This window comes from Nansenia antarctica, assembly GCF_963989245.1.
Source record: "Nansenia antarctica genome assembly, contig: SUPER_8_unloc_1, whole genome shotgun sequence".
NCBI lineage: Eukaryota > Metazoa > Chordata > Actinopteri > Argentiniformes > Microstomatidae > Nansenia > Nansenia antarctica.
The window spans coordinates 289912-362000 of NW_027663471.1; the positions used below are offsets into that span (position 1 = coordinate 289912).

General features: G+C 44.2%; 2 protein-coding genes across 2 annotated transcripts; one reads left to right on the forward strand and one right to left on the reverse strand.

Annotated features, from left to right (window-relative positions):
• Nucleotides 1–13885: 13885 nt before the first annotated feature.
• Nucleotides 13886–16814, reverse strand: LOC308164701 (uncharacterized protein). The gene is made up of 6 exons (XM_080550765.1): nt 16615–16814; nt 16091–16237; nt 15743–15973; nt 15273–15416; nt 14910–15159; nt 13886–14769 (listed from the first exon to the last, which is right to left on the reverse strand). The coding sequence occupies exons 1-6, from the start codon at nt 16786–16788 to the stop codon at nt 14105–14107; spliced, it is 1611 nt and encodes a 536-aa protein (XP_080406891.1). The 5' UTR covers nt 16789–16814; the 3' UTR covers nt 13886–14104.
• A 21546-nt stretch (nt 16815–38360) lies between these two features.
• LOC308164694 (RAD50-interacting protein 1-like) lies at nt 38361–50721 on the forward strand. The gene is made up of 10 exons (XM_080550761.1): nt 38361–38492; nt 38913–39023; nt 39145–39370; nt 39654–39791; nt 48273–48367; nt 48538–48642; nt 48949–49169; nt 49645–49825; nt 50072–50190; nt 50423–50721. The coding sequence occupies exons 1-10, from the start codon at nt 38421–38423 to the stop codon at nt 50643–50645; spliced, it is 1491 nt and encodes a 496-aa protein (XP_080406887.1). The 5' UTR covers nt 38361–38420; the 3' UTR covers nt 50646–50721.
• Nucleotides 50722–72089: the final 21368 nt, after the last annotated feature.

Consider the following 72089-nt stretch of genomic DNA (forward strand, 5'->3'; position numbering starts at 1 on the left):
TGCGCTCGGTTAAGACTGCTGTACCTGTGATAACAAGCCTTTGCGCTTGTCAATGAACTGCCGCGCTCCAATGAATGAATGAATGAACACATATTTTGAAACCCCTGTGAATTGTTTGCATTGTTGCCTGTGTAAAAGCACAACTGTATTGACTCTGTTGAACGACCTTTTAACCATTTAATATGGAGAATAAAGGAGACGAGGAGATGATTGCGAGGGAAAAACAACTCTATCAATTAATCGCATCACGTAGAGGGAAACTGGGTGTCCTCACTCGCAAGTGTAATGAAATAAACGCGCTTATGGAGGCTGGAGACACAAATGATGAAGTCATTAAGCAAGTTGTTGTTTTTAACCAATACTTGGCACAATTCATGGAGTTGCAAACAAATGTTCAGATTTTATTCATTGATGAGTATGAACGAGAAAATGATCACAATGACTGGTATGAACCGAAATTGGTTGGTTTTAAAAGCTTTTTGGACGGGGTTGAATTTTGGTTAAAGTGTGATGAAATGGAAAAGGGTAAAGTTGTGGCTGATGAAGTGTACACATTGGACAATGATTTGCATGGAAAGGGTGTGGGATCTGTTGAGCCATGTGACAGCGTGTCACAAACCGGAAAAGCGCACAGCAAAGCCTCAAGTCGCAGCAGTGCTGCGTTCAGCTCCTTATCCAATGCGCAAGTTCAACGCGCTGTGCTCAAAGCGCGACTGAGTACCTTGGATGAACAACTGGATTTGGACATGGAAGAGACACTAATGAAAGCTAAGAGAGAAACGGAAGAGACACAAATGAAAGCTAAGAGAGAAAAGCTTAACATTCGAACTAAATTAGCTGTTGCAGAGGCCACAATAAAGGCCCTCACAGAGACCCATTCACAAGTTTCATCCACGGCCATGGATAAGCCTGCTGACCTTAGTCGTCCTACAGCAGACAAAACCTGCACGGAATATATTCACCAATCCTGTCAGAAGGCATGACCATATACCTCAAACATTTAATCATTGACCACCATCGACTCTTCAAGCAGTTATTTCCTTCAATCAATCTCTTACCAAAGCATCACTTCATGCTACATTATAGGGGTGTAACGATACATCGATTCACATCGATTCACATCGATGCATCGATTCATTGACTAACGATCTGATTACATCGACGCAATGTAAAAACATCGATCTATATCGTCATCTTAAAGATACACCTTTATTTTGAAATGGCACATTCTGCGTGACTGTCACCATTTCCGTGCAGCGCGCGACTAGCAGTCAAAGAGCGCTGCACACTGTGCAGGTCAAGTCATGGCGAGTAGCAGGGATAACGACGACGAAATTCGCTCTCCCTCTCCCTCTCTCTCCGCCCCCCCCTCTTTCTGTCTCTCTCTCTCCCTCTCTCGCTATGTTTCCCGATTGGTAAATCGTGCTGCACCTGTTAGGCGCGTCATCCAATCACACGTCCGTGTTGACATACTCCAAGATGGCGACTTCCATCGTCCTGTCAAACACCGTATCGTAATTGTATCAAATGTATATTGTCGATACATGTCAAAAACTTAGTTGCGGATAGACACGAGCGTTGTTACAACATTGAATCTATACCCTCTGAGCGCGTCTTTAGCACTGCAGGTGACATTGTGCGTTCAGAGCGTAGTGTTTTGTCTCTTGAACATGTTGATCAGTTAGTTTTTTTGAAGAAAAACCTCCCAAAGAAGAACACTGGAGGATATACTTAGTGATCTGTCAATATGCACTAAGAATGCGGAATTGTTTACATTTGTTTTGTTCTCCAGCTGAAATTGCTTATTTTGGTTAAGAAGAATGTATATAAGATGTACTGCACTGTACTGCATTTGCACTTATTATTTATTATTATTTTATTATTATTGCACAAATATACTGTAGGTTAAATGGTGACCTTGGTTCAGTTCTAACTGTTAAAAATACTGTGTTTATGACTTCCGGTGGGCTGGCAATGGAGTAGAACGTGTTTCGCTTGAGCTCCCGTCGGACTTCTGTTTTATTTAATTTAATAAGCTTTCTACATTACAAAATACTGGGAAACTTGTCTCTAACATATTCCTAAAATCAAAAGTCTGTGTATTTAGGGGTCAATGGCTGCAAATCTGCGCAAATATAAGTACACTCCGTCCACTACTAGGCCAAAAGCCACAGCGACGTCGAGTCCCACAGCTACCCCGGCTCAGACGGTCCCGCCCCGGACAGACAGCCCAGTGATGGACGCTGTAGCGTTGAAAACAGAGATCCTCCTCTCGCTGAAATCCGACATTGCCGAGGTGATAAAGACAGAGATTAAAAATGCACTAGCCGAAGATTTCAACTATATTAAAAGTGAACTTCAAGCAGTAAAATCGGAAATCATTAACAATACTGCGGCGGTTCAGTCTGAGATTGACCAAATAAAGGCTACAATCACGGAGGTGGAGGGCGGCCTGTCAACGTGGTCGGACGAGGTGGTGGCCCTGCGGACTACGGTGACGGGCTTGAAAGCAGAGGTAACCGGGCTCAGAGAGAGATGCGACGACATGGAGGGAAGAATGAGGAGATGCAACATCAGAATACTAGGGGTGGCCGAGACGAATGGATCATGCTCTACTGCATCGGTCTCGAAACTACTGAAGGAAGCGCTACAACTGGATAGAGATGTGCTTGTGGACCGTTCACACAGAACCCTGGCTCTGAGGAGACCGGAGGGGAAACCACGCGCCATCATTGCTAAACTCCATTACTACCAGGACTGCGTTGAGGTGCTGAGCTGTGCGCGCACTCGAGCTCCTCTCCGGGTCAACGGGCAGACCATCGCCATCTTTCCGGATTATGCTGTCAACGTCGCCAGGGCCAGGGCTGCGTTCACGGAGGTCAGGAAGCTGCTGCGCAACCGTCAGGGCATTCGGTATGGTATACTGTTTCCAGCCCGACTCCGCATCACACACAACGGAGAAGAAAAGGAATTCACAGATGCAGACAAAGCGATGGACTACGTTAAGAAGAACGTCATGCCGGCAACAGGTTCAGGACCGCCGTAGAAAGAGCTTCTGAGATCTGCCCTGAGCGGTTGGAGGTGCGACGCTCGGCCAGGAATCTGGACAGCGAGATCAGCCGCCTGAAGGTGAAGATCAGCACCCAGCAGGACCAGCAGAGAGACCGCGAGACGGTCATCAGGCAATTCCATGAGGCCCAGCAGAGCTACAAGACCTTGGCCTGGGAGGTAAAGAGCCTCAACCGCTTCACCCAGATGCTGGGCACTATCATAAACGAGAGGCAAATCAACTACACCACAATGAGGAAGTTCATGTCATTACGCTGTCAGTACTCCTTTCACAACATGCTATCACAGAGAGGCTACACAGGAAGAATGGAGTTCGACCACAATAATGAAACCATGACCATCGAGGTCGAGCCAGGTCACGGTGACAAGGCGGCCTTTAGTGACATGCGGTCCCTGTCCGGAGGAGAACGCTCCTTCTCCACTGTCTGTTTCGTCATCTCCCTTTGGGCCATCGCCGAAGCCCCCTTCCGCTGCCTTGATGAATTTGACGTCTACATGGACATGGTGAACCGGAGGATATCCATGGACATGATGCTGAAGATCGCCAGCCATTCCTCCGGCCAGTTCATATTCCTCACCCCGCAAACCATGAGTTCACTCCCAATGAACAAGATGACCCAAATCATCCGCCTGAAAGACCCTGACCGTGGTCAAACCACACTGCCATTTGGCCAGAGGAACCAGGAAGAGGAAGACTGAATGTTCTGTCTTCACCTATCATAATTTCTCCACCATTACTGAATAGGAATATTTTTCCAAAGCGTTTTGGCACTGTACTCGAGAGTGATGACAGACTAACCTACCTAATGACATTAGCTACGAGACCTCAAGCTGCAGTTCCAGTGGCCAAGGGAAAGCCACAGTGACCCCCCTTGAACAGATCTGTGGGGAGCGAGACCTGGTCCTACATGCCCCGACACCAGGTGAAGTTGAGGTGGACGTGCACAGTTCAGCGGCAGCCTGATGGACTCTCCCAAGTAGACATCCCACCAGTAGAGCAAAACACCCTCCTAGCCCACTGGTCCAGTATGTTCTCTGCGTATGAGGGTATCCCCACAAGTACTGTCCCTCCTAGCCGAGAAAGATACCGGCCAATCCCGCCCCGCCTGTACGCACAGTGATATAGTCAGACTACAACATCTGGTACCACGACAACATTGCTTCAAGACAGACGCGAAATAAGCATAAGGGAAATGCAAAAGCCGGCTAGAGGTGGAGGACAAACCTGTTACTGTATGTGTAACCATCACTATTAGCACACACAAGAAAATGCCAACGGCTCTTTTAAGAGCCACCTCAATATCTCCCCGAGAGGCGAGTTTCCATTTACCACCCTCTACTCCATGAATCTCCATTACAGATCGTCTCTCCGACTGTTCAAATGAACCTGCTATTCTAATTATAGACGGGTCATTTCTTGGTGAGGGGATCAACTCACAAAACCATCAGGACATACAAATGATAATAGAACAATAGTAATCAATAAAGCACAAAGTCTGTCCCCCTGCCCGAACTACCCACTGTACATACTTTGTGTTTTGTCCCCCGCCCCCACCTGTGGTGTATGTCCCCACCTGTCCTACCCGCTGTACATACCTTATGTTTTGTTGTATTGTTCTTCCCATGTTGGATGTATGTCTATCTTGTAGATAGTACTAGTTATTTGTCTGTATTATCTTGTAGATAGTACTAGTTTTTTGTCTGTCTTACATGTACAGGGCTTAAAGTGGGAAAAAATCCTGTGCCTGAAACTTTTTCTTGGGGAGGGGGGTCACAAACTGATTAAATCACTTAAGGCCAAACTGATTGCATCACTTATTAAGCCACTATCACTATAACAATAGATCAATAGATCTCCATCAAGTAGAATACTGATGACTAGTGACCAGTCATGCATGAGGGCTGACGAGTTGGCGATGTTTACTTTCCTGCTGGCTAGGTGTTGTGTTGTTACTTTGGCCAGATCATCATCAAAAAATCGAACAAGGACATTGAGGATTTTGTCCATGTTAAGATTAGTAGCTTCGTCGATATTCATTGAAAACGTTGCTTTTTAAAGCTTTTCACACAGCCGTTTTTTTTAATTCCGGGGCAAGGCCATGTGTGTTTAAATAGCTGGCGTGCTTATTGGAAACGGACAGCTTTGTCAGTGCATTTTTGTTTTCTGATAGCTTCTTGCACAAATCGACGAGTGGCTGAGCCATTGTGAAAGACAGATCATGTTCAGCTATAAACGCGCACACTCGGATCTTTTGCTCGCAAACACGGTCGGTCATTGAAGATGAAGTGGTACCTGTAGTCGTCGCTCCCGGCAAGGTTGTTAAATGAGCAAGCGCTCGAACCGAAGCTTGGTGACCGGGATCTGAGGCATGTCGAGCAATAACCTTCTTCCCACTACTATACTATATACTATACTATACTATATATATGTATATATATATACTGCCGTAGACGAGTTTCTTTGAGCACGGCGTACAGAAACAAGCACCCGGCTCCCTCAGTTTGAGGCACCACGTCCATAAGGCTTCCCGTCACTACTCTCCTCTATCCATGCCCAGCGCCATTTATTCCTTACTCTTCGTTCTAGTATAGCTGTGTCTTCGCCAGGTTTAATAAACTTGGCTTCCATTTTAATAGACTCTTACTAAAGTTAGCTAGATAGCGGGCTGCTAAAAGCGAACGTCTCTACAAGCTAACATTACACTCATTCAAACTTCTTAAGGCCCGCCCCACTACTCTGCCTCCGATTGGCTAGAAGTCGTTGGTTGGCTTGAGCAATGTGATACCATTGGTAGGCGGAACTGTCTCTTTGCTGAAGATGACTCTTTAAATTACGATGTAAACAAATAGCATGTGATTATTTAATTGTTTGCTCAAAATTCCCCCGCGCCGGAAATCCGGCACCTTGCCGGAGAACTTTAAGCCCTGCATGTAACGATGAATTGAGAATCAAGGACCCCAATTGAAATAAGCCAGTGGCTTTCTTGGGTTTTTATCCTGTTAGTTGACCTTGTATGTAATATGTACTTTCATGTACCTACTTCTGCAAATCTTCTAATAAAGTTTTCAATCAATCAAAAAAACAGTGTCTCACAGACATCTAATAGAAGCTCCAATAGGAGTACATCATCTTCTGCACGCATAAAGGCAGAAGCAGAGAGAGCTGCTTTGCTGGCACGTGCAGCTTCCATGGAGAAAAAACACGCTCTTGAAATGGAGGAGGCTAAATTCACAGCGGAATTAAAAGCCAGAAGAGAGCGACTGGACATGGAAATTACCCTTGCTGCTTCCACTGCTAGACTCAAGGTGTTGAAGGATGAGAGCTCATCTCAAGTGTCTCATACAAGGCTACCAAAGGATGGCATGAATGCATATCTGGAGGGTGCCCAGTGAAGGAGGAGGAGGAAGAAGTGATGGTGAAAGAGGAAGAAAAAACTATGATGGTGAAAGAAGTAGTGTTGCACGATATACCGGTACCAACGATATACCGCGGTGCCAAAATGTCACGGTGCCTACTATACCATAAGCTTTATACAACGGTACTACCGTGGAATACTATACAATATGTGGGCCCAACCCACACCGAGTCTGCTCCACTGATCTAGCCCTTACGTAAGCACGCAGGGTTGTAGATCTAACGGAACATGTCCTGGAGGAGGGTCCCCTCCCCAGGCACATCCGTAATCATCCTGACAGCACTTGAATAACATCCCCAACCACTGCGGGGGGGCAGGGCGGGACACAGAGTCAGGGGGGAGGAGGGGGAGACAGCGGACCCAAAAACACACGGCAGTTCTTTGACGGCGAGGAATCATGCTACATCATTGACGCTGAACTGGAAGGCAACCTGGGACGCTACCTCAATGTGAGTGTGTGTGTGTGTTGAACTTTGTGTATTTTCTTTACTGTGTGTGTACACTGGATGAATTGGATGTTTAACTCGTAAAAGGGAACTAAGGTCTTTCCTTACCATATATTGTCCTCCCTCTCCGCCCGAAACAGCATAGCTGCAGTCCTAACCTGTTTGTTCAGAATGTGTTTGTGGACACACACGACCTGCGTTTCCCCTGGGTGGCCTTCTTCGCCAGCAAGTGAGTCTCGTGAAGGATCTTGACCTAGCTTGACCTGAACACATTAGCATTATTGTGTGCAAAACAATGAGACTAGTATAGGACACTTGTTAGCATCTTCGCTTTACTGTGATTTTTGCAGTTGATACTTGTGTGCATTGGTTTGTGTTGTACACTATTGGCATTAATGTGTGTGTTTGTGTGTTTGTGTGTGTGTGCGCGCCATGCGCAGGCGTATGAAGGCAGGCACAGAGTTAACATGGGACTACAACTATGAAGTGGGCAGCGTGAAAGGCAAGGAGCTCCTGTGCTGCTGTGGGTCGAGAGAGTGCCGAGGAAGACTGCTATAATGAGCAGTCCTTACCTCCATCCTTTTATCTCTCCATATGTGTATGTGTATGTGTACTGTATGTAGGTAGGTGCAATATGTCTAGCGTATATATGTACAGTTTGACCTACTGCAGATTTTTTACTGTCATGAAAACTTCAATAAACAAAACAAAAAAAAGACCCGTCGTGGCAGGTAGACTACCTGTCCTCAGGTATATCCACGGTATAGACCTGCCACCTATACAGCCAAAAGACTGTCGTTTAAAAAAACATTGCTTTTTAATTAACGAGCATGTAACTTTGAGGTTATGTCCAATTAATTGGCTATACTAATGTAATGGAGCTAAATGTCATCCGTCATCCCCCCACCCACCTGGGCTCCAGCTGCTGCGGTATGCGAGCATACCTAAAACGCGGCGTTGAGTTGGGATATGAACATTAATGGAGCGGGTGGTCTTCTAAACGGTCGCGATCCAATCTTGCCAGCATTATTAGTTGGCAGTTAAATCATACTCAATTGCTAGCATTCCCCTTGCTCGTAATATGATTCTGCTCAATTTAACCCATTTTTTCCCACATAGGTAACAACCTCGGCTGATTAATATTCACGACACACACTGTCACTGACAGTGACAACTGTGTGACTGCAGTGTGTGTGTGTGTGTGACTGCAGTGTACGAGGCTGCCTCGCTGCTGGGGTACTGGTTAGTTTCACTAGCGTAGGGGTTGTGCAAGTGTTAAATATGTGATGGGCCTTCTGCACAGCACTGTGCCAATCTAATGCAGTATGTAGGGGGGGGGGGGTATTATGAAATGATACTAGCCTATTGCTGCAGTGGAATACAGAATATCATGCATTAGCAGCGGCAGCATTAGCCAGATGGAAATGTAGACATGTAAAACCTAGCTTGTTCTTAAATAAAAATGTATTCAAGACGCCCAAAGAGCCTCAGCACACTGTGACATACATACATACAGTAGATATATTACGGTACATGTGGGAATACGGTATATGTGGGAAAACTAGGGTTAGGGTTAGGTGCTAGGGTTAAGGTTAGGGTTAGGGGTAGGGGTAGGGGTAGGATTAGGGTTAGGGTTAGACATGCCAGCATGTACCAAGTCGACGTAGCACCTAACCCTAACCCTAGTTTTCCCACATGTACCGTGTTCCCACATGTACCGTAACAGATACATCCATACCTCTCATATTTCTAGACCTGTTGTTCGTAACATGCCATTTCACTTGGCCTTTGGATTGTGTGAAGCGATCTTATGGGAGTTTTTTTTTTTTTTTAAGAAAAAGTCTCGACTTTAGCTGAATCCCAGAACACAGACTGTAAATCCTGAGCAGTCACTCTCTCCAGAAAGCACCTGAAACTGAGACTCATTGAATTTGATAAATGTCAACCTATCCAACTATCTGTTGCCTTCTCAGAGTTCTCTTGTTTTCTCCACACAGTACTGAATGAGAGCTCAATGAAATCTTATTCCTCTTGAAATTGTTCCCCTAATTAGTGTAATTAGCCTTAGCCTCTTAGATACATTTACACTAACAGCATTGATTGCCACACACACAGGCCTAAAAAGAAGCTTACACATAACAAATTCTGTTAGAATCTGCCGCAGACACCCTGGAGCTGGTTAGACACCCATGGGCAGAGCTAGGGAGATGTAGCCATCTGACACAGACACTGACGTCGAATATTTTTTTACTCAGACTCGTTCTTCTTCTCACATAAACCAAAATCGGTACCTTGGTATGTCTCTGAGTAAATCTGGCAAAATTAGACTTTACACACAACAGAATTCCTTTTGTACCAGGATTAAGTTTTCACAGTATGTTTCGAAGTGCAGAGCAGGTTGGTCGAACTGCTCCAGGGCCCAAGCTGTACCGGTATCTCCAAATGGATCAGGTGCTGAAATGCTCCTGGATCTGACAAATGGGAAACAGTTCCAGAGGGTGTATTTCTATAAACTACTAAGAGACAGGTTGTCTGGGGGAAAGTGCTGTAGTGTTATTTTCCAGGCTAGAGCCCAGGACCCATGAGCTTCGTCTCTGATCTTTTTTTTTGTTGTGTCAGCGTCTGTCCTCTGCTTACAGCTGGTCAGGCAACCGATAGGTCAAAGGTCCAGAGAGACTCCATTCCAAAGTCCGAGACTCATGACTCTCCACCCCAAAAACAGCTTGTGTCTTGTGTCCGGCAACTTATTGTGTTGCAGTATGGCAGCGGTCATAGGATAACCGTGTACCAACCAGGAATCCATACCCCAAGTCACCTTTCTGTGCAACAGGGTTGTTATTGTTTTATTTCAAATTGTTTATAACAAATTGTCATTGGAGAGGGAAAATTGAGGAATGATTGTGACAAGTAATTGTGTTTTGGTTTGCGCCTTAACCCCCCACAAAAGAACGGGGGGTGGACGTTTTTGTTTATTTTTGTGCAGTTTTGTTGAAAAGGGGGAACAATGTTCCCCATGTAAGAAAATAAAATAATCTTTATCACTTTTCGGTGGTCAATTATAGAGAGCAATAGGTGGTGAATTATAGAATGAATGATTTATTTTATTTTATTTTATTCGAGTTTACAGCTACTCAAGATGCTGAACATCCTTTGTGTGTCTGACAGTGTGATGGTATTGATGTTTACTGGTTCTTACTGTATATGAATAGCCTTTAATACACAGGCTACTGTTTACCACCACATCTTCATTCTGTGCCCTATAGAGTGAAACGTATTCATGTTGCCTGGTTATAGGACACACAAGCTACAGTGGCAGTTGGGCAATTAACCATCCCTCTGCCTCTCTCTTTCCCAGAGGTTGTAATTGCACAGCAAACCTCTCGGCGGAGCGTCACAGAAATCGAACCGCAGCGACCTTCTGCCAATGATCAAAGCCTGCTACCACATCTCACTATTCCCCTAAGAGATGGAGCGAGAAAACGAGAGAGAGAGAGAGGGATGGAAATCCGTACAGGCCCACATCTTGCATCTCGATAACCGCTGGCTGCTTTACATATGAAACACACCTCTCTCTCTCTCTCCTTTTAATTCCCATGAAATCGGGCAGGAAACCGTTATCACGGGGGGGGGCAAGCGGAAGAGATGTGTAACGACTAGAGGGGCCATTACACTGAATCCTTCATTACACCCTGGTCACGGCTTTGGAGTATTACCCCTGTGAACACACACTCTCTCACTCCTGGGTAGATTAGGTTGGGAAGGCTGATAGATCTGTCTAATGTTATTCGTCTCTCAGATGCATACGGTTGAGTTGAATGCATCAACACAAGAAGGGCTTTTAGAACAAACACCCCGGTTGAGCTTGTGATCTGTGGGTCTGTCTGTACCTGTGTCAGACACAGAGCTGCTGTGGTTGGCTTTGATTGTTACAAGTGAAAACGGTGATGGATTTGGACACCTTAGTTTGTGAGGGTGGGTGTGGGCAGGGGCGCCGCTAAGGGTGTGGTAAGTTAGGACGATTCTAAGGGCCCAGCACTGACAGGGGCCCATGAGAATCTTTTTTAAAAAATATATTATATTTATAAATAATATTATTATTATTATCATAAGGACGTTAATGTAGCCGAATTCAAATTATAATTCTATGTATGTTTAACAAAATTAAGCCTTATTATTTACCCCTCTATTTATTCATTGCATGGTTCAGTCCACCGTGCGTGAGCTGCTAGACTAGACTAGAGGAACGTTACCGCAAATATTCTGACAAGGAGAGAGACGATGTCGTGAAAGGCAAAGCCAAAGTCAGGGTCTCAAAAGAGAAAAGTAAAAGTAAAGAACGAGGAGAGTGACAAAAAAGGGCGACAGCTAGTCACAAAGTAAAAAAAAAAGAAGAAGAAGGGTATTCATTCACAGACCTTCTTTTGGGGCCCATAACATGTAGGCTATCTATCTAGACAACAGTGGTTTAGTGATCTAATCACTGCGTGGATGATCTAGTTAGCTCGCTATAACTAATTAACATTAACTTCAAGTAAAGTTAACTTACAGTGCACTGTCAGTATAATTTCAGTTAAATGTATGAGATGAGTGCAATTTTGGTCCAAATATAGGTTATTAGAGCTCAGTGAATTTGTATCCAGCAGCTATGCACTCTTGCTATAGCTAGCTAGCTAACTAGTATAATGTTACATGCTAATCACGTCATGCACAGATGCAGTTTCAGGATCAGGACTCCTTCCCTCAACCCACCTCCCAGTTGAAGGAGAAGGAGGTGAGCAGTAGGAGTTTGGGGTTAACAAACATATTTTGAATATTTTAATGTATGCTGCATTACCATGCAAGCATTGAATACAGCATTAGCTAATATTCATATTTAGTTAATAGTTCTTCCAGTAATTGCAATAACATTGACCACTGGCATCTTAATAATATTGTTAGCTAGCTAGATAACATCTAAGTTAGCTAATCTGGTGTAATGTATGTATTATTATGTTAATACTATTATAGGACATATTATGAATTATGTACCTATGGATACTCCATGCCAGGGCCCTCTTCAAGCAAGGCAGCCAGAGAGGAGAGCAGAGGTAAAGAGGCAGAAGAAGAAGAGCAAGAAGTAACAAAGGACAATGACAGCAGCACAGCAAGTTGGCTTCATCACTAGATTTCAAGGATCTTATTAAAGATGTTGCTACTAAGAAGGCCCAGCGTTTAGCTTTGATTTGATTTGATCTCTTTACTCCTATCTTGAATCGTTGTGCATTAGGCTAGATATAGTTTTTAGCTCTCCAGGTATACTATTCCACAGTACTGCCGCAGTGTAAAAATAAAAATCTTCCCATTTCACATTCAATTTCGCTGGCACCATGTCTGTGTTGCTCCCTCTTGTATAAGACACGTTTGTCTTTGTGTGAAACAAGCAATGCTGAGTCAGTAAATATCTCTCTGCTGTAATTCTTCATTGATCTAATCCTGACAGTATTATGGCCAACTGATCTTTACAAGATCTACATTTATTTAGACACAATACCACCACATTACAATTATATTTTTTACTTTTTGTGTGATTTATACTTTTATAATTGGGTTCCAATCTTCATTTAATTATACTTTTGTCCTTGTGTTGTTCAAGTCTTAATTTAATAAGTTAAAGAATGTTGAGATTTCTTTGCTGAATTGTTGATTCCTGTATTAACTGTCATTTTAAATTACATTTACAAAAGACGTCCATCATTGGATTTCTTGCAGTGCATCAATAGTTCATCAACTTCAACTGGGTTTAGGTTGATGGGTGGTTTAGGTGGGGGGGCCCAAAATGATATTCTGTCATGGGGCCCAGAATCTCTAGCGGCGCCCCTGCCTACACTATCTCATGTATAAGGTGTGAAACACAGTTGTCTGTTGAATTCACTTCAGTATTTCAACACGGCCAATCATTTTTCTGTAGACATAATGCATGATATTCTAGAGGGGGATGGTCAGTTTGAAGTGAAACTTGTTCTGCAGTACATTAAGGACAACTTCCTAAATGCGGAACAACTGGCTGGTAGAATACATGCTTTTGACTATGGTTACAATCAACAGCGAAATCGTCCGCCAAGAGTGAAGTTGTTTGATGGAAGTAATGATTTGGGGTCGAATGCCATACAGTCTTGGTGCTTATTACGCAATATGCCTTTGCTATTTGGTGATTTGATACAGACAGATGATAAGTACTGGCATCTTCTACTTTTGCTTCTTCAGATCGTCAACATTATATTTTCACCAATCCTGTCAGAAGGCATGACCATATACCTCAAACATTTAATCATTGACCACCATCGACTCTTCAAGCAGTTATTTCCTTCAATCAATCTCTTACCAAAGCATCACTTCATGCTACATTATCCTCGCAATATAAGGAACATCGGCCCAATTCTGCACATGTGGTGCATGCGTTATGAAGCCAAACATAATTTCTTTAAGAGACAATTAAAAAGCTTTAAAAACATTACACTGACATTGGCCAAAAAACGTTTCGAAGTCGTCATAAAACAGCTGAATCTGCAAGGCATCTTTTTCTACAGAAAATAGGGGACTTTCTTTCAAATAGGTGGCATCTCTTAAATCTGCATACACACCTTCCTTGTGAATGTGCCTGGGCTTGAACATGTCTGCAAGTTCTGGGTTTTGAAAAATGTTCTCAGTGTTTCCAAAATGGGAACATATACGACAGCAACGTAGAGCCGAAAGGGCGAAACACCGGGCGCTAAGTGTTCCATGAACTGTGGATATTACTGTGTTGAGTTATTATTCACACATGATATTAATTATATTATATTTCACTTATTCCAGGCAAGTAACCGTGAACTGATCGTATATGCCTAATAAGCATATTTGAACTTGTTAACTCAGGGTTTCTGCAGGTTTCAGCAAGTTCAATTTAAGACTTTTTAAGACCTTTTTAATGCCACTTTAAATGGAATTTAAGACCGAAAAAATATATATATGCGATGGTTAGGGGATTCCACTGTACTACAATACAAGCATAGCATGTCAATCAATGAGACTCATTCAAGTTTACTTGTTTTGTTTATTGAACATAAAAGCTCTGGTTCAATAACTTAATTAAATTAAAAGTGCAATTAGTTGGTCGGAAACATCTAACAAAAAAACCCCATCTACTTAACACACTCACGGCATGAGCCTCAATTCTGTGGCCTTACTCTCCAGTTCTGCCTCTATTTTTTTCAAATCACACATTTTTTCTTTGTATCTCTTCCTGAGGACGTTAGACTTTGTGATGAGCTGAGCCATCAAGGTGCCGGACTTCCCCTCAGCTTGCTCAGCAAACTTGTCTGCATCCTTCTCCAGAGAATCAGATACCACTAGAAGAGTTTGCTTCTTCCTTTTCAGCTCGATGATGTGCTCTTCTGCTGCTTTTCTTTTCTGCCCTTGTGCAGCGCTTTGCCTCTTCCTCTTCTCCAGGTCTAGGTGTTCTCTGTACTTTGACCTTGCTGATCCCACCGAAGTTAGCAGCTCCTTGGTGAGAGGGACATTGGCAACCCCCCCACAAACTGCAACATAGTCACAGACCAGTCTCTGGGCAATGACAGTGTCCTCCTGAATGTTAACGGTCTCCACCTCCTTGTTAATGGAGAAGCCTCTCTCGACTGTCGCCTGCCCATGGGATAGGAGAAGAAGCTTCTGACAGAAACCCCAGAGCTCAGGGTAGGGTTGGCTGAGGTAGCCATGCAGGAACACGTCAAGCCTGGTTTCCATGGGCCGGAAGGACAGGAAGTGCTCGTTTTTAGCCTCAACAGACAGGAAGTTCCCAAACTGTTGGATAATCACATCACCTATAACAAAACAGATGAAAGGAAATATGTGAAATATTATTTACATGATTAATCCTGATTAGCAGACAGGCTTATGTCCAATTGTCCATTGGCTAATAATCAGGGACAACATTTCCAGCTTTTCTATTAACTATTCATACCAGCAGAGACACCTCCAGACAACTGCTTGTCTTGCAGTAACTTCTGCACTAGACTTTTCATTCTTCCCTGGCATCCGTCTGGGTTGGCGTACATGACTGTGGGGTCCAGACATGCCATCTGTCTCACGATGGGGTACTTCAGGGGGCTCCTGTCCTGGACTTTCTTTAGGATATTTGACATACCCGTCATGCAGTCCTTCCTAAACTCTAGGGCAGTGAGCTCCCCTACGGTCCCCTTTCTCTGGAGGTCCTGACAGATGGGTAATGTGTTTTAAATACAACTGAATGGCCTAACACAGTATTCTCTCCTGCCTGTATATGGACCATCATTTGATATAAAGTTAAGTAATACATCTAAATTACCTTGAGGGCTGCCTCAGCACCCAGGCCTATGTCGGCTTCCTTCGGGTTGACCCAGCTCTTCTGATCAGCGACATCCAGCCTGACCAGCTGCAGTGGAGTGATGTCATTGAGATGCTCCCTCTTGACGAAACGCCTCAGCACACTCTGAAAGGGTAACAAGAAAATGCATGATGATTGTAAAGCAAGTACCTTTGATAACCACATTAACCATGAAATGCATTTCTATATAGTTATTTAAAATAATATCATATCACATATGCAATATATCAATAACAGTATGATAAGTAACCTTTACTTAGCCAAAACATAATCTTTCAGTAATTTTATGTATTGACTAAGGACGAGTTTAATTAATCAAGCCACCCAGTAGCATCTGCCATTTCTCCCTGCTCACACACACATTCAGCATGCCCACACACACTCAACTTGTTTTGCTTTTGTTGTTGATTGTTCATTATTAATTTGATTACCTTGGACAAGTCAGCCAAATCTTTGCCAAGGAATGGCATGACTGGTGTGTCAGTCTGGTACTTTGTGAGAAAGGGAGTGAAGGTCCTTGAGATGGCCATGAAGAACTGTAGCTTGGGCAAGATGAGCGGATCTCCCTGGGCTGCTTCGATGGTGTCAAATGACGCTGTCCCAGGGTTTGGCAACTTTTTTGTCTTCACTGCATCCACATACTTCACCAGTGATGGCCATACCTTTAATTCCACCATGTGTATGTATTATTTTATCATGCATGTCTATTTTATCATACATTGTGCAGCACCTTGTAACTTTGTTTAGAAAGGTGCTATATAAATCAAGATTTTAATTACCTCTATAGCCCTCTCCACAACTGGCAGGTTCTCAATCCACCGATGGCCACAGAATGGTAATGGGAAGACTGAGGATTTGGTGAGGGCAATGAAGTCATCCCTCCTCGCTGGTGTATTGTGGAAAACAAAGTGCATTGCTCTCAACACCTTGGTGGGAGAGAGGAGAATGCTGAATTAGCCATCATCTCTCATGGGGAATGACACAAAGTGTGTAAGGGAGCAATACTGCAGGTCCTTCCTCACTGCCCTATCAGACTGCTCAACCAGCAGCGCTCCCCAGTAGACCACACACACACAGACACATACCAGAACTAAACTGACAGAATGACTGAACTGTACACATAATGTGTGCAGACACTTTTGATTGCATAAACCCTTAGAAAAATAACTTAGGAGTTAATAGTATGAAACATCTGTAAATTCATGCTCTCTTTAAATCCTGTCAAGTGTCCACTTGCTGTAATATTCCAATTTGCCTTGTGGGACAAATGAAAGATTACTTCTCATAGTTATAATCATCTTACCTTCTCCAGTTGCCACATGGAGAATCCACACTTGAATGCGTTGTGTAGGGTATGGAGCCCACAGCTACCCACAACAACCAGCTGGGCACCACCATACTGCTCAGCATGCTCTTGCTGTAGAAGCTCCAGAAACTTCCAGTTAACATTGGGTCCATCCATGGAGATGGACACCATGTTCCTCAGGTTCAGTCTCTCCACACACTCCTGAGAATGACATGAATATGATGAGAATAATAACAATAATAATAAATGATGATGATAATGATGACTATAATAACAATAATAATAGCATGATTGCCAATGGTTCAATGTACTTTAACATTCTGTCTGCACACATCCTCAGTTAACAAACTATAACTCATCCATCTACTCCCTCTCCCTACGCCCTTAGATACTCTCTCTCCCCACCATCCCCCCGCCCGCTCCCGCGTCCCCTCTCCCTCTCTGTGGCTCTCTATAACGTGGAAATGACTAGACTACACCGCATCATTCCCTATGGTACGCCTACTATTATACTGAATCTACATGACATTGCCAGTATCTGCCAAAATTAATGTAAAGCTAATACTTTGTCATTGACAAAATGCACTTACCTTGAAGTGTTGCAGTAAATCTTGAGCTTTAGCGTGTCCCATGAACTGCGAGCCCAGGTAACGCGACTCCACTTGATCGCCGACCCAATACCGCACGTGCACGTCGAGTTGCTTGTTTTTTGTGGCATGATTCAAACTCTCGTCAAACATTAGAACAAAAACTGACTCGTTCACATTCGCGATCAGCTCGTTTCTGACGTAAGGAGCTAATCCGAAACGTATTATGTATGACGCCTTGTCCTTTCCACAAGCAAATGTAGTGGCGATTTGGGAGTCGGGAAACATAATCCGAAAGATATCTCCAATCCCCTCGTTGGAGGAGTAGGACTGGTGCTTTACCACTGTATTGAGAACCCACACAATCTCCGATTTCAGTGTAGGTGTTCCACCAAACGTTGCTCTGAGATCGCTAGCAGTGCTGCTAGCAGCGGCAGCCGTTGTCTGGGGCGCTGAGCCCGGGGCAGACACGCAGAACTGGGAGATTCCTGGCGTCTGCTGTTGGCCTTTAGCAGCCGTTTTATGCCTCTCGCTTTTTAGGTGGCTCTCAACCGCCTTAATGCCCATGGTGCCGAGTTTGAATGTTTTCCTACACACAGTGCATCTTGCTTCTTCTGGGTAGCCGGTGGACTTAAGCCAATCGCAAAATCTTCTGTCGTCAAGCCACCTCTCGTTGAACTTGCACTTCCCCATCTCGCAGACTGGCTAATGCTAGGTAGCAAGCACTGCAGCTGACTATAACCAAAGGAACGCAAGGGGGAGGAGTCTGCGCGCTACTCAATGAAATTAAACGTTTGCTCAATAGAAAAATGCCGCGAGAAAAAGTAAAATTAAATAGTCCTGCCCCGACAATTTTAAGACGTTTGGGTAAAGTATTTAAGACCAGTTTAAGACATTTGTAATGAATTTAAGACATTTTAAGGCATTAATTTTATATACATGAATTTAAGACTTTTTAAGACTTTTTAAGGATCCGCGGAAACCCTGTAACTTAAACAAACAAAACACTGCATAATGGAGGAGAAATTCAAGCACTAATGAAGCAACCTTGCCCTAACTTCAGCAACACGAGGACTCTCTTTGACTTTACCAACATCAATGTTATACACAGTGGTCTGGATGAACAGGTACATGTTGTGGAGCATGGTGTTGTATGATGTGCCAAACACAAAATGTGCCTTGAATAGTTAATCAAAAGCACCAAGAGAAGAGGTTGACCTGCAAGGTATGGCATTCTTGCCGAGAATGATGAAGAACTGGTGGATTGCATTCTTCTTAACGCCAACAGCCAGGAGATAGGGTTGAGTGCTCGTAGTGATGGCATCGAGATTCTCTTGGATGCTTGTTCCAGTCTGAGAAGACAAATACACATGGAGTGCCGATTAGTATTACATGGTTGTAATAAAAAATTATTCTCATCATTAAAAAAAAAACATAATAATTTAAAAATAATTATAAATACACACAAACCTTCTTGAAGACCACAAGATGCTTCTCCGCTTGGGAGGCCGACACCTTCCCTGGTCTCTTCCGACCCTGAGCAGTCGGTGGAATCAGGTGTGACAGCAGTAAAATTGATGAGAGGTCACTGTCCCAACCTGCAACACAGAATTGCACTTGACTTGCACTGTCAGCAGCATTTTTACAAAATACAGAAAAGATAGCATTTCTATATAATCACAAGAAGCTCTCCCACTACAAATCCTTATAGCTGAGCCAAAGACTTCAGTGCGTTTGAGTCCTTGTTCAATATACAGAACCAGTCAAAAGTTTGGATGCACTTTCTTATTAGAAATGAGAATTAGTATTATGTTGATATATGTTTAGACATGATACATTATGGGCCCTCATTTATTGACGGGCAATGCCTTAACCCAAACGCAGTCAATAAATTAGGGCCCGATGTCGATACAAGTCTATGAGTGCCATACAACGTCAGTATCCTTACAGCTTACCAAAGTCAAAATCCGCTTCAGTGCCATCCTCAGGAGGATCAGCAGCCAGCAGGAGTTCTTCAAGTTCACTGATGGATGGGAGCTTTCTGCATTGTTGGATAATCTTTTTCTTGAATGTGGTCGTCCACCTCTCCAGAAACTTGCCTGATGCATCCTCTCCAAACATCAGAAGGAAATCCTGTTCAACCTGGGGTAAAGGTATTGGGGGACAATCTCAGAATTTTACAGCCAACCAAAGTTAACAGGTGCTAGTTATTCATGCATCACTACAATACCCATCTACTATTCAAAACTACTCAATAATGGTCATAACGCTGTCAAAATAATGACATAATTACCAAGCCTTTGACATCCCTGAAGCGTGGAAATTCTGAAAGTATGTCGCTTGACTGCTGGGGATTAAGGACCAAGTTGCGGCGATAGGCAAATGTCACCTTCATCTTCTTCTTGACCATGTCCTCATCAGCTGCATGTCTCATTAGTGCGATTGCTTCTTTGCACTGATCTTCGCTCAGGGCAGTCTCTGGTACATATTGTGACTCTCGTCTGTCAGTTGGTCCTCCAGAAATGTTGTTACCAAATGGTCTTTCTGCTGAAGCTACACAATATGGGAAAATACCTGCTCAATACTGATGACAAATATGTACATTTTAAAACACTTTCAGCAACTTGGATTTGACCCAACTTTAGAATTTGTATTTATTTATTTTATTATTGGCTGGACAAACATTATGTGCAAAAAATCTTGTAACGGTTTTGTTCCATACATTTTTACAATATAATTACAGTTACCTCCAAATGAAGCTCGTCTGTCTTTAGCAGTGCTTCTCTGAACAGTTTTGATCCTCCAGGCCAGGTATCCAGTGCCACTCTCGCCATCATAATAATGCTCCTTGGAGGATAGCAGAAACAGACAATTCTTCATTAATAACATCAGGGGTGCAAACTGGTGATGGCCCAAAAAGGTGACACATTTTTTTTGTGGCTAACCTTTGAATAGCGCTAGCACTAATGGTGTTAAATAGATATCGCTAGCACTAACGGTGGTCTAACAATGATGCGTGTGTAAGTAGCAGCAGCCCTGACCTCAACACCTGCAGAATTACTTCTAAAACAGTTTACCGTGACTGTGTTCTCTATGCTGTCTGGAACTGTACCTAGCTCCCTGAAGCTAAACGTTATTTCAACTGCAGCAGAGTTTAGCAGACAGGGAGATTAGCTAGCTTGTGCATCATGTGACATGGATGAGACTTAGACACCCCCCCCCCCCACCACACCCAAAACATTTTTTTTTGCAGATCTACACAATTCACATGGATGACCTATTTTGAGATAAAAACGGCTAATTTAGCAGAAAGGTGACAAGTTTGCACCCCTGAATGATGTTGGTTTGCACTGTCTTGTCCTGTCTTGCACCTGTCCTGTTGTAAACTGCGCTCTACTGTCCCAAACCAAATTCCTAACATGTTTACATGTCATGGCAATAAAGTCTTCTGATTCTGATTCAATCATGTTTCCTCCCCGGTCTAAGCGGCACCGTCTCCTCACCTCATCTCCACCATCATGCTCTCCAGGGCGCGGGCCTCCTGGGTCTCGTGGAAGCGGATGTAGAAGTTGCTGGGTGACTCCACATGCTCCACCAGCACAGCGATCACCTCCCCAGGGTCCCTGGGCGTGGGGGCCCTCAGGCGCTGGCCCCGCAGGGCGTCGAGAGGAACCATACCTGCCATACACCGTACCTGCACGGCAGGGAACATGGCCACCATCTAGAGGGGGTAGAAACACACAGCCATGAGTGTCCACAAACACACACACACACACATGAATGTGCGTGTATACACACACGCACACGTTTTTATTGTCACCACAAAGAGACTTCTTGTGGATTGAATGGGGTTGTCCTTGAACATTTAACAATCACCAAAGAAGATGTACAGACATAACACCACACAGGCATTAATAAACACCTAATGGATCAGATTATGTAAAAATGCAATTTTGACCAAACATGTAGATAGAACCTTATAATTCTAACGTCACAAGACGGGTCTCGTCTCTCACCTGTTGGAACGTCGTGGTGGTGATGCGGAGGTCTGTCTCTGACATCAAGTCGGCAGGGTCCTCCCCGTCCTCCTCCTCTCTGCGCCCCTCCCAGGGCGACTCCCCAGAGCTGAAGTAGTACCCCTGGCTGGAGGGGTTCAGACCGTCACCCTGCTCAGCATCCCTGGGGCTGTCGGGCTCTACAGCCCCTGGACAAAAACATCAGGGAGGGTGCTGCGTTTATAGAACGCCATGAGCTATAAGATACAGTACTCAGTTCTGCCCCCCCTATCTTCAAATGACCCTTCCCCCAATGGGACAAATGGCTGTGATCTCTCAGTGATCTCTCAATAATGTGGGAATGCAATGGTATTAGCTGAATAGAATAGATAGGATGCATTTTTACATTTTAGCCATTTAGCAGACTAGTACTTGTCACTTGTCCAATTCTCTCACTTATGTCTTATATCTATTGGCACTTTATTTATCTTGACTTATTTGTCTTTGTGCTGCAATGTCAAGGAAACGAAGCCAAAGATTTCTACTCTCTTACACTTGTATAATGTGACAAAACAATAAAACGTGAAACCATCCAGCTGACCTGGTTGCATTTGGCCGGTGTGTTGGATGTGGGTGATCATCCAGCTGGGGCCCTCGTCCCCGGCCACAGGCCGCAGGTGCAGCGTGTCGCTCAGCGCCCCCACCATCTCAGTCACACTCAGGAAGCCACTCTTGGCCACTGGGAGCTCCTCCCCAAACATCCTCTGTTGACCAGGGGGAAATGGTAAATGGACTTATGACATGTGGCCAGCAGGAGGTAGAGTCACCGTCTAATGATCACAAGGTTGGCAGATCAGAGGTGTGTAATAAAGGAAACTAGTATAATTACCTTGTATTCGGCATGAAGATCATGAATTGATATTCCTTCACTGTTCTGAGCAACAACCTATAAAGAAGGAATCACACTGATGTTAGAATCTTCAGTCACCATCACGTGTGACTAGAACATTAGGAGATTTCAATGATTTCGGTATCCACCCATTTACATTACATTTACATTTTTGGCATTTAGCAGACGCCTTATTCCAAAGCGACTTACAATCAATACATTTGACTAAGCAAGTGAATCATCAATCCACCAGGCGTATCAGGAAGAGTAATCTAGCTCAGGCCAGGGGCCATTGGCAGTCTCAGTGATTTTTAAAAATATCTATAGACACTGGAGAACAGAGAGACAGTACAAGGGGGGCAGTAGAAGTCTTGGGGGACACAGTAAAAGGGGGAAAGCGGGTGTCTCAGGAGACACAGTGCTGGGGGGTAGTGAATGTCTCAGGAGGAGCAGTTAAGGTGTAACCCATAAAGGAGCAACTCAATAGTCTGGCTCCTGACTCGTTTACTTAAACAAATGTACTTATTGTAAGTCGCTTTGGGAAAATGTAAACTGACCTGGCGAAGATTGGCCTTCAGCTCCTCACTGACGGTTCCCGCATGGCCGTTCTCCAGGATACGCTGCCTGAGCTTCTCCTCCAGCTGCATCGTGGCCAATCAAACACAACACATTCACTAGTGGTGATTGGGTGAGTTCCCATTCATATAATGTGAAGTGCAATGAGACCAATATCATTAAATATCTCATTAAATGTTCTTCACAAAAAAACATGACTTCTAGTAGGAGGGAACTACTACAAGCATTTAAAGTAATGTTACAGTTTCACCTTGCACTTTACATGTTCTTGCACTTAGTTGTACAGTATATTTATTCATAATATCCACTCATATTGGTACTGTATATTTTGTCTTGAGTATTGTCGTCTTGTTGTTGTATGTACTGTAGCTTGTTTAGCATGGAGAATACTCAATCATGTTCCTAGTGCACTGCACATGGCAAATAAAGTTGAATTGAATTGAATCACATACAGAATATTTATGAGGTAAAAAGAGAAACAGACTCACTTTTATGACACATTTTTCAAATAGCTGCCCTTGTTGGATGAGCTGTGGCTCAGGTTGTGTGAGTTCCATGTGCAGACATCCTTGATCCTGGTGTCCCCCTGAGCTGTCAGGGACGGGGTCCTCAGGACCAGAGGCCATGTGATTCTGTACTGGAGTACCAGAGGGCTTTTCCACAGGAGCTGAAGTCAGGCAAAATCTTACATTAGTCACAACCAATACCAGATCACTACTGTTTACATGTTACCACATTTACATTTTAACCATTTAGCTGTTAAAAGAATGAAAATACCACCGCTCATCCGTGATCAGACTTGAGCTGAGGTGCTGGAATTTAAGAGTATCAATAGTGCAAAAAAACAGCATCTGTCCGCACACTCAAATATGTGCAAAAAAAAACGTAGTTTATTGCACGAGCTTTCAGTCATAAACCTTCTTCAGGGATAAAGCAGACAAGTGAATGCAGTGGTATAAAGGCTTCAAACAACATCACTTAATTAGCCAATGCACAACATCTGTGTCACACTATTTCACCTAGTGGCTAGGCATCAAGGGAATTGTAGTCCTAGATTTAGTGGACTACAAAAAACATGTGTTCATGTTTCAGACAGGAAACACCAAAGTACATGAAATATTTACAATATCTACTTAACAGAAGAAAAAACAATAGAGAAATGCTACAAACATGCAGACATCAGGCAGTAGCCATCATATAGCATAGAACATAGTGTCTAAAGAACCTTATCATTCTAAACGGAGATAGAACCTTATCATTCTAAACGGAGATAGAACCTTATCATTCTAAACAGAGATAGAACCTTATCATTCTAAACTGAGATAGAACCTTATCATTCTAAACAGAGATAGAACCTTATAATTCTAAACAGAGATAGAACCTTATCATTCTAAACGGAGATAGAACCTTATCATTCTTAACAGAGATAGAACCTTGTCATTCTAAACGGAGATAGAACATTATTCTAAACGGAGATAGAACCTTATTCTAAACGGAGATAGAACCTTATCATTCTAAACAGAGATAGAACCTTATCATTCTAAACGGAGATAGAACCTTATTCTAAACGGAGATAGAACCTTATCATTCTAAACGGAGATAGGTGTTCAGCGTCAACGCAGCTGTTTTACGACACGGAGTCTTTTAACACATATCTGAGCATAACGTTTGAACATAGGCTAGTCTACATAAAAATACAAATACAAATACAAATAATGGGAAACACCAGCATTAACAACGGTGATAGTAGGCCTCTATCTGTATAGAGGCCTAGGCCCAGGCCTACTAATGTTCATCTATTATCAATAACTTACTTTTCTCTGCGAGGAGAAGTCCAGTCAAACTTTCGGAGGTAAACATGATAATCCGGAAGAATTGACAAGCTGTTGTAACTGTATAACTTCCATACAGCGAGATGGAGGACTAGTCTCGTGTCAGGTGTCAGACGTCTCTAAAATCCAACTGCGTGTTCCTACGAAATTATTTCCCAGCCGTCTGATCAAGGCAACACGTGACTGATCAAGGCAACACGTGTCTGATCAAGGCAACACGTGACTGATCAAGGCAACACGTGTCTGATCAAGGCAACACGTTCTGTGCACCCTAGAACGTAACCGTGAGGAGGGGTGCGCCGTAGAGACATCATCCACCACTTTACAAGGAGATAAATAATACACTAAATACTACACTACTGAAGAAATACGCTCCTCAATGAGCTGGACAGCATAACAAGCGAAATACTGCCACCTAGTGGACGGCGGTATACCCTTCAACTACTGTAACTTACTTACTTACACTATCTTTAAACACAAAAAAAAGGCAGAGCATTATAATAATTGTAAAAAGCGCCAACATGCAATCACTCAATATCACCCTTGCACATACATATGCCTAACTTAACATTGCCTATTCACATAGAATTAGAAAAGATCTATCTTGCGTCTTAAGAGCGGACATTTTCTTGATCACAATTAAGACCAAACGTAGAGGGTAGGATGATTAATTGAACATACAGCTCCATAGTCTAGAGATGTACAAACATACGTAGCAGACAGGCACCTTATCATAGATGGATACACATCAGGCAGAGGGAATTATCTTGGAGACAAACGAACACAAATCTAAAAGGCAATTATGATTATTCTACCACCATCTATCATGAGATTCATCTCATCTGAGACAATTGGTTGGATGCAAACAAACACGCCATTCAAAACTGAGAAGAGGGTGCACCAAAATGGCGACGGACCACGATGTCCACAATTAATTAGCGGATTTCTGCGTGAGCTGACAAGAGACGGTACCTGTGGGGAAACTAGGGTTAGGGTTAGGTGCTACGTCGACTTGGTACATGCTGGCATGTCTAACCCCAACCCTAACCCTACCCACAACCTTAACCCTAGCACCTAACCCTAACCCTAGTTTTCCCACATGGTGAAAATGGGCCCCCACCAAAATCCACCACTTCACGAGGAGATCATACTAATTCTCTTTTTAACACAAAAAAAGGCAGACAATTTTAATAACATAAAACAATGCAAACACTCAAACTCACCATAGCATAAGATGTTATCGCGACCAATTCTGATTTACCGGTTCGATTCTTTATCGTTTTCTGATCAACTTTGGCCTCCACAGCCTAGTCTAGGCCTACACAGGTGTTCAGCGTCAACGCAGCTGTTTTACAACACGGAGTCTTTGAACACATATCTGAGCATAACGTTTGAACATAGGCTAGCCTACATAAAAATACAAAATACAAATAAAATAATGGGAAACACCAGCATTAACAACGGGCCGACAGTGTGGTTGTATCAGAGGCCGAGGTCTGTATAGAGGCCTAGGCCCAGGCCTACTACTGTTCATCTATGAGCAATTAATGATATATTAACAACTTACGTGGTCTGCGAGGAGAAGTCCAGTCAAACTTTCGGAGGTAAACATGATAATCCGGAAGAATTGACAAGCTGCTGTAACTGTATAACTTCCATACAGCGAGATGGAGGACTAGTCTCGTGTCAGGTGTCAGACGCCTCTAAAATCCAACTGCGTGTTCCTACGAAATTATTTCCCAGCTGTCTGATCAAGGCAACACGTGACTGATCTTCTTCTTCTTCTTCTTTTTATTTGATTGGCGGTTGGCAACCAGCTTAAGGTGCATTACCGCCACCTACTGGACTGTGTGGCGCATTACCACCCCCTACCGGACTGTGTGGAACGTTAGCTTGACAGGGGGGAAAATGTAAATGAAACAAATAAACAAAATGGTGGGGAGGGGTAGAGTTAAATCCTACCTATCAATCCTGTTTCTTTCAAATATTTAATTAACTGGTTATTTACTTTAACTGTGTTTCCAAGTAAGTTCCCTACAGTAAACCTTAACGTAACCTTCTGAATTGCTGTTTTCAGGAGCTTTCTCTGTTCTTCATATTTTCCACATTCCAGCAGCACATGCTGAACAGATTCCGGGTTATTGCAGTGTGCACAAATGCCGTTTGGGTGTTTTCCTATTCTGTAAAGTGTGTCATTCAACCCAGTATGACCTATCCTGAGCCGGGATATCACTGTCTCTTCTTTCCGGTTCCTGCCCATCCTACTTCCTATTCCGACTTTCTTTTGAATGTTAAACAAATGCCTTCCTGTTTCATTTCTGTTCCAGTTTTCTTGCCATAGTTCCTGCATGTGTATTTTAATGATTGATTTTACCTCAGCTTTACTAAGTGGAATATCCATTTCTATTGTTTGTGACTTAATTGATTGCTTAGCTAATATATCCGCATCTTCATTTCCTTCTACCCCTACATGAGCAGGAACCCAAACAAAGCAAACAGTGATATCCATACTATATATTACATAAATTAAATGATGGATCTTGAAAACAATATCCTGTCTGCATGATTTCAACGATCTGATACTTGACAGTGCTGCCCAACTGTCAGAGGCAATGAGTGCATTACTAACCCTATTCTCTACCAACCATTCTAATGCTATCAATATTGCTAGAAGCTCCACTGTGTACACTGATAAATGATCAGTGGTTCTTTTTTTAATTCCTGTTTTATACTGTGGGAAGAATACTGCAGCTCCTGTACGTCCTGTCTCTGGGTCTTTTGAGCCATCTGTAAAAATTAAGAACTTGCCTGTATAGTGCTGACCAATATAGTTTTGTACCACATTCCCAGGATGGGCATGTTTGGATTTCTTTCGTAGTTCTTGTTGTATATCTAAATCTACTAATGGATTCACATATAACCAGGGTGGAATAATTGAATGCGGGATTACTGGACTATACCGCAATTTATCTAAATCGTATCTTTTTGCTATTGTATTCCCTATCCATCCAAAACTCATATAATGAGTCTTATTATGCTCCCAACAATCTTGTACAATAGACCTAGTTGGATGTGAACTATTCTGACCTTGGAGATTAACCCAGTAAGCTAACAAAAGTTTAATTCTGCGTATCCACAGTGGCTGTTCCCCAACTTCAACTTGTATTGCTGCTACTGGGGATGTTTTAAAAGCTCCACTACATATTCTAAGTCCTTGTGTTTGTTGCACATCCAACTTTTTAAGATGGCTTACTGCTGCTGACATGTATCCTAAACATCCATAATCTAGAGAAGCCCTCATCAATGCCTGATACACATTAAACAATGCTGCTCTGCTTGCTCCCCAATCTCTCCCTGACAGGCATCTTAACAGGTTATTGACCTTTTTACATTTATCTTTTACTTTATCCGTGTGCTGTTTCCAGGTCAACTTTTCATCAAATAAAACACCAAGGAATCTAATTACATTAACCTGTTCTAAAGTATGCCCATATAATTTCAATGACACTTCTCTCGATCGTTTAGAAAAAACTATTACCTGTGTTTTAGGTATAGATAATTTGAACCCCCACTCATTTGCCCATTGTTCCACCTTCTCAATTGCAATCTGCATTTTCTTCTCTATGTATCTCAGATTCCGCCCCCTTATCCATAAGGTCCCGTCATCTGCATACAAAGACTTCCCTATTCCTTTTTCTATTTGTTCAAAGATGTCATTAATCATGACATTGAATAATACTGGACTACAAACACTCCCCTGTGGAGTCCCATTCTCAACCCTGTATTCCTTTGAATGTTCTGTCCCTACCCTTATCTGTATTGTCCTACCAAAAAGAAAATCTAACACCCAGTTATATAACCTACCATCTACCCCCAGTTTACTTAATTTGATTAGCAATCCTTCCTTCCACAACATATCATAAGCTTTCTCAACATCGAAAAAGACAGCTAACACCATTTCTTTGTAAGTTTGAGCTTTCCTAATTTCTGACTCAAGACGTAAAATGGAATCCATAGTATTTCTTCCTCTACGGAACCCACTTTGAAAAGGAGAGAACAACTCTTTACTTTCTAAATAGTATGTTAGCCTTTCTGTAATCATTCGCTCCATAGTTTTCCCTAACTGTGATGTAAGTGCTATTGGTCTATAGCTTGATGGATCTGATGGGTCTTTACCTGGTTTTAAAATACAATGATTGAGTGTTTCCATTTGTTTGGAATTTTACCTGATTCCCACACTTTATTAAACAACTTTAATACTAAATATAATGCATGATCCTTCATATGAGCTAACATACTATAGCAAATACCATACTTCCCTGGTGATGATTGCCTCCTCACATTTACAGCCCTTTTTAATTCAAGCAATGTAAAAGGTAAATCTAAACTATCCCTTGTTGCACTCTTCTTTACATTAACATCTATATTCTGAGCAAGAATTGTATCCCTACGGTGTCTAGCATTTACTGTTAAATTTCCTGAACTGTGAACTTTCACTAGTGTTTCTGCCAGAAGTTCTGCCTTATCTTTATTACTGACTGCTGATTTATTGCTACCTGTCAACACTGGTATTACATAATTCCTTTTAATTCCACTCATTCTTCGGATCATTCCCCATATATCAGACAGCTTAGTCTCTCTTCCTATCGTATTACAATATTTCCTCCAGTATGTCCGTTTAGCTGTTTTTATAGTTTTCCTAACTACTGCTTGTGCCCTTTTATATTGAATTAATGATTCCAGAGAATGATGTTTTTTCAACTGTCTAAATGAACTATTCCTATGCTTAACTGCTTGCCAACACTCTTTATCCCACCAAGGTACATTCTTCCTATCTTTACACCCTTTACTCATCGGTATTGTTTCCTGTACTGACTCTATAATGGCTGACACCAACTTCTCATTAAACTCATCCACATCTAATATTTCCTCTCTAAGTAACGGTTCAACCTTGACCCAACTAATTTGCTGAAAGTTCTCCCAGTCAGCTTTATCCAACTTCCATCTCGGTATCTTAATGTCCTCTTCTTGATTTACTTCTACTCCAAGCATAATACTTATAGGGTAATGATCACTCCCCACTGTAGACTCCCTTAACACTTCCCAATTTGTGATACCTGCAATTCCCATTGAAGCCAGTGTTAAATCTATTGCACTCTCCTTATTTTGAGCACTCTTATATCTAGTACCTCTCCCATCATTCATACACACCAATCCCCACGTGACTGATCAAGGCAACACGTGACTGATCAAGGCAACACGTGTCTGATCAAGGCAACACGTGACTTATCAAGGCAACACGTGCTGTGCACCCTAGAACGTAACCGTCCTACTACAAACAACGTGACTACAACATTCGTCAGAAGCATAATTAATTTTGTCTCCAAAAATATTGTTCAGCTGTTGAGTGGACAAGACAGGCATGTAAAATGATACATATTTTCTTATAATGAAAAAGGCTTTGATCTTTGGTTGTGGTTGAGTAGAACTTGTACAAAGTTCAAAGTTCAAAGTTAATTTTATTTGTCACGTGTATATCGTACAGGTACAATGTACAGTGAAATGTTCCTGCCGGCTCCTAAGAAGTGCTACACAAATGTACAAATTACACGAGCAGGTTTCAAATCACACAAAATCACACAGGGGGGGGGGGGGGGGGGTATGCACAGATGACATTTGCAGGTTGGGTAAAAACGATACTATTAGGTTGGACTATATAGAGATGCAACAGTGTGTACAGGTCAATTTACAAATCAATATGTACAGTTTTATAAATATATATATATAATATACTATTAATATACTACTAAATATACTAACATCTATCATAAATATAAGGTGCTGTAGTTAGTCAATATTGCAGGGGGGAGGGGGGGGGCATCCTGCTGGGGGCAGGGGCAGTTGCCTGGCTGTGGCCTAGGTGGTGTCATTCAGGTCACAAAGCAGTCAATAAAAACGGAGGCTAGGTGAGATGTGGTGAGATGTGCGCACCACTTCAGCCAGTGAGTGTCAGTTTGACTGCAAGAGGCAAACAGCATTGCAATGTCCTCTCACTCTCCTATTTATTATATATGATATGAACCATGTAAGCTATCTTGGCAAATGTATTCGATGTCAGTATTCAATGACTGCACAAATGGTGAACCACCAAATAAACTGATAAACATTTATCATATACACAGTATATTATTATAAGGCTATAAATGGGAGGGCATTGGTTAAGCAAATGGCAATCATTTTGTTTAAGTCATCTGTTCTCTTGAGGTAAAACAAAAGCAAATAAAAACAAATATTCACAAAAGCAGTTATAATTAGGACTTACATGTTTGAGACATGGATGTGGGAAACAAGTTGAGGTTGTAGGAACCAGACTTTCTTTGCATTCCTGTCAAATCAGCTCTTCAAGGCCATGTTTAGTCACAGAAGGCCAACTGACGCAGGTCTAGACAAATATTTGTTGGTGATGGAAAAAAAGAGCAACAGGACTCAAAATCATACTGAACAACTTGTTTGTAACAACTAGTGTTATACTAATTCAAGACTTGCACAGTAAAGGGTACAGTAGGCACCTATCCTATTGCTTCATCGGTTAATACCTCTAGTGGGGGTAGGTCGGGGGGAGACCCCAAACTGCCCCCATAACACGGACCTATAGAACAGCCTGCAGTTGCACAAGCGCTTATAGCTAATTTATATTATGGTACATTTCTATCGTCTTCTGTATGTCCCCAATAACACAACGTGATGGAAGTGCACCGGAAAGAGGAAAGGCATAATGGGACAACAAGGGTTGACATTCAGTTTATTATGCATTCATAACGTGTGATGGTTGGTTTCCTCAGCGGATTTTACAATATAATCACAGGCATTTAAAGACATTTATGATATAGCCTACAACTCTGGCCCAGGTATATTGATGTAATGTTAATTAATGTATGCATGTGTCATAGTACCATCATCTGCATGTTTGTAATAGCTGTATATTAATTTATGCACTACTATCACTAATTTCTACAAAACAACACTTGACTCTCCTTTTTGATTGATTTAAATGATGGTGATTGAGCATGATGATAACTCTTAATGATCATCTTCATAATTGCCTTAGTCCCTCCCAAGTCTTTGGCTTCAGTGTGTGACATCAAAGGAAGCTCCTCTCCAGATCTCGTGCAGATATGGTCCTGAAATGGTAGGATGAGAGGAAGAGAGGAGGGTAGGGCCCCACGGAGGGAGGAGGGGACAAGCAGGGGGGCGCTGTGATCACAGAGGGGGTATCATCCTCAGCTCTCTTCCACATTTCTCTCTCTCTATCAAACGCTCCTACAGAGCCGTAGAAGGCAACGGTCGGGGGTTCCGGGAGATCGAGGATTAATTCTAGAGAAACAGACAGACAGACAGACAGAAACAGAGGGAAAAACGACAAATGAGAAATAACAGTACTTACTGGTTCCAGTAATATCAGAGAACATACCAGAGGGGAGGCTGGTGGAGGTCGATGCCGGAGAACATGTGTGTTTGGTACCATTCCATGCATTACAACAAGCCCGTCCTCTGATTTCTACCTCCACCAGCCTCCCCTGGAACCTTCAGTGTCTACGGTCATATGCAACATTTCCAGGACAATATATTTAATGTCACTAGAAAGATTCCAAACTTAGAATAACTTTGTATATAGAATAGAATTATGTCAGTAGTATTACCTGAGTCGTCACGCAGCTGAGTGTGCAGGTAGGGGTGTTTGGTGTAGAACCTGTTGTAGATGCAATAGACGACGCCCATCAGAGTAACGGTTCCCACGGCTGCTGCTATGAACACGGCAACAACGTCTGCGTCTTTGATCCCATATGCATCTGTGAGGCAGAGTATTACCCCCCCCCCCACACACACAGACACACGTGTTAAGCCTGCCAATATCTCCTATGTATGTATGTATACTAATACAAAACATTAGGGTGGGTGGGTGGGTGGGGTGCAGACCTTCCTCAGGGACACGCTGCGCTTCTGGCACAAGATACTCAAGGACCGCCTGGCCAGGTGGGGGGGGTGTGTGTATGGGGAAGAGTTTGTGTGTGTTGAGTAGGGTTGGGTATCGTTTGGGTTTTATCCGGTACCGGTATATACTTTAAAAACGGTACCGGTACCGAAACGGTACTTAATTCGGTACTTTTGATTTTTTTAAATGACATATACAGTGGGGAGAACAAGTATTTGATACACTGCAGCAGGGATTTGGGCCCACTCCTCCATACAGATCTTCTCCAGATCCTTCAGGTTTCGGGGCTGTCGCTGGGCAACACGGACTTTCAGCTCCCTCCAAAGATTTTCTATTGGGTTCAGATCTGGAGACTGGCTAGGCCACTCCAGGACCTTGAGATGCTTCTTACGGAGCCACTCCTTAGTTGCCCTGGCTGTGTGTTTCGGGTCGTTGTCATGCTGGAAGACCCAGCCACGACCCATCTTCAATGCTCTTACTGAGGGAAGGAGGTTATTGGCCAAGATCTCGCGATACTTGGCCCCATCCATCCTCCCCTCAATACGGTGCATTCGTCCTGTCCCCTTTGCAGAAAAGCATCCCCAAAGAATGATGTTTCCACCTCCATGCTTCACGGTTGGGATGGTGTTCTTGGGGTTGTACTCATCCTTCTTCTTCCTCCAAACACGGCGAGTGGAGTTTATGCCAAAAAGCTCTATTTTGGTCTCATCAGACCACATGACCTTCTCCCATTCCTCCTCTGGATCATCCAGATGATCATTGGCAAACCTCAGACGGGCCTGGACATGCGCTGGCTTGAGCAGGGGGACCTTGCGTGCGCTACAGGATTTTAATCCCTGACGGCGTAGTGTGTTACTGATAGTTTTCTTTGAGACTGTGGTCCCAGCTCTCTTCAGGTCATTGACCAGGTCCTGCCGTGTAGTTCTGGGCTGATCCCTCACCTTTCTTATGATCATTGATGCCCCACGAGGTGAGATCTTGCATGGAGCCCCAAACCGAGGGAGATTGACCGTCATCATAAATTTCTTCAATTTTCTAATAATTGCGCCAACAGTTGTTGCCTTCTCACCAAGCTGCTTCCCTATTGTCCTGTAGCCCATCCCAGCCTTGTGCAGGTCTACAATTTTGTCCCTGATGTCCTTAGAAAGCTCTTTGGTCTTGCCCATTGTGGAGAGGTTGGGGTCTGATTGATTGAGTGTGTGGAGAGGTGTCTTTTATAAAGGTAACGAGTTCAAACAGGTGCAGTTAATACAGGTAATGAGTGGAGAATAGGAGGGCTTCTTAAAGAAAAACTAACAGGTCTGTGAGAGACGGAATTATTACTGGTTGGTAGGTGATCAAATACTTATTTCATACAATAAAATGCAAATTAATTATTTAAAAGTCATACAATGTGATTTTCTGGATTTTTGTTTTAGATTCCGTCTCTCACAGTTGAAGTGTACCTATGATAACAATTACAGACCTCTACATTCTTTCTAAGTGGGAAAACCTGCAAAATCAGCAGTGTATCAAATACTTGTTCTCCCCACTGTATATAATAATAACACGGTCGACAACATTAAACAGCTTTTCACTTTTTTATTGCTGAGGCACAATATATATTTGTTAAATATACACTCAAATTAAAATAAATGAAAATAAAACCCCTGCTGACTGAGGCACAATATACATATATATAATATTACAGTGAAATATACACTCAAATTAAAATAAATAAAAATAAAACTCCCACCTCAGCAATTCTTTTGCAAAAAGATCAGCATATTTGCCTTCTCTGGCAAAATACGACACCTCTCCTGACTTTTTATTGTCATTTTGACTTTTTTTTTGTTTTGACATAATTGTCTAATGGCACAGATTTATAAACATAAAGTAAACAAATATTGTTTTCACGTCACTTTACCTGAAACAGGGAGATTCCACAGTGGAAAAGGAATGCAGTCCCTTGACCACAAACCTGGTAACAGCCCTGTGAATTTCCTCCACCTTGTCTTTGGTCAAAGTTCCCTTCTTTGCCAAGGTGAATGGCGTCTCTGATGCTGTAGCTGGAGAGCCAACAATATAAACATAGGTTAAATAATGTTACTGTAGCTAAATATTTGCTGCTGCCTGTCTTGGATAGGACCCTCTTGAATAAGATGTGTTTAATTTCTCAATCCCCCCCCCCCCCTTTCCTGGTTAAATAAAACAAAACAAGAAATAATTTAATAGAGGGCGAATAGCCTACTTAATAAACGCAGGATTTGCGATCAACGGTTAGGCTACATTGGGACTGCCGATGAAAACTAGCTTAGGCTAACTCTAGTGCATTTACATTGATAGAAAGATTAGAAACAGACTTGTTGATTAATGTCCACTGTCCCCCTCTTTAAATAAATAAACGGAAATAAACGGAAACATTACTAACCTGAGGAAATGCTGCTGTCATCATCCTCAATGGGAATGGCGGTCTCCCCCTCCCCCTCTCCGGGACTGCTTGAGGTGCTTGCCGAAGGGTTGCGCAAGCTGTCAAACACGGTGCACCCTTCTACCCTTAAATGTATCCTGTGCGTTGCCAGGTGTTTCATCAAGTTAGATGTGTTCCCTGCTTTACACGCGAATGATTTTAAGCATTTTGAGCACTTCGCATTGTTTTCGTCGAGTCGGGTGAAATGCAGCCACACTTTAGAACGCTTCATTAGGGCCTTCGGCATTCTCGGTGACCTCGTAGCTAGGCTAGCTAGCGAAATTCGATAATATGATGATGATAATAATAATAATAATAATAATAATAATAATACAATTCAGATAATATAATAATTTAGTATATATGCTTTCACTCACTCTTCTTAACTCGTAACACAACTGCTCAGCTCACTACCACGACACGCACTGAGTGGAAATTTAACAGGCGATGTCACGTCACGAGTCACCAGTTGACTGTTGCATGACACCGGACACCAGGGGGCGAGATAGAAAAGTACAGAAATTAGGTACCGAAATCTCCTTTGCAATTCGGTACGGTAGATACCGAATGTAAAGTAACCGGTACCTACCGGTACCGATTTTCGGTACCCAACCCTAGTGTTGAGTGTGTGTGGTTGGTGTGTGTGTGGGGAGGGGGAGGAGAGTTTGGAGTGTGTGTGTCGTTGGGGGGGCCGGGGGCTTCTGACACAATATTTAAAATGAGCAGGTGATTAGTTGATCAGGTGTGTTAACTAGGGGTGCAGCGGTTCTGGATTTTCCTTTAGCAACATTGATGGAACACCCCCCTTGTAGTCATGTTTTAACCCTCCTGTCTCTTCTCCTCCTCCTCCTCTCCTCCTCTCCTCCTCTCTTCCTCTCCTCCTCTCCTCCTCCTCTCCTCTCCTCCTCCTCCTCTCCTTCTCTCCTCCTCTCCTTCTCTCCTCCTCTCCTCTTCTCCTGCTCTCCTCCTCTCCTCTCCTCTCCTCTCCTCCTCTCCTCTCCTCTCCTCCTTCTCTCCTCCTCTCCTCTCCTCTTCCTCCTCTCCTCCCCTCCTCTCCTCCTCTCCTCCCCTCCTCCTCCTCTCCTCCTCCTCTCCTCCTCCTCCTCTCCTTCTCTCCTCCTCTCCTCTCCTCCCCTCCTCTCCTCCTCTCCTCTCCTCCCCTCCTCTCCTTCTCTCCTCCTCTCCTCTCCTCCCCTCCTCTCCTCCTCTCCTCCCCTCCTCCTCCTCTCCTCCTCCTCTCCTCCTCTCCTCCCCTCCTCTCCTCCTCTCCTCCTCCTCTCCTCCTCTCCTGCTCTCCTCCTCTCCTTCTCTCCTCCTCTCCTCCACAGTGACTTTGAGGAGGTCCTCACTCAGCTCCAGTGGCCCTTCATCTCCCCCCCCCTGCAGACGCTGCCCCCCCCCCCAACGCCCAGGAGCTCAGCAGCCAGCTGGACCTACTGGTGGCCCAACTGCTGTCCCTGCAGACCTCGTATCCTCCACACACACACACACACACACACACACACACACACACACACACACACACACACACACACAGCTGCTGTCACTGCAGACCTCGTATCCTCCCCCCCCACACATTTGAATACTTTATTTGGTTCCACAAATTATATTATACAAACAGGGAATCAAATATTTCGGGGCTAAGCAGCACTGAACACTTAAGGGTACACATAACACCTCCTTCTCCACACGGCCAAGCTGCCAATAATAGCGGAGACAGAGCAAAATTTGGCAACCTGTTTGGCCTTTCTTTTAGACATTGCAGCAATTCTCAGACCCCTCATGGTGCATTTATATACATGGCCCAGACTTCCAAATACAAGTATGCTGAATTTGCACTTGTATCCAAAGCTGGTTATCGTACCAAGCAGTGGTTGGTATTTGATATACTTGTCCTGGAAAGTCTGGTCCATGTACAGGTCAAAGGGGCAGCCTACTTCTACAATCAGCACCTCCTTGTGGCTGGTGTCAACAAAGACAACATCAGGTGTATTTGGGATGTTGGCAAAAACATCATTGGCAAAACCAAACCACTCTGGTAACACTCTGGCATGCTTGTACATAGCTGCGCTAGATGGTAAGATGTTTTGTACTGAATCAGACACACACACACACACACACACAGCTGCTGTCACTGCAGACCTCGTATCCTACACACACACACACACACACACACACACACACACACACACACACACACACACACACGCACACACACACACACAGCTGCTGTCACTGAAGACCTCGTATCCTACACACACACACACACAACTGCTGTCACTCCAGACCTCGTATCCTCCACACACACACACACACACACACACACACACACACACACACACACACACACACACACACACACACACAACTGCTGTCACTGCAGACCTCGTATCCTCCACACACACACACACACACACACACACACACACACACAGCTGCTGTCCCTGCAGACCTCGTATCCTCCACGTAGACACACGCACACACACACACACACACACACACACACACACACACACACACACACACACACACACAAGTACTGGGAGGGGGGGGTTACACATGACAGGGCCGACCTGGACCATGCTGTCTATGTAGCCTTTCATTTCACATTTACATTTTTGTTATTGACAGAAGAAACCTGGTAAGCTCTCAGCTCGGCTCAGATCTGTTGTGTGAATTTAAGATTATGGGGGTTACCATGGTTACCAAGGCCCGGTATTTAAAAACTTTTAATCTGGACCCGTCGGGCTGCTTTTGAGTCGTATACGGGAAACCAGATTAAACGTTTTCAGACACTGGACACAGACCAAGCCTTGTTCTGTACATTTTCAACATATTATCTCCATGGAAACAAATGCATTTAAATCTATTTTAATCTATGTTCCAGAAACAGCCACCCAACCACCAGTACCAGCTCAGTGGCCTTGTGGTTAGAGTGTCCCTCTGCCCTGAGATCGGGAGGTTGTGAGTTCGATCCCCGGCCGAGTCGTACCACCAAAGACTATAAACATGGTACCTGATGCCTCCCTGCTTGGCGCTCAGCATTAAGGGTTGGATTGGGGGGGTAAGACCCTGCGACATACCAGCGTCATGTCCAGGGGGTGTACTTGTACATCAAGCCGCCTCACGCTACGGAAACTGGCGATAGGCTCCTCCCCCTAAGGGCCGTTAGGCTCCAGAACCATCGCTTCTCAAGGCTGCTTACTTATGTTTCAGAAACCAGGCCCAAGTATCTATGTACATAATAGTGTCTGTGTACAATATGTACATATAGTTTGTTACAGTTCTGTTAGGGAGGACGTTGTTTGTACGAACTCTGACCTATGACCTATGTGATGATGTCACGTGACATTTGACTGAGACAGAAACCGGGTCTGTTTCCTTGACGACCGTCTCTCAGTGATGACCTCATATCGGAGAAGGAGGCGCCCTCGCGCCTGGGCGAGCGGCTCACTCCGCCCCTCTCGCTGCCCATCCAGATCATGCTCCTCCCCCTCAGCAAGAGGTTCCGCTACCACTTCACTGGCAACCGGCAGACCAACTCTCTGAACAAGGTACACACACATAGACACACACACACACACACACACACACACACACACACACACACACACCGACACACACACACACCGACACACACACACACACACACACACACACACACACACACACACACACACACACACACACACACACACTCACTTACTCAGTCATACAAGGTCAGAAAGGACACTCACACACACTCCTAAATGTTATGTGTGTGTGTGTGTGTGTGTGTGTCTGTCTGTCTGTCTGTCTGTCTGTCTGTCTGTCTGTCTGTTCTGACCGTGTGTGTGTGTGTGTGTGTGTGTGTGTGTGTGTGTGTGTGTGTGTGTCTGTCTGTCTGTCTGTCTGTCTGTCTGTCTGTCTGTCTGTTCTGACCGTGTGTGTGTGTGTGTGTGTGTGTGTGTGTGTGTGTGTGTGTGTGTGTGCAGCCAGAGTGGTACCTGACCCAGGTCCTCATGTGGATGGGTAACAGCTCCGCCTTCATGGAGGAGAAGATCCAGCCCATCCTGGACCGGGCTGGCGCCAACGTCAACGCCAAGGTCAGAGGACGGCTCTAGGATAGGTGGTTCTAGAATAGATGGTTCTAGAATAGGTGGTTCTGTTAGAATAGATGGTTCTAGAATCCAGACATCTCATGCAGTTACTCCCCCCCACCACCAGGTGGAGCTGTGCCGCGGCCTGCTCACCCTGGCCACGGAGAAGCTGGCGTCCGACACCCCGCGGCTGCTCTACGACGACGCCCTCTTCTGCCACCTGGTGGACGAGGTGCTGCAGTTCGAGCGGGAGCTGCGCAGCACGCACGCCTACCCCCCCACCCTGCAGGGGGCGCTGCACATCCTGCTGGACGAGGCCGTGCTGCTGAAGTGGCTCACTGTGGAGAGGAAGAGTGAGTGGAGCGTGTCTGTGTGTGTATGTATGTATGTGTGTGTGTGTGTGTGTGTGTGTGCTTGCCAGAGGAAGAGACTGTGTGTGTGTGTGTGTGTGTGTCTGGTTTACATTTACATTTTTGGCATTTAGCCGACGTCGTAGCAGGAAGAGTAATCTAGCTCAGGCCCGGGGCCATTGGCAGTCGTCGTGCTAAAAGAAGAAAGATATATTTTTGGGGTTGTGTGTGTGTGTGTGTGGTTGTAACTGGGTGTCTGGGTGTCTGTGTGTGTGTGTGTGTGTAGTGGCGGTGGAGAAGGTGGATGCGATGCTGTCGTCTGAGGGTGCGTGGAGCTCCCAGTACAGAGACATCAGCGACATGGACGAACTGAAGGCTCCTGACTGTGCTGAGACCTTCATGACCCTCCTGCTGGTCATCACTGGTAGACACACACACACACACACACACACACACACACACACACCTGTCTGTCTCTCTCTCTCTCTCTCTGTTACTGGTCATCACTGGTAGGAACACACACACCGACTTGTCTCTCTGTCTCTCTCTCTCTCTCTCTCTCTCTCTCTCTGTCTCTCTCCGCCTGTTTCTCTCTCTCTACCTCTCTCTCTCTCTTTCTTTTCTGACTCTTTTCGGGCACTGCCCTAAACTGGTTTAGATCCTACCTACAGGACAGAAGCTACTACTATGTCTCCATTGGCAACTTTGTGTCCGACAAATTAAAATCATGTGAGGTTCCCCAAGGATCAATCCTTGGCCCCCTTCTATTCATGTCTACATGCTTCCATTGGGATACATCATAAAAAAGAACAAAATTGCCTACCACAACTATGACATGCTGACATGGATGACACACAAATCTACATATGGCGCTTTTCCACTATCGGCCCGGCTCGGGTCGGGTCGGCTCGCTTCGGCACGCTTCGGCACGCTTTTGAACAGTTCTGGTTTTCCACTATACACAACAGACCAGGAACGAGTAGGAGGAGTAGGCGATAGTAGGCGGAGTTACGCGTCATAAAAGCGCGCCATGGTGGTGACGTATGTTTTCACGAGACACAACACAGCCACAACAATAGCAACATGGAGGAACTTGAAGCTATGTATACTTTTTCCTCGGCATGTGGTATATTATTAACCGTGATTTTTTTGGGAGAGAAAGAGAAAGAGAGAGAGGAAGCTATGTACACATAATAAAGTCATGTTTTTTGAACCCTTAAAACCACTGCCTTCACTTGTCTGCTTTATGAACTGTAGTATCATTGTGTGCCGTGTTATTTACGGACAAACACGGTGCCCGGAGGCACCCTTTGCGGGTTAATAACTTCGGTTTACCGTGGGTTAGGATAACAACTCAAACGTGTCCGGATAGGGGAGAGGACAGGGAATCCAAAACCATTTGAATGGTGTCGATACGACACTGCTATCACGGTCGACACAGCGCGGAGCGAATTCCCTGTTTAAACTTTTCTCTCCCCCCGCTGTCAAAGGGAGTTTCAATCAGCTGGCGCGGTGCTGCGAGCAGCAGCAGGTGAACTCCCGGTTCATTGAGTTTACGGTTAAAAGCATAACTTCTCGGGGTGTAAAGCACTCTCTCTATTTCGGGCTAAACTGTGCAGTGTAGCCGGCGTCCTGGTTCCTCCAGCAACCGGACACTTCCATAAATAACAACAAATATGTAATATGTAAATATGTATAATACCACGTTCATTGATAAAATGATGCCAGGGATGGAAAGGGGTGATGGCAGTTTTAGAAGGGGGATGATGAAGCTCTGGACTATGGAACGGCACAGCACAGCACAACGGGGGGAAATGCGATAAGAATTATGTCAAAATGCAGCGCCATCATGCACAGATCAGCCTTAATGCATGTAACGTTAGATATATAACGTTATACAGGGAGCGATGTATTTCTACAGAAAGGCTGATAGATTGTAGAATCTTCTTGTTGGTAAAACGATGGAATCAATCTATTGAGGATTGTGATCTTAAATGCGTTGTGTCATCTCAGGATAGATTAGGTGCACAGCATACACGATTTGACAAGGAAATAGGATGTTCAACACGGGTCGGAATCTCTGTACTTGATTTAATAAGACAGTCAGCGAATGGTCCATCAGCACAGTATCTCAGCATCGGCATTCAATGACCATTCCACGACATCATTATGACATACAGACAGGCTGATAGATACGAGTGCAGCGCTGTCTTGCTGGTAGTCAAATATATTTATTTATACAGCATATGGATGTTACGTGCCTGTTAGCCTACTTGCCGCTTTCAGTTCTAGTAGATTTGTAGTTTAGATCTCGCAACCAGGGATTGGGAAGCGATGTATTTCTACGAAAAGGCTGACTGACGCGGGGCTCCAATCTCTGCGTTTATAGAGTGCTCCGGTGTCTTGCTGGTAGTCAAATATATGTATTTATATATACAGCATATGGATGTTACGTGCCTGTTACCTGCCGATTTCAGTTCTAGTAGTTTAGATCTCGCAACCAGGGAAACGCCGACAAGACGCGAATCTACCGGCATTTGACTCATGAGTGAACGGCGAAAATGGCTGGACGGCACAGCTTGGGATTCCATTGAAGTTACAGGGAACTATGTGTGAAAGAGACTTAAATGTTGAAATAACAGTAATACAATGTTCATTGATAAAATAGCAGGGATGGAAAGGGGAGATGGCAGTTTTAGAAGGGGGATGATGAAGCTCTGGACTGAGGGACAGCATAGGCACAGCACATCGCCATAATAGCGATGTTTTGGTTATGCTTGTTGTAAATAAAAGTTCTATGATGCTTCCTGCTTCTGAGTAGATTAGACGTGTTTCTCCCTCGCTCCTCTCATACCACTGCTTTCCTGCTTTTTTCTTGCTTCTTTTTTATAGTTTTAACACTTTTTTAATATAGCTTTTATTTCTACGATGCCTGCTATCTGTCAAGGTTGTGTGGATCTTTCAAAGAGAGTAGACTTATTGGAATATACTCTCCAGGGGCGACTCTCCGCACTCGAGAATCGCTACGCTAATGGTTCTCCACCCACGCAAGCCTCAAAATTCACACTTCCCAAAGCTAACGAGGCAGGTGACAGCTGCAAAATTCACTGGACAGATGAAATATCCCCCGAAACTACTGAAAAGCAGCCAACTGAAGTCCTCGTTAGCACCGTTAGCATCATTAGCAACAGGTAGGCCCGAGCCATGGGCTTGCATGACTAAACAGAGCCGAGATAGGAGTCTGAGACACCGGCCCGCAGAGCAGCGAGCTGGCATGACTCCCAAGGCCCGAGATAAGAACATCAGAGTCACGCCAAGATTTCCCAGGCCTGGGAATCACGTGACTCCCCGGCCCCCCCCCGGTGACTCCCCGGCCCGCAGACACGAGTTCAAGGTCACCCCCTCCTTCTTCTACTTCTCTGTGTGACATGCAGCGGATGAAACAGACTTCACCTCCAAAAGATACTTTGTTGATTGGAGACTCGGCGATCAGAAACGTAAGAGGTAAAAAATTACATATCCACTGTCTTCCTAACCTAACGGTCTCAGAAATAACAAAAGATTTGGAAGAAACACTGTCTAAAAACCCAGACACAAAGCGTCTTGTATTACGGTGGACAAACCGATTCACGTAAAATGGGCTCAGTAGACTTGAGACGTGATTTCATGGAACTTTTCAATAGACTTGACAAGCTTAAGATTGAGACATTCATCTGTGGACCGCTACCCACTGTTGACAGAGGTAACCTGGAATTCAGCCGGCTCCTAAGCCTTAACACGTACTGTTAACTTAAAAGGCTGAAATTCATTGACCACTGGAACATATTCTGGAGGCAGAGAGACCTATTCAAAAGAGATGGCCTCCACTTAAACAGATCGGGAGAATACCATTTAATGAACAACATACTCTTCAACCTCATAAACTCTGCTCCCCCTTCCCTCGATGCTCTTAAACCAACTGAAAGGCCTACAGCGCAGGATTCTTCAGACTCAGCACAGGCAGCTGAACTGCTCACAGTGGATAAACTCTCCCCACAGTCCTGCGACTCATCACAGCCTACAGTAAAGGGCCCTCCAAACTCATCACAGCTGGCTGAAGTGCGTGCTGCAGATGACTTATCCCCATCGCAATTGCCGAAACTGCGCTCCACAGTCGACAGGGCAAAACGAATCATTAGCCAACTCGTTGAACCCCCACTAAGGCGACGGTCCAGCCCCTTTTCTCTCCCCCCACCCTCCCTCCCTGCCCCCAAACCACTCTACCCCAAACTCCCAGAGACACTCATCCACTGAGTCCACTGAGCTCTCCTTCCTCCAACTCACGCCGTTCCTGCCTTTCTCAGCTAGGTTAGAGAAAATGGTGAAGACAGGAGTAGAGCTCACCCGAAAGCTGCTCCATCTCTCCATTCTACAACACCTGGCCCCACACTCCCTGCGACGCCAGCCTCATCAACAATGCCAGCCTCATCAACAATACCCATCGCCCCACCCCGACGCCACAGGATGCTATCTACAACACCCATCCCCCTCCCCCGGATGACACCCATAATCAGTTGATGCTCTAACAGTCCCTGCTTCCATAGAGTTGATACCATTGACATTCCTGATATAAAGCTGGGACTCTCAACTCTTGCTATCCCTGTTCATATCAGTAACAGAACAGTTAATTGCAAGTCTGAATGCTTTATACACCCCTCAAATTGAATTTCTATACCCTGCCACACACAGCGACCAAACACAAAACCACTCAAGCTAGCACTTTTCAATGCCAGATCCTTAGCTAATAAGTCTCTCTTAATCAACGACTTGATTAGCTCCTATGAACTAGATTTCTTATTTATCACTGAGACCTGGTTAGATAAAGATAACAAGACACCAATTCTTATTGAGTCAGCACCCCCCAATTTTAGAACCTTAGATGTCATTAGATCCCACAAAAAAGGTGGTGGAATCGCCTCTTTCTTCCGAGACAGTTTTAACTGCAAACAGAAATCCTTCGGGGAATTTTTATCATTTGAATATCTTATTATAATGAATTATTTTTATAATTTTATACAGACCACCCCAATACTCTACTAGCTTCTTTAATGAACTTACAGAGCTTCTCTCCATCATTACTACTGAATTTAATGGTCTGATCATTGCTGGTGATTTCAATATTCATGTAGATAACTCAGAGGACAACAAAGCCAAAGAACTCTCTGTTCTGTTAGATGTTTTTGAACTTCAACAACATGTGAACCTCCCTAATCATAATCGAGGTCACACTCTGGACCTTATCATCACCAAAGGCCTAGATATTTCAAATGTTGTTGTAACTGACATTGCCCTGTCTGACCACTGTTGCATATTCTTTGACGTATCTATCTTTCCTGTTATTCAAACTATGTCTAAAACTATTTCCAAACGATATATCAATGAAAAGACCAGTGCACTGTTCACACAGGCCTTTTCCCTAGCCCCCCCCGCAAACTTCTATTCCAAATGTAAATGACCTGTAAATGACCTTCTACACGATTTCAACTTAAAAATCACAAAAAACCATTGATGATATTGCACCCATTAGATCCAAATGCATCTCTGGTAAGCAAAAAGCTCACTGGAGAACTGCCCCATCCGTAAAGACCCAAAAAAGAGAATGTCGTAAAGCAGAGCGCAGATGGAGAAAAACAAACCTTCAAGTCCACTATGATATCTATAAAGAGAATCTTCAGAACTATAACTTAGAAATAAGAAGTGCCAGGCAATCATTTTTCTCTAAGATCATAAACAATAACATCAATAATGCCCGCATCCTTTTCAGAACTGTTGACAGACTAACAAATCCCCCAACACCCATTGCTCAGGAATTTCACTCAACTAGTAAATGCAATGAGCTTGCATCCTTTTTTAACAATAAAATAGAAACCATTAGACAAGGCATTAGGTCTTCTGTGTCAGGCATGAAAAACATGTCCCCATTAACAACCCCAAATAGGGCGGACATAACAACCATGTCACAATTTAACACCATTGATTACAAGACCCTAGATAAAATCATGTCACGTCTTAAACCATCCACCTGTGCCCTTGATGTCCTGCCAACAAGCTTTTTAAAAAACATATTTAGCTGCATGGCAGGCGAACTAATACAAATAATTAACACCTCCCTTTCATCAGGAATCTTCCCTGAAGCCCTGAAAACTGCAGTTATTAAGCCTCTACTAAAAAAGAACGGCCTAGACCCATTTGTACTAAACAACTACAGACCCATATCAAACCTTCCCTGTACAGGAAAAATTATTGAAATGGTTGCCCACGAACAACTTATTACTTATTACAGCAATTATTTGACCCTAAATGATCTCTTTGATGACTTTCAATCAGGCTTTCGCCCCCTACATAGCACTGAAACGGCCCTTATTAAGGTCCTTAATGACATTCGCGTAAACACAGACTCCGGGAAAATCTCAGTTTTGATACTACTAGATCTTAGTGCTGCCTTTGACACTGTGGACCATGACATTCTGGATTCTTAATAGGACTGGTTGTTAAAATCCCTAAATAATCAGGGATTTTAACAACCAGTACCTGGGTAGGACTTTCGGGCACTGCCCTAAACTGGTTTAGATCCTACCTACAGGACAGAAGCTACTATGTCTCCATTGGCAACTTTGTATCTGACCAAATTAAAATGACATGTGGGGTTCCCCAAGGGTCAATCCTTGGCCCCCTTCTATTCAATCTCTACATGCTTCCATTGGGACACATCATAAAAAAGAACAAAATTGCCTACCACAACTATGCGGATGACACTCAAATCTACATAGCCCTCTCACCGAACGACTATCGTCCCATTGACAATCTCTGTAATTGCATTGAGCAAATAAATGCCTGGATGACACAAAACTTCCTCCAACTAAACAAGGACAAAACAGAGATAATTGTATTCGGTGCACCTGACAAAAGATCGAAAGTCAGTGCAAAATTTGATTCTCTCTCTCTTCACACTAAAAAACAGGTCAGAAATCTTGGTGTAATTCTAGACTCCGATCTAAACTTCAACAGCCACATAAACTCAATAACTAAATCAGCCTACTATCACCTGAAAAACATAACAAGAATGAGAGGTTTCATGTCCAAGCAAGACCTTGAAAAACTCATCCATGCATTTGTTTCGAGTAGACTTGATTATTGTAATGGTCTACTAACAAGCCTATCTAAAGGAGCTGTTCGTAAATTGCAGCTCATCCAAAACGCCGCTGCTAGGGTCCCAACAAAAACAAAGAAATGTGAACACATTACACCAATCCTGAGATCCCTGCACTGGCTACCAGTCTCTCAGAGAATTGAATTCAAAATCCTCCTAATTACATACAAATCACAAAATGGTCTTGGACCAAAATACATATCAGATCTCCTCCCACCCTATATTCCCGCAAGGTCCCTAAGGTCAGCTGAGACAAATCAGCTAATAATTCCAAGAGTAAAAACAAAACACGGTGCAGCAGCTTTCAGTCACACTGCTGCATGCTCCTGGAACAAACTCCCTGAAGAAATCAAACAGGATATATACAGAGAGGGAGATAAATATTTGTACACCATACTACGTATCGCGGCTTTAAAGCAAATCACACGTAAATGGTTGGACTTAAACCCACCATCCGTTAATAATTGGAAAAAAACTGTTGAAGACATAAAAGAAATGGAAAGAATTACTTGCAAAGTGGGAGGCCGTGAAGAGCAATTCACTATGAACTGGAGTAAATGGACCGAATGAATGAGTAGGAAGGAAGCCCCCCCCCCTCCCCCCTCCCCGATCCCACCCCTCCCACCCCCCTCCCTTTGTCTCTTACTTTTCTATTTCTATCCCTATAATTTCTCTCTTCTTTTTCTATATTTTCTCTCTAGTCTCTATTCTTTATTTTCTTTATTTCTTGTTCTCTCTATAAAAAATAAAAAAACAAACAAAAATGATGCAGGATGAACTTAAACAAGTGAAGAAAACTTGTAAAATGTGTGAAATGAACTTGTGAAATGTAATGTAAAGTCCTGCAATAAAGTATAAAAAAAAATAAAAAAAAATCAAACAGGCCCAAACCCTTAAAATATTTAAATCTAAGCTAAAAACCTTCATGTTTTGCACCAGTTATGATTAAACACAAACACTTCTATCAATGTCTTTTTTCCATTAACTATTGTCTTTTTAAATGTTTTATCTATTTACTTCTTATATTTGCTTTTATTCATTGTAATTTTTATTTTTCTTATGCTCCTCTTGCTGTATTTTTAAATAATGCATGTAAAGCACTTTGAATTGCCCCTGTTGTATGAAATGTGCTATACAAATAAACTTGCCTTGCCTTGCCTTGCCATTGAAATGACATTAAACTAAGATAATACGATGGTTATCATATTTTTTCAAATCTTTATTAATACGTTATTACAGAAACTGTAAGTGACATTTTCCTAGAGCGAAATCTGTTGTGGTATTTAAAAATGGCGGTTAGTGATGAAATCTATGAACATGGGATGACGATTTCCATTGACCAATCAACGGTGTGCAGCGTCACACGTCACACGCAGCCTGGCAAAAAGGTTCCGGGTCTCAAAAAAGGTTCCTGCCATCGATAGGTAGCTAAAGAAGCGACCCGACCCGACCCGACCCGACCCAGGCCGACAAATGGAAAAGCGCCAAAGAAGCAGGCCAGCCCGGGCTGACCCGGGTCAGCCCTCTAGTGGAAAAGCCCCAATAGTTGTATGAAATGTGCTATACAAATAAACTTGCTTTGCCTTTCTCTCTCTGTCCCTCTCTCTACCTCTCTCTCTGTCCCTCTCTCTCTGTCCCTCTCTCTCTCTCTCTTTCTACCTCTCTCTCTCTCTTTCTACCTCTCTCTCTCCCTACCTGTCTGTCTCCCCCCTCCAGACAGGTACCGGTCCCTCCCGTCCCCGCGGGCCCAGCTGAGCTTCCTGGCGCTGCAGCGAGAACTGGTGGACGACTTCCGGATCCGTCTGACCCAGGTGACCCCTGACCCTAACTCTGACCCTAACTCTGACCCTAACCCCTGACCCTAACCCTCTGACCTCTAACCCTAGGTTACTAGACCCTCTATCTAACCGTACTATCCTCTGACCCTCTGACCCCGACCCTAACCCTAACCCTAACCCTCTGACCCCTGCCCCTCTGACAGGTGATGAAGGAGGAGTCTCGCTGTCCGCTGGGCGCTCGCTACGGCGCCGTGCTGAATGCTGCCAACTACATCAGCACCGTGCTGGGGGACTGGGGGGACAACGTGGTGAGAACGCTTTATTGGGACACAGCCTCCCTATGCAGGGTTAGGGGTTAAAGGGCCAGACTGCGTGGCCTTAATTGATGCACTCTCTAAGTCTCTAAGTTCCCTTTCAAACGCACCTTAATGGATATTTATTTCTTTTATTTATTCGAGAGAATATTTATTTTGATTTCCTTTTCAGAAAATGTTTACTTTTTTTATTAGTAGGTTGCAGCAGTGTTGATGCTCCTCTCCCTTCCTCTCCCCCCCCTCCCCACCCCTCCTCTCCCCCCTCCCCTCCCCTCCTCTCCCCCCTCCCCACCCCTCCAGTTCTTCCTGCAGCTGCAGCAGGCTGCGGTGTCCCTGGGGGAGGAGGAGGTGCTGGGGGGGCTGGGGGTGCTGGAGGTGGGCCGCCTGGCCTCCCTGGAGGGGTCTCTGTTCGAGGGTCTGCTGGGTCTGCTGGAGAGGCTGAGGGGCGACATGGTGGGGCGGCTACTGGACGCCGTCATGAGAGAAGTGAAGGAGAAGAGCCAGCCCTACTGCAGGGACAGGTGAGGGGGGGTAGGGGTGTGGGTGTGGGTGTGGGTGTGGGTGTGGGTGTGGGTGGGTCGGTCAAGATGTTTTCTGTAGAAGCTCATCCTGTTGGCTACTGCTGCAGTACTTACAGGAGTTGGACACGAGTGCGTTTGTACATTTGCTCTGAGAGCGCCGGAGCACACACTGGGTTCAAAGTCATAAACGGGACCAAGTCATTTGTTTGGACAAGAGGCATTCCATGAGCGCTGATCAGATTCCACAGCGAATTTACGAACGCAGGCAATTTCTGTCTGGGAGGGAGGAGGGGGGGTACTGGTAGTGGTTACGGTTATGAATATTAGGTTAGGGTTAGGGTTAGGTTTATTCATTTGATTGATAATGATAATAATAACTTTTATTTGTATAGCACTTTTCCTGCAAACGTTGTTGATAAGACAATTTTACCTGATGTAAACCCTCTGTATTCCCTCCCCCTCCGCCCCCCCTCAGATGGCTGTCCCTGCCCTCCCAGAGCGACCAGGCCACCATGTCTCTGTCCAGCTCCGCGTGTCCCATGATGCTCTGCCTGAGGGACCACCTGCTCCGCCTGCAGGAGCTGCTCTGCCTGCCGCTCTTCCACTCCGCCTGGCAGGGCCTGGCCGACCGCCTGGACCTCTACCTCTACCAGGACGTAAGACTGTCTGTCTGTCTGTCTGACTGTCTGTCGGTCTGCGTCTGGAGATTACATTTTACATTGACATTGACATTTTTGGCATTTAGCAGACGCCTTATTCCAAAGCGACTTACAATCGATACATTTGATTAAGCAAGTGAGCAAGTGAGATGTCTGTCTGGGAGTGTCAGCGTGATGCACCTTGTGACACACCTCATTAATTGTGTGTGTGTGTGTGTGTGTGTGTGTGTGTGTGTGTCTCAGGTGATCCTGTACAACCATTTCAACGAGGGCGGGGCAGCCCAACTGCAGTTTGACATGACCAGGAACCTGTTCCCTCTGTTTGGACACTACTGCAAGAGACCCGAGAACTTCTTCAAACAGTGAGTGTCTTTCTGTCTCTCTCTCTCTATCTCTCTCTCTGTCTCTCTCTCTGTCTCTTTCTCTCTGTGCCTCTCTCTGTCTGTCTCTTTCTTTCTCTCTGTGCCTCTCTCTGTCTGTCTCTCTCTCTGTCTCTCTCTCTCTCTCTGTCTCTCTCTCTCTGTGTATCACCATGCCCCCCCCCCAAGTGTATAGAAGGCCTTATCTGTCTTTCTCTCCCCTCCTCCCCTCCAGTGTGAAGGAGGCCTGCATCCTGCTCTGTCTGAACGTGGGTTCCGCCCTGCTGCTGCGTGACGTGCTGAGGCAGGGGGGGGGGGGGGAGGAGGAGGGGGACACCCCCCAGGGACAGCAGCAGCCCTCCCCCGTGGCGGCCCTCAACGAGCTGGGGGTGTTCCGCCTCGCACCCTGCGACGTCCTCATCCTGCTCAACCTCCGCGCCTCCTGGCCCGGCCAGTGACCGGGGTCAGAGGTCAGGGGTCACAGGGGGTCACAGGGACCAGGAAGAGGAAGGCCCACAGCTCCCTCACACCCGATTGGACCAGACCAGGTAGGACCACTGGACCACAACGACCAATGGGAACAGGCCCTGCTGACTGGACTAGAGACTGTCTGGAGTCAACAAGCTGTTTCTCCCTGGTGGACCGACCCTCCCGTGGCTGTCTGTGTGTTGCCATGGAGATCTGGTACACACACACACACAGGACGAAGTGCTGGATTGAACGGTTCTTCAGAGGAGTGGACTTCTCCTCCCTCCCTCCTTACCTCTCTCCCTCCCTCCCACCTCTCTCCCTCTTTACCTCTCTCCCTCCCTCCTACCTCTCTCCCTCCCTCCCACCTCTCTCTCTCCCTTCTTACCTCTTCCCTCCCACCTCTCTCCCTCCCTTCTTACCTCTTCCCTCCCACCTCTCTCCCTCCCTTCTTACCTCTTCCCTCCCACCTCTCTCCCTCCCTTCTTACCTCTTCCTCCCCCCCCCTCCCTCCTTTATCCTCTCCTCCCCTCCTCCCTCCCTCCCGCCCAGTACCAGAGCTAGGAGACCGTACCACTGCTGTTTTAAGCGGTGTGATGTGTTTGATAACAGGACATCTGTACCGTGTGTTCATGTGTTAGCTGGCCGTTTTAAGTGTATGTAAACATTTGTAAAGAATGAAATTACAAATACAAATTATTTAAATCTGAAAAGTTTTAATTTCTTTCATTCCTTAAGTGTTCTGAGGATACATTGGATACACACTCACAACTGTCACACACACACACTGTTCGAACAGGCTGTGGTTTGGGGTGGCTGGGATCTTTGATGACACCGTTTGTCGTATATATCCTGGATGGAGGGAAACTCACATCCAGTGATGCGCTCGGCTGTCCGCACCACCCTCTGTAGCGCTCTGCGGTTGAGGGCAGTGCAGCTGCCATGCTAGGCAGTGATGCACCCAGTCAGGATGCTTTCAGTTGTGCCTCTGTAGAAGGCCCGCAGGGTCTCAGACCCCATGCCAAACTTTTTCAACCACCTGAGGTGAAAGAGGCGCTGCTGTGCCTTTTTCCCACCTGTCTGGTATGCACGTCCCAGGTGAAAAGTATTTGGAAGACGGAAGTATTGTTCTTCTCACACAAACATAAGATGCAAGTTCTGTATGGAAGCATATAGTGGACTTAATTCAAATGTTAATACAATTTGAGATTGCAATTGCATGTTCCACTTTTGCATGCATTCTTTCAGTCAATATTCAAATTCAAATGCAATCATATGATTTTCATTTTCATTTTCATGTACCTGTATGCACATTCGCTGTCAATATTAAAATGATACTGAAGAATCTTCTTGTCGGTAAAATGATGGAATGGATCAATCTATTGAGGATTCGTGATCTTACATGCGTTGTGTCATCTCAGATAGATTAGGTGTGCAGCATACATGATTGACAAGAAAGAGAATATTCCAAACACGGGTCCAATGAGTACTTAACAGATTTTATTAAGCCCACAGCAGAGTAACTTCGTCAGTAAAGTACAAGCATATGAACAATCACCCTCTGGCCCAGGATGGTTTAAATACCCTGGGAGTCAGATACCGGTAAGCCTTGGAACACCGTGCCACATCGTAATAATCAACATCAGTCAGCCTGACGCCAGCCCGCAAGACACCCAAGGCCGGTGTCTGTACCGACTGCCAGTCAGGCTGCCCGATGCAGAGACCATCTTCTAAACATGACAGACAACAGCTGAACGGTGTGATAGAGCAATGACACACAGATTTATATTATAAAGAGATCCCACTAAAACCTAACAGTGAAATACTATCAGAGCTAACAATACTGCAAAGCCATTTGACATTTCATTTTCAAAATCATGCGCTGCTTTGTAACTGACAAAATTCAAAAGTTCATTCTAAAGTGAAAATTACTATGCAATCCCACAATAGCATTTTCATTTTCCTCTTTTGCCTGCATTATTTGAGTCAATATGACAATTGTAATGCAATAATGTGATTAGCGTTTGCATTTCCATGTTCTAGTAAACACATGCTGACAAAATTCAAACGTTGACCATTTCATGCAATAATGGCATTCATCAGAGCAATTGCGCGTCATCTCCCTGTCATCAGAATGATCACGCCCCTTTTTGGGTGATAGAAGTGTAGAAGTTTGACTGGCGGTCAATGGGAATTTCCGTTGCCGTGTAAATCCCCAGACTGCCCAAATCCGATGGCCAGTCAGGCAAACAATTACCGTATATAGTGTCGTTGCCGATCAATGATCGACGTCGTTATATGGATGTGTCCTTTCAGTCTGCCTCCATCCATGTGGATGAACCACCCGACCCAAAGGCCTGAGGTGTTGTAGGAGGTAAGAATATGATTTAGGGGGTATTTAGTATAACAGGCTAATGGGTTTATTGTGAGTTTACTTTGATTGTTTGTTTATTGCCTAGATCACCGTATTGAGAAGTCATATGGTTATGGGGGGTGATATTGCAAGGTAATTTAAGCACCTGCGCACCTTGCATGGCGGTAGTGGAGAGAGAGGGGAGCGATGTATTTTTGTTGACCGCGTAAATCAAATGAAGAACAACAAATGCCTGATGACAGGAGATGACGTATGACTGCTCTGATGAATCAACCCCTATTTCATTAATTTTCTCTATATAACGACGTCGATCATTGATCGGCAATGACACTATATAATAGTTTGCCTAACTGGCCATCGGATTTGGGCTCCTAATATCTAAAAAGCACTACGGTTTTCTTATTTTATCGGATTAAAGTAGCAAAGACCAGAAATGTCCATTGACCGCCAGTCAAACTTCTACACTTCTATCACCCAAAAAGGGGCGTGGACATGACGGGAGCCAAAGTACCCGGATGCGTTGCTCTGATGAATTGCATGAACACGCTTAGGCCTATAGGCTAATATATTAGAATATATTATTCAAATTATCCCATTCTCATGTTCTACCGGCCTGTCAGTCATTCTCTGGGGGCAGGACAATGTTCAATGGCAGGACTAGCAAAAGTCATTTGGGATTTCGCAGATCAGATCGAAAGCAATTTGATTTCCTGGTCAGATGCTCATGACAGAATAGAACTAATAATTGAAAACGTAGCTGAATTCTCTGCGATCATGAATAATGATAATCAGACTACATGCACAATCACTTCACTTCTACTAATACGGCTCATTAGCTTCAGGTCCAGCGCTGTTCCCCACCAGCTGTTTACAGGAGCTCTGCAGTGTTACGGACGTTACGGACAAGCTTTTTGACAGCGTCATCCCCGTATCACATGCCTAATGTCATAATAATAATGTTGTGTCCGTGTGTATTCATTTATCATTATCGTCCATAATAATAATGTTGTGTCCGTGTGTATTCATTTATCACCCACTGAGACCACCACCACCCCACTGAGACAAGCATGCTGTTGTTCTCCTGTATGGTCACCGGGGGGGGGGGGGGGGGGGTGGCAGTCTTTTTGAAAGATTGTGAAGTCATTTGACTGGGAGCGTACCTATGTTCCCCGGATCCTATGTTCCCTGGATCCCCACTTCCGAAAAAGGGTCCTATGTTCCCCGCTTCCGAAAAAGGGTCCTATGTTCCCCGCTTCCGAAAAAGGGTCCTATGTTCCCCGCTCCCGAAAAAGGGTCCTATGTTCCCCGCTCCCGAAAAAGGGTCATATGTTCCCCGCTCCCGAAAAAGGGTCCTATGTTCCCCGGTCTTATGTTCCCCGGCTAATTAACTACTAAATTGAAGTAAATTTAAAGTTGTTTCCGTCCATGATTGGAAGATTGTATAGCCCATATGCAAATGAGAGAAATACTAGTGAAAGGCTATCTCCCAGCTAACACAGTTACGCAGTGCTTAATTTGTAAATCTGGAGGTGCCGGAGCAAAAAGTGCTCCGGTGACAGAGGCAACCAAAGCCTCTGAAAGGTCCCGGAGCGCAAAAAAAACGTCAACAATAAAAGTCCCCAGTGTCGCGTTATGGTGTTAAATAACCCATTAGACCTAGGTTGCATCAACGCGTTGCCCATGCCCACAGGTTTACTGTTTGAAGTAAATTGAACCATATGCACAAACATAGTTTAATTAGTTGGTTGCAATAAAAGCCTATATTTTGGATTGATATCTCTACTGTATTTATTTGATTTCGTTTGACAAAAATATAGAAAAAATATTTAATAATGATAATAAAAATATTTAATAATGTGTATATATATATATACACTGTCAACTGTTTCTTTTAGGAATATAAGATTTTCAATTCCATCTCGAAAATGATCTATCTAGGCAGTACTCAAGTTGTAAAAGAAAATCAGGGGAGGTGGTGGATTTTATCATATGAGGACAATTTTAGCATCCCCTCAGCGTCAGTGACTTCAGTGTCAGTAACTTGGTAAAAATGTCATTGCATGTGTGCGTGCCCCCTCACACCTTAAAATAGCAGTAATACCACGTTCATTGATAAAATGACAAAGTATGGAAAGAGGGGGACGATTTTGTCTGTTTTTATTTCTGGGGGGATGCCATCCCCTCTCAACTCGAGTGCTGCTTATACTGTAATAATATAATGGTCTTATTCTTATCAGGTGGTCTTATTCTTATATGGCTGCTCACTCCCTTTGCGAACTCCCAGACACCGGAGAAAATCCAGTATAATTTAGCGCGTGGCCGGCCAAGGTCCGTTGTGGAACGCACTACACAGTAAATCTTGCAGTGCTAAAGTAACACTTAAAGAGTTACATTTAACACTATTCCGGAGTGTATATGGTCCTACTCCAAATTGGATTTAAACTGACTCTTTCCCTAGTGTTAACATTTTAAATAGAGTAAAAAAGTAACTGGTGTACACTGTTTTGTGTTGTTTAAACTTAACACTACAGGTTAATTAGCTCTGTGGAGTGTTAATATCACTCCCAGTAGTGTTGATAATTCACTCTTCTGTGATAACAAATCAACTCTGATTGAGTTAAATTCCTATGCTCATTAACACTGCATTGAGTTATTAAACGTTAACACTGGAGGGTCAGTTGACTCAGATAAGTGTTGATTTTACACACTGCTGTGTTGATAATTTACTCTCTTACAGTGAAAAACCAACTCTGATAGAGTAGAATTTTAACATCAATTAACACTGCATGATGTCAAAGAAACTTGCCACTATTTGTTAAATAAAATCTGTGTGGTGTTATTTTTACACTTACCGGTAATTTAAAAGTCTAACTACAAATATTCCATGAAGTGAGTAAAAATGACAACTTAACACAAATTAATGCATTCAACAACTTTATTTTCAGCTCCCAACCATGTGAGCCCAAAATATGAAAAGATGGAGATTATACCATCATATACAAATTCACATCAAATGCACTGTGGGGGACATGGCGCATTCTAGCCTGCAGGTAGAGCTAAGCTTTAGTGGAATGGGGATGATGGGATGATTGGCAGCAGGTGTCGCCAGTCAAACCACCATCCACATGACTATTTCACCTGTGTGTTTGTCCCTCTTGGCAGGGAATGAGACAGAGGAATCCGGAGAGCAGGCAGAGGAACGAGCCAAGAGGGACAAACACACACAGGTGAAAGTCATGTGGCAACGGAGAGCCGAAAGGGCGAAACACCGGGCGCTAAGAAATGTGTTCACACTGGATGTAGCTGTGTGTTTGGTACTTTTTCTGGTTTTAGGAAACATTTAAACACTAAACACACTGATAATTTTGACCAACAGGTTGACACTGATGTTCCTTTAAGCAGTGTAGAAGAGGGGGTGACAGATGGTCTAGTTGAGACGTCGACATCTTATCTTTTAAGAAAGTCCAATAAGAGCACCATAGATATATGTGCCACTGCTGTCGCACAACTCAAAGCAGGTGGATTAAGTCAGTCTAGTGTAAATAGTTTTGTGTCATCCATGGAAGAAGTTTTTTTTTTTTTTGAACTTTAAATTTTTATTATAATTTTCTTTTATCAAGTGCAGTCAAACAATATTTCACAACATATTGATGTTACATAAAGGTGTCACGGGTAAGTCGCAAAGGAATAACAGTCCATGAATATCTTTCTTAAAAATAAATAATAACAATAAAGTAAAAGAAGAAAAAACAAACAACAAAAATAATCCCTAATTTCCTCGCTGGCATTAACAACCACAACAGCCAATAAACAGAATCATTATCACCATTATCAACAACAGCAGCAGTGTGACAACAGTAACAATAACAACAACCAACCATGGTAAGAGAAAAGAAAGGGAAAAAATAAATAAAAATAAAAATATAAATAAACACATCTGCATATCAGTCAGATCAAATGAAAATGTAGTGCAATGGATGACCATCTATTAAGGAATGTGTCTAATTTTTATTTCAATAGTGCTGTTGTACGTTCCATGTTGTAGACTTGTTGGATTCTTTCCCTCCATTGTATAACTGTTGGGGGGTGTGGCTTCAGCCAGGAGGTTGTGATTGCCTTGTTAGCTATTAAGAGAAGGATTCTCAGTTGGTATGTTTGGCTGTTTTCTTCAAGATCAGCTGGGAGTATCCCTAATATGAAATGTGATGGTTCTAGAGGTAGATCTATAGAGAGACATTTTTTTATTTCTCTTTGTATATTTTGCCAGTATTCTAATATCTTTGGGCAGTCCCAAAATATATGCGTGTGATCTCCAACCATGTCACAACCCCTCCAGCAGTGATCTGAGGTGGTGCTCCATTTCGATGTTATAAGTGGAGTGTAAAAGTATCTCATTTTAATTTTCCATCCAAATTCCTTCCAGTTTGGGCTATTGGTTACCTTATGTCCCTGACTGCATGAAATCTCTCATTGCTCATCTGAAATGATTGTGTTCATTTCTAGTTCCCATTTTTCTTTAATATCTAAGTTATCTTCTTTTAACTCTTCCTGCAATATCTTGTAGATACGTGATATGAACTTTGTCTTCACTGTTCCTTTAGTTGTTAATATAAAGAGGTGTTCTAGTTGTGTTGGTAATGAGCAGAGCTGTTCCCATTCTTGGTGATGTTGTAAATAGTGTCTTTGCAAGTATCTATAGAAGTCTTGATTTGGTAAGTCATATTCCTCTTTGAGTTGTTCAAATGATTTGAGGACTGCTTTGTCAAATAGCTGGTCCAGAACCACTAAACCCCTTTCCTTCCATTTCAGAAATCCCTTGTCTAACCTAGCTGGAGGAAACTCACAGTTGTTTGCTATCATTATAGCTCTGGAAGTGGCCATGGGAAGTTGTAGCTTTTTCCTCACAGTTGACCATATTTGTAAAGTGTTTTTGCTCCATACATTTGTAACTTTCTTTTCCCCCCATATGTCTTGGTTTAAGAATGGTATTGTATGTAAAGGTACATTTGGGCATTCACTCTGCTCCATTCCCACCCATATAGTGTCAGTGTCTTGGGATATCCATGCAATCATTGCTCTGAGTTGGGCTGCCCAGTAATATGTTTTCAGGCTAGGTAGGTCCAGACCTCCTCTTTCTTTTGTGCAGAGTAGTCTTTTAAATTTAAGTCTGGGTCGTTTGCCTTGCCAAATGAACCTGGACAACCATTTATCCAATACAGAGAAGGTGGAAACAGGAACATAAATAGGTAGTGATTGGAAGAGGAATAGCAACCTTGGTAAAATATTCATTCTTATACTTTCTATTCTTCCTATCAAGGAGAGTGGTAGGATTTCCCAGAAGAAGTCTTTTTTGATATTCATAGTCAGGCTAAAGATGCAGCTTTACAGTGCGTATCCTCACAGGACACAGATAGTAAAGAAAAAATAGAACAATCCTTTAAAACATTTGGAAAACCCATTCACACCTTTAAATTCTGAAGCTAAAAGAAACAAACACTTAAAAGGAAAATGGGGAAGTGTTGTACCTATTGAAAAGGTGCTTGGCACACGATTTGACAGTAGAAGAAACAGAACTACAAGAACATATGACCAGGTTATTGTAACTGATAAGTTCGCATATGTTCCCATTTTGGAAACACTTAAGAACATTTTTCAAAATCCAGAACGTGCAGACATGTTCAAGCCCAGGCACATTCACAAGGAAGGTGTGTATGCAGATTTAAGAGATGCCACCTATTTGAAAGAAAGTCCCCTATTTTCTGTAGAAAAAGATGCCTTGCAGATTCAGCTGTTTTATGACGACTTTGAAACGGCAAATCCCTTGGGCTCTAAAAAGGGCTTACATAAATTAGGTGCTATATTTTACATTAAGAAATTTCCCCCCAATCTTTAATTCCTCTTTGATTAATATTAAATTGGGACCTTGGCCCCGCCGAGACACAACCAGAAACGAGCAGTCATCATCCGGTTCCATAAATTCCAGGACCGGGAGTTTGTGTATCAGTCCAGTAAACAGGCTACCATCACACATGACGAGATCAGGGGCAATTTCACCGCAATAGGTGCATACCGCGGCTTCCAGCTAAATCCATGCAAGATGAGAGTCCTATACAATGGGAGGATACACCTGTTGAAAACACCAACAGAGGCGAAGGAGTTTTTGGCTAAAAACACCCGGGAAAGCGTGAGTCCTTCTGTAGGAGCCATTTTAGTCCTACATGTTATTTATGTTAATCTTCTAATATGAATTTTGAGTTATTGATTTATGATATTGATTGCTTTAATTTAATTATGATAATATTTGCTTCTAAGCCTATATTCCCTATTTTATGTTATTTAGATTGTTCCTTGTGGTCATTCCCCCCTGGTGGTTGGGATGAATGAATATTGGGGATATAAGGGAACAGGAAGGGGATTGTTAATTGGGAGCAAACAAAGTTTCAACGACAGTAATTGACAGTTCAGGACAACACGGTTGTGGACAGTAATTGACAGTTCAGGACAACACGGTTGTGAACAGTAATTGACAGTTCAATACTAATGGACAGTAGTTTTGTGGACAGCTATAGACTTACTGACAGGATCGTTAATGTGGACTATGCTGATGGAGATATATTTATTTTGAGTAAATAAAGGAACGTGTTTATTTTTATACACGCGTCACTCTGCCTTTTTTGGATACTGTTTGTTGGAACCTACGACTCACCCAATGTAGAGTCTATTTGGATAATTAAGAAGCCTCTACATTTAAGTTGAAACTTTCGCTCTATTGTTTTGGAAGGACAACGCAGGTGCATTCAAGTGGAAACTTTACGCACCTGCTCGAAAAATGTGTATCTATTGTTTGGAAGGACAACGCAAGTGGATCACAGAACGCGCTATATGACCATCGTTTCGTGAGTAGAACAAAGCTGAAATGCCCATGCTCTGCTCTGCCCTGGGACAAATTGTTTGATACAATGTTTGATGTTTGATGGAAGCGCTTGTGAAGTGTTGATAACGTGGATGTCTGTCAAAGCCGACAATTGAATAATTGGGGCGGGAAGGAATTCAAGCGCTTACGTACCTCAATGAAAGCGCTGCTTTTCACCGTCAATATAAAACTGTCACGTTGTTCCATGCAATAAAACAACATTACGGCTCTATCTATCTTGAACTATGACATCTAGCTGTTCCACATGATTGTGATGGCTGATGCTCTGTCTCGGGCATTTTGAGCCATGAGCAGTAAATGGTAATGTACGTCTTCGGTATACTTACCACATTGGTGTAGCCATTTGTCTCATGGGTTACTGGGAATTTATGAATTTTATCTAAATAGAGGACTTGTGCGACGTAATGGACGTCGAAAGTAACACAAAACCGGACGAAGGTCCAATTAAAAATGCTAATGAAACATTAACTAAATTAATTGGGACACGCAGAGGGAATCTGAGTGCTTTGACAAGAAAAATGAACGAAATAAAAGCTCTGATGCAAGAGAATGATGTTGAAAATGTTGTCAATCGTATGGATGTGTTCAATACAAATCTCAATGAATTCAAACGACTTCATAAATCAGTGCAAGTGCTTCTCCCTGAGGAGGAGAAAGGGTACGACCAGACGGACTGGTATGAACCAAAAATTTAACGTTTTATGGAATTTCAAGATGAACTTGATGTATGGATACAGGCTGCAATGGATGTTCAACCTAAACAACACACAACTGAATCTCTGCACCATGATACTGTTCGGCCTCGTGACAGTGTCTCACAGACATCTAATAGAAGCTCCAATAGGAGTACATCATCTTCTGCACGCATAAAGGCAGAAGCAGAGAGAGCTGCTTTGCTGGCACGTGCAGCTTCCATGGAGAAAAAACATGCTCTTGAAATGGAGGAGGCTAAATTCACAGCGGAATTAAAAGCCAGAAGAGAGCGACTGGACATGGAAATTACCCTTGCTGCTTCCACTGCTAGACTCAAGGTGTTGAAGGATGAGAGCTCATCTCAAGTGTCTCATACAAGGCTACCAAAGGATGGCATGAATGCATATCTGGAGGGTGCCCAGTGAAGGAGGAGGAGGAAGAAGTGATGGTGAAAGAGGAAGAGGAAGAAAAAACTATGATGGTGAAAGAAGTAGTGTTGCACGATATACCGGTACCAACGATATACCGCGGTGCCAAAATGTCACGGTGCCTACTATACCATAAGCTTTATACAACGGTACTACCGTGGAATACTATACTACCGTGTTGAACACGGTACCAGCGGGGCAATGTGTTACCTCTATTACCAAATTCACTGGTTCTGCTAATGAGGACAAGACTGGCTCGCGACACCGTTGTGACAGATCCCAGTTTGTTTGCTCGCGCACATCTCCGCAGTCACAATATTACCTTATATATTGACGTTATCTGGATGTCTGTCTGGGCGCGAGCCAGTCTTCTCAGTATCGTCATGGCAGAAGCGTTCCCTACCCATAGCGTCGCACCATCAACGCCAAAATTACTAAAGAAAACTAACTCAAAAAGTTTTATCTGGAACTATTTTGGTTTTAAACCAGATCGCGAAGGTAAAGCAATAGATGATGGCCGTCCGTTCTGCAGGAGATGCAATCATGCCATACAGGCAAAAGGAGGCAACACGTCAAACTTAATAAAGCACCTACAATGTCGTCATCCAGACCTTGCACTGGAATACAAGCAAGCTAATGAGGTTAGTATGGCTTTATTTGTTATAATTATCTGTGTTCTTGCAATTAGCTAATATTACAAAAATGAATGAATAAACTTCTTAGCTAAAGTGTGCGGCAGCACTGCTGCTGTTGCTGGCTAACCAGACTTTGTCACTGCGGTCGGCAGTCGGCGAACGCGATTAGATTTAATATTGACGAGAAGTTCAAGACGATCTTGTCTGAAGTTTGGATTCTGGTAGTGACGTAGGATCCCGCCGGTTGGAGACCCCACCGGTTGGGCGACCACTACCTTCCTGAACCCGTACAGGTACAGCTGGTTGGTGAAGCTGTGGAAGTTAAGGCCCTTGCACACCAACGCGTTTTTTAAGCGCGTTTTTTTACGTCCGTTAAAAAAATAAATTAGAACTCATGTTGTGTCAACCACGCTTGCACACCAATCCGTAATTATTCGTCCGTCAAAAAAAAAAACGCAACAGGTTCGATTTTCTGCGTTTTCGCGTCCATCAAAAGCGTTTTGAGAGTAGTTTTTTTTTTAACTCTGGCCAACTCTGGCCACCGTACGAATGTACACTGAGGTAAACAGTGAGAGACATCTCTGAGGTAAATAGTGAGAGACACCACTGAGGTAAAGTAAAGTGATAAAATAAGAGAAAGTGATGGCCTCCGAGAAGCTAATACTACTTGTGTCAGAGCACAAAGCTCTTTATGAAAAAAAGAGCCGTGATTACAAAGATTCAGAATATAAAGACAGAATATGGCAGAGTATTGGAGAGCAGACTGGAATCGGGAATGGTATGTATTGATTACGAAAGATTAGACTAGTGGTCATTATTAGTTTTTCGTTTTTATTTTTTTATTTTTAAATCATGTTCGAAATAAAAGATTCATTCATTCATTCATTCGTAGACTAGTGATTGTGTTCTGGGTAGCTAGCTAGTTAGGTATGAATGCCATTTAGCAATAAGCTGTCTTGTTTTACTGTATAAAGCAGGGGAAGTGAAGAAAATGTGGCGCAACTTGCGGGACACATACATGCGCAAGAAGAGGGATGACAAATGTACAAGCGGTCAGGGAGCAAGAGTCAATAAAAAATGGAAGTACATGGAGGCAATGTCCTTCCTAGAATCGTCCACTACAAAGAGAACGTAAAGTTAGCCTATCCAGAAATGCACAACAACAATGATGATGATGCTTACAGCAGAGTGCAACTTATTAGCCACACAGTATGGTTTCATAACGCAGATAACGCCTTCTTTCAACAGATCAGACAGTAATGTTCAATTTGATGAGGAGGATGAAACAGAGGATAAGGAGGACACACAGACAGAGAGGTCCAGTGTAGGGAAGGAGACAGAGCAGACCAGCTCAGCCTCTTCAGGTATAACAAGTTGAGATTTTTTTTTTTAATCATTTGCACCTACCACTGGTGTGTATAACTCAACATTAGTTATATTTAGAGGATATGCATTTGGTTTAATACATCGTTTTGCATGCATGTGCTTCCTCCTCTGTGCATGCAAAACTATGGATTAAATCCATTGGCCTTTTGTAAACCCTGAAGCGCTGGGTCAGAATGCCGAATGCATTTTCTGAGATGCGGCGTGCTCTTGACAGGCGGAGGTTGAAGACGCGCTTGTCCTCTTCAAAAAAAAAAAGTTCGCAACGTAAAAAAACGCAACGGACTCCGCAACGGACCAGTGTGCAAGGTCTCTGTGCGTAACGTTTTTTTTCAGATGACGGATTAAAAATACGCGTGCGTAAACGCACGCATTGGTGTGCAAAGGCCTTTAGACGTTTTGAAAACGTCCATGTTTTGAAGATATTAACCACAAAAATTTTTTTTTTTACCGGTAACTCTTTTCTCTACTTTGTCACTGCGGTCGGCAGTCGGCGAACGCGATTAGATTTAATATTGACGAGAAGTTCAAGACGATCTTGTCTGAAGTTTGGATTCTGGTAGTGACCAGTTGATGCCGGTAACGCTAATCTGAATACTTTTTTCAGTAACGAGTATTCTAACGCGATACTATTTCCAAATCAGTAATCGGATTAAAGTTACTTATTCAAGTGACTGTGCGTTACTATTGCGTTACTACCTCATAACTTAGGCTAAATGCAGTATTTCTTTGTAATGTTCGATAGTTAACAAACATTTGTTTGCTTTTCTCGTGTCTTGGGGAGTGACGTCAGTGCTCACGTTTTCAACACGAGGTTGCAGCAGAATCGCTCACGTGTATCACCACGCTGATTGCACAGTGTAAACAGAAGAATGGAGCGAGAACAGAGATATGCGTTAAATAGCTGGAAATATAAGGATTATTTTGAGTTTGTGTCAGCAAAGGATGACAAGAACATAAATGTTCGTTGTACACTCTGTGCTGGCAAGAAAATATTGTCCTGTGGTAAAAGCCTGAATGGTCAGGGTAGGTTTTAGGTTTTGTGAAACCACTCCTTGCTAGTTACTGTTAAATAAAGATTATATTTATTTTATTGTTTAAAAACAAGTATTTATGTTGGGTGAGGCAAAGACTCTTTATTTTGTTGTTTTAAGTTATTGTTTAAAGTTTAATTATGTAATTTAAGTTACTGTTAAAATAAAGTGAGTTTTGGCAAAACCAGTTTTCATTTTTATGTTGCGGGGGGGGGGGGGGGGGGTCGGGTGCCTAGGCAGCTGCCAATAGTAAGTAAAAAAGTAACTAGTAATCTAACTTAGTTACTTTTAAAATCAAGTAATCAGTAAAGTAACTAGATTACTTTTTAAAGGAGTAATCAGTAATCAGTAATCAGAATACTTTTTCAAAGTAACTGTGGCAACACTGGTAGTGACGTAGGATCCCGCCGGTTGGAGACCCCGCCGGTTGGGCGACCACTACCTTCCTGAACCCGTACAGGTACAGCTGGTTGGTGAAGCTGTGGAAGTTAGACGTTTTGAAGATATTAACCACAAAAAAAAAAAACAATGTACCGGTAACTCTTTTCTCTACTTTGTCACTGCGGTCGGCAGTCGGCGAACGCGATTAGATTTAATATTGACGAGAAGTTCAAGACGATCTTGTCTGAAGTTTGGATTCTGGTAGCCTGTTTTAAATCTGCAGTGGTTAAACCCCTATTAAAGAAACCGGGTCTAGACCCACTCTCACTGGCAAGTTATAGACCTGTCTCGAATTTGGCTTTTTTATCTAAGGTTTTTGAAAAAGTGGTCTCAAAACAGCTTGTAGATTTTCTGTCTTCAAATAATCTGTTTGAGCCACTACAGTCGGCATTCCGCACCAACCACTCTACTGAAACAGCACTCACTAAGGTGGTAAATGACTTACTATTGACGGTCGACTCAGGCTCAACATCTGTTCTTTTATTGTTGGACCTGAGCGCTGCTTTTGACAACCATGTGCACTCAGAGCTTCATAAACTATGAACAAGGTAAATAGCCTATTAGTAGATAATAATATGATGTGTACCAAACATGTCAGCTCTGCGGTGTTCTCTCGGCGGGACAGCCGGGTGAGGAACCAGAGCAGACCAGAGGAGGAAACACAGGTTAACCCCAACCTGATAACAACCACTGACATTGACCGGAACACGACCACCCTGCCCCAGCCAATGTGATACTGGTGACACCTCCCCCACAACCCTGCGCATGAACACAACAGTACCCAAAACATACATGGAGGCTGTGGGCCGGATATTGAAGATGAACAAGGGCAGCATTAAGATGCCAAGCATGGATGATGCTGTGGCGGAGGAACCCCAGAGGAAGGTGTTCAGGGCCAGAATGACAATGAAAAACAGTGATCGACAGCAACTGGGGTTTCTCCACACTACTCTCCCCCCCCGGTGCTCTGCGCCATCCCCACCCCAGCTCCTACCACTGGAAAATGGCAAGCACACTGAAGATGAAGCGCCCATGGAGTTGGGTGAAGAAAATGAAGGGATGGCAGAGGGAGTGTTGTGAATCCCTCTTCGGCTCCGCCCCCTCCTGCCTCGTTGGCGCTCGTTGAGCCTCATCAGGCTCAAGTGGAGACAGCTGGACCTTCCACAGCAGGTGGCTATCAACTCAGGAAGAGGCAGCCCTATAAAGAGCCCCAGAAACCTTCCTCCGACGCTTGATTGTTTTGACCCATGTGGTTAGTTGTTTGGCTCTCCCTGTTGGCTATTCTAGTTCTAGTAAGTTTCACTTCCGAGTTTTGTTTGTTTGTTATTTTGTTAACTCTAGTTGTTTTCTTTGTTTACCCTCGCTCCCCAAAGGAACCTGCCTTCCCTGCCTAGACCCCTGCCTGCCTATCGACTACGTCTCCTGCCTATGCCCCAGCCTGCCTGCCGACTACTCCTCCTGCCTAACCCCCAGCCTGCCTGCCGACTAATCCCCCTGCCTAACCCCCCCCCCCCCCCCCCCCCCCCGTCTGCCTGCCGACATCCTCTCCTGCCTAACCCCCCCCTTGCCTGCCTGCTGACTATTCCCCCTCTCTGCTCTGGACTGGTTAGTACACATAAATTTTTCAACACTTCACTCATCTACATATCTACACCACACTAGCTCTTGCACGCTAGACACTCACACTCAGACACAGAGTACAGTCCCACTCACACCTCATTTACATTTTCTAGTTCTCTGGCATCCACACATTCCCCCCACTTAGGTCCCGTTAGAGTAGGTTTATTATTTTGTCCATTTGTTAATAAATCCTTTTATTGTTATTTGCCTCTTGTGTCCGTCTGTTCTGGGGTTCTGCCACACTTGACTCTTTTCCTAGTTACAACATAACAGGGAGGGCTTGATGGGGGACCCCCCCCAGCTGCTTCCACTTATTGGCACTGGATTGATTCTGGAAGAACTGACCATGAACTCCCCCTGCCCTTCCTCGTCACACACGGCTGAGTCAGACCAGGATGTCAGGTGCTTCAGGTGGTTCCTGATGCTTAGTGAGGATGAAGAGAGCCTGGTGGGAAGGGATGAGGTGAGGGATGAGGAGAAAGAGCAGGACCAGGTAGAATGTGAAGAAGGGACAGAGATGGAACTAATAGAAAATAACAAACTTGGGACACAAACTCTGTGACCACTCAGAACACCAGTGGCGGGTCTGACCACACGTCTTTGGACGGAAAGCCTAACCACTCACAGCTCCCCAACCAAAACTGCTATGAACACAACCACAACAACCATGTGCACTCAGAGCTTCATAAACTATGAACAAGGTAAATAGCCTATTAGTAGATAATAATATGATGTGTACCAAACATGTCAGCTCTGCGGTGTTCTCTCGGCGGGACAGCCGGGTGAGGAACCAGAGCAGACCAGAGGAGGAAACACAGGTTAACCCCAACCTGATAACAACCACTGACATTGACCGGAACACGACCACCCTGCCCCAGCCAATGTGATACTGGTGACACCTCCCCCACAACCCTGCGCATGAACACAACAGTACCCAAAACATACATGGAGGCTGTGGGCCGGATATTGAAGATGAACAAGGGCAGCATTAAGATGCCAAGCATGGATGATGCTGTGGCGGAGGAACCCCAGAGGAAGGTGTTCAGGGCCAGAATGACAATGAAAAACAGTGATCGACAGCAACTGGGGTTTCTCCACACTACTCTCCCCCCCCGGTGCTCTGCGCCATCCCCACCCCAGCTCCTACCACTGGAAAATGGCAAGCACACTGAAGATGAAGCGCCCATGGAGTTGGGTGAAGAAAATGAAGGGATGGCAGAGGGAGTGTTGTGAATCCCTCTTCGGCTCCGCCCCCTCCTGCCTCGTTGGCGCTCGTTGAGCCTCATCAGGCTCAAGTGGAGACAGCTGGACCTTCCACAGCAGGTGGCTATCAACTCAGGAAGAGGCAGCCCTATAAAGAGCCCCAGAAACCTTCCTCCGACGCTTGATTATTTTGACCCATGTGGTTAGTTGTTTGGCTCTACCTGTTGGCTATTCTAGTTCTAGTAAGTTTCACTTCCGAGTTTTGTTTGTTTGTTATTTTGTTAACTCTAGTTGTTTTCCTTGTTTACCCTCGCTCCCCAAAGGAACCTGCCTTCCCTGCCTAGACCCCTGCCTGCCTATCGACTACGTCTCCTGCCTATGCCCCAGCCTGCCTGCCGACTACTCCTCCTGCCTAACCCCCAGCCTGCCTGCCGACTAATCCCCCTGCCTAACCCCCCGCCCCCGTCTGCCTGCCGACATCCTCTCCTGCCTAACCCCCCCTTGCCTGCCTGCTGACTATTCCCCCTCTCTGCTCTGGACTGGTTAGTACACATACATATTTCAACACTTCACTCATCTACATATCTACACCACACTAGCTCTTGCACGCTAGACACTCACACTCAGACACATAGAGTACAGTCCCACTCACACCTCATTTACATTTTCTAGTTCTCTGGCATCCACACATTCCCCCCACTTAGGTCCCGTTAGAGTAGGTTTATTATTTTGTCCATTTGTTAATAAATCCTTTTATTGTTATTTGCCTCTTGTGTCCGTCTGTTCTGGGGTTCTGCCACACTTGACTCTTTTCCTAGTTACAACATAACAGGGAGGGCTTGATGGGGGACCCCCCCAGCTGCTTCCACTTATTGGCACTGGATTGATTCTGGAAGAACTGACCATGAACTCCCCCTGCCCTTCCTCGTCACACACGGCTGAGTCAGACCAGGATGTCAGGTGCTTCAGGTGGTTCCTGATGCTTAGTGAGGATGAAGAGAGCCTGGTGGGAAGGGATGAGGAGAAAGAGCAGGACCAGGTAGAATGTGAAGAAGGGACAGAGATGGAACTAATAGAAAATAACAAACTTGGGACACAAACTCTGTGACCACTCAGAACACCAGAACACCAGTGGCGGGTCTGACCACACGTCTTTGGACGGAAAGCCTAACCACTCACAGCTCCCCAACCAAAACTGCTATGAACACAACCACAACAACCATGTGCACTCAGAGCTTCATAAACTATGAACAAGGTAAATAGCCTATTAGTAGATAATAATATGATGTGTACCAAACATGTCAGCTCTGCGGTGTTCTCTCGGCGGGACAGCCGGGTGAGGAACCAGAGCAGACCAGAGGAGGAAACACAGGTTAACCCCAACCTGATAACAACCACTGACATTGACCGGAACACGACCACCCTGCCCCAGCCAATGTGATACTGGTGACACCTCCCCCACAACCCTGCGCATGAACACAACAGTACCCAAAACATACATGGAGGCTGTGGGCCGGATATTGAAGATGAACAAGGGCAGCATTAAGATGCCAAGCATGGATGATGCTGTGGCGGAGGAACCCCAGAGGACGGTGTTCAGGGCCAGAATGACAATGAAAAACAGTGATCGACAGCAACTGGGGTTTCTCCACACTACTCTCCCCCCCCGGTGCTCTGCGCCATCCCCACCCCAGCTCCTACCACTGGAAAATGGCAAGCACACTGAAGATGAAGCGCCCATGGAGTTGGGTGAAGAAAATGAAGGGATGGCAGAGGGAGGGCTTGATGGGGGGACCCCCCCCAGCTGCTTCCACTTATTGGCACTGGATTGATTCTGGAAGAACTGACCATGAACTCCCCCTGCCCTTCCTCGTCACACACGGCTGAGTCAGACCAGGATGTCAGGTGCTTCAGGTGGTTCCTGATGCTTAGTGAGGATGAAGAGAGCCTGGTGGGAAGGGATGAGGTGAGGGATGAGGAGAGGGGTGAGGAGAAAGAGCAGGACCAGGTAGAATGTGAAGGGACAGAGATGGAACTAATAGAAAATAACAAACTTGGGACACAAACTCTGTGACCACTCAGAACACCAGAACACCAGTGGCGGGTCTGACCACACGTCTTTGGACGGAAAGCCTAACCACTCACAGCTCCCCAACCAAAACTGCTATGAACACAACCACAACAACCATGTGCACTCAGAGCTTCATAAACTATGAACAAGGTAAATAGCCTATTAGTAGATAATAATATGATGTTGTTACACACCCGAAGGTAGTAACAAATAAGGGAGTCCACACATGCGTTTAAATGATACAATTAAAGTTTTATTTACTAAATGAACCAAAATAAACTAAATAACATGTATATGATTATGGATAAGAATCAGTAGTGTATGCCATGAGTGAATGGTTGTAGAATGTATGTTGTATGTGTAAGGTGTATGAATGTATGTAGTGTAAAACTAAAAGGCCCCAAAAACCAGGTACCCAGAGACCTTACCAACAGAACCCAAATCATAAGGAAGAGAGAGAGAGCTGAGGACACCCCTCTCATATATACATCCCCAGCTCCCCAAACCCAGGTGACACCACTCAACCTAACGACCCACCCACTCTGCCCAGGCTCCAGCCACAGCCAATATGCAGGCAGAGTGGGAGGCGTCACAATGTGTACCAAACATGTCAGCTCTGCGGTGTTCTCTCGGCGGGACAGCCGGGTGAGGAACCAGAGCAGACCAGGAGGAAACACAGGTTAACCCCAACCTGATAACAACCACTGACATTGACCGGAACACGACCACCCTGCCCCAGCCAATGTGATACTGGTGACACCTCCCCCACAACCCTGCGCATGAACACAACAGTACCCAAAACATACATGGAGGCTGTGGGCTCTAAGAAATCAAAAATATGGGCTGATGCAATGAAGGAGGAGATGAACTCTTTAACAGAGAATGAGACTTTCAGTCTGACCACACTACCAAAGGGCAAGAAAGCAGTGGGAGGACGTTGGGTATATGCAGTAAAAGAAAGCCCAGATGGGTCTGTAAGAGCCAGAGTCATATAAGAGGATGATTCCCTCAAAGAGCCTGACAGCGAATACATCCGTCAGTGCTATGCTGAAATACTGGGAGGAAAGAAGTATTTCTATGCCCCAGCAGTCTGTGAGGACTTCCTATACTGGATGGATGACTGTTCCCCACCTCAAGCCAGCTTCAGTGGCTCAGGTGACCACCTCAATCCAGCCCGGAGCCTCAGGTGACGCAGGCCTTGAAAGCATGGTGTGGGAGCCCATGGTGAAAATGGACTCGGCTACTCTTCAACTCCTGCTGGAGTTGGAAGAGGAACATGAGGAGAGCGGTTCTGTTACCAGCCTGGTCCACCCTGGTGAGGACCTTGTCAAGCCTGTGGTCGTGGTTGACACCAGCCTGCTCCAGGCAAGTGAGGACCTCAAGTGCAGCCAGCCTGCAGCCAGTCTGCTTCAGCCTAACCAGGACCTCAAGTCTGCTGCAGTTTTTGACACCACCCTGGTCAAACATGAGGAGAGCGGTTCTGTTACCAGCCTGGTCCACCCTGGCGAGGACCTTGTCAAGCCTGTGGTCGTGGTTGACACCAGCCTGCTCCAGGCAAGTGAGGACCTCAAGTGCAGCCAGCCTGCAGCCAGTCTGCTTCAGCCTAACCAGGACCTCAAGTCTGCTGCAGTTTTTGACACCACCCTGGTCAAGCCTACTAAGACGAAAGGGAGAAAGAGAGGAGGTGGATGCTTCTGTGGCCTCTGGAGTGCCATTCGAAGAGGTCGAGGAAAAGACAAATCTGCTAAGGTCATGGCTGACAAGACAGAGGAATGTATCCAGACCTCATATCACATATCACATATCTCATATCACAGCCCCGGGGCCGAGCTGCCGATCTGGTGAACTGTGCAAACCTCTCACGGTTGCAGGCATCTACTGTGATGCTTTTGTTTGGTTTATTTTTCCCACCCAACACCTATCCTTTACCCCCAACACCCCAACCCCCTGTCTCTGCCCCACCACAATTCATGTATTCTTTTACTCCATTTATATATTTATATAAATAAAATGTTTTCATTGCAAAAAAAAAAACGCCTGTCACGCGGGAGACCGGGGTTCAATTCCCCGACGGGGAGCCATCCTCGTTAGTATAGTGGTCAGTATCCCTGCTTGTCACGCAGGAGACCAGGGTTCGATTCCCTGACGTGGAGCCACGCAATGGCGCTGAGTTTGTTGTTGTTATCGTTTTATACCAGTGATTAAGCCAAATGGAATGTGGCACATTCGTAACGCAATAAAGGTTTTTTATGCAGCAAACCAATGACTACGGATCGTGTATAACCAACAGAACACATCAAACTAGAACGCACGGCGCGTCAACCAGAGTCCGCGGGTTAGCATCTCAGTAGCACAGTATTAGACTGTGCTCCTTTAACAGGGTCTGAGACTTTTAAAGCCAGATATGTAGCAAAAGGCTATGGTCAAGTGGAAGGAATTGATTACAAGGAAACTTTTTCACCGACAGCCAATATGACTTCTGTACGAACATTGATGCAGGTGGCTGTACAGGAGGATCTTATCCTACACCAAATGGATGTGAAAACTGCTTACCTCCATGCACCGATTGATTGTGAGGTATACATGGAACAGCCCAAAGGTTTTGAGGAAAAATCAAA

Bases quoted from the DNA above. Each gene is read 5' to 3' on its own strand.
- LOC308164701 (XM_080550765.1), bottom strand. From the start codon at position 16,788: ATGGTGTCCATCTCCATGGATGGACCCAATGTTAACTGGAAGTTTCTG. The intron at 16,238-16,614 runs GTAAGATGATTA...TCTCCCACCAAG, and splicing joins CCATGTGGCAACTGGAGAAG to GTGTTGAGAGCAATGCACTT. The intron at 15,417-15,742 runs GTAATCAAATTA...TTACCCTTTCAG, and splicing joins ATTTGGCTGACTTGTCCAAG to AGTGTGCTGAGGCGTTTCGT.
- LOC308164694 (XM_080550761.1), top strand. From the start codon at position 38,421: ATGCTCCTCCCCCTCAGCAAGAGGTTCCGCTACCACTTCACTGGCAAC. The intron at 39,371-39,653 runs GTGAGTGGAGCG...GTGTGTGTGTAG, and splicing joins GCTCACTGTGGAGAGGAAGA to TGGCGGTGGAGAAGGTGGAT. The intron at 48,643-48,948 runs GTGAGAACGCTT...CCACCCCTCCAG, and splicing joins GGGACTGGGGGGACAACGTG to TTCTTCCTGCAGCTGCAGCA.